This window comes from Equus asinus, chromosome 15 (assembly GCF_041296235.1).
Source record: "Equus asinus isolate D_3611 breed Donkey chromosome 15, EquAss-T2T_v2, whole genome shotgun sequence".
Taxonomy (NCBI): domain Eukaryota; kingdom Metazoa; phylum Chordata; class Mammalia; order Perissodactyla; family Equidae; genus Equus; species Equus asinus.
Genome location: NC_091804.1, coordinates 21,998,960 through 22,066,309, shown reverse-complemented (window position 1 = coordinate 22,066,309; position 67,350 = coordinate 21,998,960). Strand labels below are relative to the sequence as shown.

Genomic DNA, 67,350 nt, shown 5'->3' with positions numbered 1-67,350 from the left:
GTGACCGCAGGCGAGTCCTGCCTGAGATCGGATGGACTTGAGGTCACACTGGCATCAAAGAACAACATTTATTGAGAACTGACTATGGGCCAGGCCCCATGCTTTGCATTTTCCATGAATGTATCATTTAGTTAACCCTCACAACAACCCTATGAAATAGGTACTATTATCATCCCCATTTCACAGCTCAGGAGGTTGAGGCACAGAGAAGTTAGGTTACTTGCAACCAGGTCAACAGCGAGTAAGGGGTGCAGCCGAGATTTGAAGCCAGGCCGACTCCAGAGCCCGTGGTCTGGACCACTGTGCTTTCCCACTGCCGTCAGCTCTGGGCGATGGGAAAGGGGCAGAGGCGGCCTTGATGCGGAAGAACAAATTCCTGCTAAGGGCAGGCCGAGCGAGGCAGAGGCAGAGAGTGGGAAGGACGTGTCACTGTGGGTGAAAGAGAGCCACCGGGTGGGAGAAGAAAGTCATCAGCTCACAGAGTTGGCTGGAAGGGTGTGACGAACCCAAAAGAAATGGCAGCAGGGCTGGGTGTCCCATGTTCACACTGCCAGTGACAATTCAGGTTTAGCAAAGGCACATTGTACGTGTCACTAAATTACCGTTGCTGCATTGATGCCATGGCAGCATACCTCAGCAGCTAGAGCCGCAGGCTTGAGAGTCGTGATTCCTGAGTTCAGATCCATCTTCCTCTTTGTCCTCAGACTATGGGCAACTCACTCGGCCTCTCTGAGTCTCAGTTCTTCTCAACTCTAAAGTGGAATTATAATAGCATCTGAAAGACTGCTAATTGCCTATGCAGTTCCCTTCTCTCCTTTCACTTTTTTGACCAAACCCTGATGTTATGCCTGGTGGCAACATACCCAGCTAAAACACTACATTCTCAGCTTCTCTTGCAGCTACTGGTGGCCAATGAATGGAAGTTGTTAGGTGAGGATTCTGGGAAATATCTTTAGAAGACACTGATGCAGCTGGGAGGAAAGCCAATTTGCCCTTCCTTCTCCTTCTTCCTACATGGGACTCAGGCATTATGGCTGGAGCCCCAGCAGCCATCTTGGATCAAGAAGTGACCTTGACGATGAAGCCGTATAGTAAGGATGAAGCAACACAAAGCTAGAAGGAACCTATGACGTTGATGACACTGTGAACCAGCCCTGACCGGGACTGATCTTTCCAGACTTCTTTTTTCAAATGAACTTTTTATTTTAGAACAGTTTTGGATTTACAGAATTGTTGCAAATGTAGTGTGGAGTTCCTATATACCCTATACCCAGTTTCCCCTATTATTAATATTTTACATTAGTATGGTACATTTATCACAATTAATGAACCGATATTGTTACATTATTATTAACTAAAAAGTTCACCCTTCATATTTATCCAAAGAGCCTGACGTCAGCAATCCCAAAAGTCCTGTGCACCCCAATGTTTATTGCAGCACTGTTTACAATAGCCAAGACGTGGAAGCAACCTAAGTGCCCAGCAACAGACGAATGGATAAAGAAGATGTGGTACATATATACAATGGAATACTACTCAGCTGCAAAACAGAACAAAATCATTCCATTTGCAATAACATGGATGGACCTTGAGAGAATTATGTTAAGTGAAATAAGCCAGCAAGAGAAAGATAATCTGTGCATGACTCCACTCATATGAGGAATTTAAAACTATGGACCAAGAACAGTTTAGTGGATACCAGGGGAAAGGTGGGGTGGGGGGTGGGCACAAAGGGTGAAGTGGTGCACCTACAACATGACTGACAAACATTAATGTACAATCGAAATTTCACAAGATTGTAACCTATCAATAATTCAATAAAAAAAAATCAAAAAAAAAAAGTTCACCCTTCATTTGGATTGCCTCTGTTTTCCTGAATGTCCCTTTTCTGTTCTAGCATTCCATCCAAGGTCCTGCCTGACATTTAGAAGTCATGTCTCCTTAGGCTCCTCTTGGCTGTGACCGTTTCTCAGACTTTCTTTGCTTTTGATGACCTTGATGGTTTTGAGGAGTACTAGTTAGGGATTTTGTAAAATGACCCTCAATTGGGATTTGTCTAGTGATTTTCTTATGGTTAGAGCAGGTAATGTGTTTCGGGGGGAAGACCACAGAGGTAAAGTGGCATTGTCCCCCATTCCATCTAGAGCAGACACTGTCAACGTGACTTATCAGTGTGGATGTGAGCTCTGGTCACCGGCAGGCTCTCCACTGTAAGATTTCTTTCCCCCTTTTCCATGCTGTGCTCCTTGGAACCGGTCACTGTGTGCAGCCCACACTTAATGAGTGGGGAGTTATCTTCCCCTCCCTAAGGGTGGGGTAGCTGCATAAATTATTTCGAATTCTTCTGCATGGGCGGCTTGTCTCTTCTATTTATTTGTTTACTTATTTACATCAGTATGGACTCATGGATATTTATTTTATTCTTTGGGTTATAATTGTTACGACCTTTTTTTTTTTTTTTTTGCTGAAATTGTTCCACCTTTGGCCTCTTTCACTTAGCTCCCCAGACTTCTTGATGTGACAGAAAAACAAACCGGGGTAGACATTTTGCAACAAGTCTCCAATTCCTCCCGTTTGTGTATGCTCACGCCTTTACAATGTGACTTTGCAGCTTCCCTCTTCAGGACCTGAATTGCTCTCTGTCCCTGGAATCTGGGCTGGGCCATGAGACTTGCTTTGGCCAATACGAAAAGGCCAAAGCTTGAAAAGGGCTTGTGTGTGGGGCTTGCTGCACCAGGGACCCTGAGACCACCATGCGAGCAAGCCCGGGTGAACCTGCTGGAGGATGAGAGGCCATGTGGCCCGGTTGCCTCCACCGCCCTTGCCTACAGCCAGACCACAGCCATATGAGGGAGGCCTTTGACCGTAGTTGACTGCAGATGTACGATGAACCCAGAGACCAGCTGTCCCCACTGAGCCCAGTCCGAGCTGCCAGCCTACCGAGTCATGAGCAAATCAACCGTTAGTTTAAGCCACTAGGTGTGGGATAGTTTGTTATGCAGCAAAAGCTAACTGCTACACAGCTCTTTTCTGTCATTAGTCTGTGTTATCTGAGTTTTCTGGAACAGGAAGTCAAACCTAGTCCTAAACAGATACAGAAGTTATTCCACAGGGAAATTGTGAGAATTTAGTGAGTGAGACAGTGCATAGCAGCCCCTGACAGATTACTTATAATAGTAATAATAATGTTTATTATTCCTAGTTTTGTAGTGCATTAGTATTTAATTTGTAGTCTTGTTTCGATTTTTCGCTGTTTGAGATCTATCAGCTGGAGCGGAGACCTCGTTTACGATTGTGCATAAATAAGTAACCTTCTGGCCGTGCCCTCCAGCCTCGGACCACCAGGATCACCTCTGTAGGTAAACAAGTGGGGTTGTGACTCATTGTGGCGAGAGAGGATGCGCTCTGTGGGGAACCCAGGGTGTCCCTGGAAGCGGGGTGAGAGATGACTTATACGGGATCAGGGCTTGTGTCTGGAGGTTCGGAGGAGAGTTTAAGGAAGTGGGGTTCTTCTCCGGGTTGGATGGTGTCAGGAAGTGGGAGAAACTAGATGGTTGGAATCCTGGTAAATTTTCTCAACGGAGAAGGCAGACGGGAGCCAGGCTAACGCTGTCAGGGGAGAAGAGGCAGCCGTCACAGGATAGCCAGCACGGAGGATATTTGGTCATTTTTGTGCCTTGGAAATGTTTACGTTTCGAGTTCAGACGTGATCACAGAGTGATCTTACTTTTGTCTTGGTTCCTCAGTCACAGAGCGTCTTGTCCGAGGCTGGTGTTCTGTGGCATTGTGTTCCACAGGACTCGGCTGTCACCCGAGAGGCTCAGGTGGTTCGGAGCACCACCCAGGCCAAGTGGTCCCGGCCAGCTCCTGGGGGCAGGCTGCCTCCTCTTCCTCCATCTAGCAGACACTGGTGGGTCCCAGAGGATGCCTTTTCCCACCAGAGCGCCGGCCAGAACTCAGGTTAGAGCACAAGCTCATTGCTGCTCAATTCGGGAGGGCATCTCAGCTTCTTTTCTTCTCCCACAAGTTTTCCTTTGTCATTTACATATTATATCAACAATATCCTAATCATATAGTGATAGTATTAATTACACATGAGTGGATTATATTAAGAATACATTATATTCATAGTCAAGTCCTTACTATGTACCACGTACTGTGCTGAGCATTTTAGATGTATTAATTCAAGGATTCTTAACCTGGGGTCTTACTGGGCCCATGGGTGGAATTTATCTTCACTCACCTCTAATTAAATTCAGCACTTCTTTCAATCGCAAATGTAGGAATCATTAGTGCCTGGAACTTTCTCGCCATAGAAATCATAGTACTTTCACATTCGACCACAGTGGTATTGAGATCTCAGAATATTGCTGACACTCGTCTTGACTTAGCAATTGCAGTACTCATTGAGATCCACCGCTAGGTCTCATTTGTTAGCAAAGAAGCAGACATAAGACTATATCACAACTGTGTTCTTTAAAATATCTTGACGGATCATTTGTGGCCATCACGTGCTAATCCTCACACCTGTGCCTCCTGCATCAGTTATGACAGCTCTGCGATGTTACAAGGAGCCAGGGCAGCACGGAAAAGTGGCAGGAAGTCACTTCATCCCATTTCCTATTTTAAAGAACAGAGACAACTACTTGCGAGTTGTGAGGATTAAATGAGGTATTGTATTTCCTCCATTCTAAATGGTAGTCTTTACATCTGGTTGATGCGCTGTCTGAGGAAATTTGGGCAGAAAGAGAAAATAATAACTTATACCTTATCTAGTGTCTCATTTGGGAACTGGTTTTTAGATGGCTTTACTGGAGTGACGCTGACACGCAGTAACCTGCACGTCGTTACCGTGAACTATGTGGAAGTTGTCACCCGTGGACACAGCTGTGCAGCCATCAGCACAGTCAAGAGGATGAGCGTGTCCATCGCTGCGCGTATGATTTAGAGGAAGGCATCATCTCAGAGCAGGAGCTCTGGGACCTCTTGTTCCTGATTTTCAGAAAAGACGAGAATAGTCGTCCAGTCTGTGTCACTACCTCATGGCTCAGTTTCTAAGCCCAGGAAAGACGACACCAGACACCTGGGCGTCCATCCTCTGCTGCCTTCTGAAACCCCTCACAGCTGAGCTCTTACACCATTTGGGCTTCTTTAGCTTCAAGTGACAGAAAACCAACTCAGAGTTGCCTGGGGCCGGCCCCCTGGCCGAGTGGTTAAGTTTGCACGCTCCGCTTCACTGGCCCAGGGTTTTGCTGGTTTGGATCCTGGGCGTGAACGTAGCAGTGCTCATCAAGCCATGCTGAGGCGGCATCCCACACAGAACTAAAGAACTTACAACTAGAATATACAACTATGTACTGGGGGACTTAGGGGAAAAGAAGAAGAAGAAGAAGGAAAAAAAGAAGATTGGCAACAGATGTTAGCTCAGGGCCAATCTTAAAAACCAAAAATCGTTGTGTGCGCACACACACACTTAAAGTTGCCTGAGCAAAACAGAACTTTTACTGGTTCAAGGAGCTGAAAAGTCCACAGTGATGCTGGCTTCAGGTATGGCTTGATTCAGAACTCCAGATGTCATCTCTGGGCCCTGCTTTTCTCTTTGTCCTCTCACATGGGCAGGCTCTCCTCAGGAAAGCAATGGCAGCAGCAGTCCCAAGCAGTGTGTGAGAAGGGGCTGGAAGGATGAGGGGGCTCAGACCCTCCAGGGCTTTCTTCTTTACTCCTGAGTCAAGTGGCAGTGGGCAGCCATGAAAGGGATTTTAAACTTGAGAATGACCTAATTAGATTTGCATTCTGAGAGGATCACACCAGCCCTGGGGCACAGCCAGAATGGTGATAAAAAAAAATTCTTTATTTAAAAATCTTTTCCTTTAACACAATCACAGTAGAGTTGGCACCGGGCAGATTCTGGGTTCCTTTCTTGGGATCTCATGTCTTCCCACAAGCCCCTGGGAAAAATGTGTATCACTTAAGATTTTAATCCCAACAACAGTGGCTTAAACAAGATAAAAGTTTGTATCTCTCTTGTGTAAGTTGGCCCAGGGCTGGTGTGGCAGCTCCACAATCAAAAGAAATCTAAGCTCCTTCTATTGTCCCACCCCGCCAGCCCCGTTTGTGGCTTCAATCCTCAGACTCGCCTCATGGTGCAAGCTGCTGGTGCTCCAACCATCACACCTACATCTCAGGTAAAAGGAAAGGGGAGAACAAAGGGGTCCACCTTCTGGTTGGGTCAGCATTCCCATTTTCCTAACATGACATCTCTTCTTACATATCATTTCCCAGAACATGGTCACATGCCATACCTTAACATCAAGAGAATCTGGGAAATGTGACCTTTATATGGGCACATTATTACCCAGAAGTGGTGTGTGTGTGTGGTTTTTTTTAAAAGGCCGTACATTCTTTGACACACAGCGAGAGGTGGGGTCTGTCACCGTCCCCCTGCCTCTACCCGCACTCCGCAAATCGGGGCTGGGGCTCAGAGACGCCTTTGACCAGCAGAACAGGGCAGAGTGATGCTTTTATAAAGTTGTTTACCACACCAGGTCAGAAAAGACCATGTGGCTTCTTCCAGTTTGGCTCGGAACCAAGACTGGCTTCACGGGCGTGTGACTCACTTAGCTGCACAGGGCCCTGTGCTCAGAGGGTCATTCACTTGTGTCAATGCTCTGCCGCAGTCCTGAAATTCTTAGCGATTTTATCTTTGACCTTGTTTTGTGAGTAAAGTCTGATGGGACAATGGAGCATGCGCAATGCAGAGGACACGGGTGCCCCAGTTCCTTGCCACCCTATCAGTACACGCGTCTGTGATGCTGCTGCACGGCGTCCGTGACACGCTTACCTTGTGTGTGGGCCCTGTGCTCAGAAGGGCTCCTCTCTTGTTTTAATGCTCTGCTGTCACATCTCGAAATTCTTAGCAGTTTTATCTTTGGACTTGTGTGTTGGAAGTGAATTCCGACGGACAATGGAGCGTGCATGTGAGCGGAAGAGATAAACGCAGTCTGGGTGTCCGCCATCCACACAGCGTGTTCACAGCGTCCCACGAGCAGGGAGCTCTGGTGGCCCCACAGTGCAGGGTCATTCAGCGAGACTCCGGTGAGCACAAGGTGAGCATGTGGCATCTCAGATCGAGTAAGTAGGGGCGCAGCCCAGAGGCCACGCTTTCTGTTCGAACCAGGATTTCCTTTGGTCACGGAGACAAAGCCAGTGGTGTTCTAAGGAACTCAGACCACCCGGCAACCTTGTCATATCCTTTCTTATCGATGTCACTTCTCTGTATCAGCCAACCGCTTACACTGAAAATGATGAGACACGGGGCACAGCACTGTTCCCCTTCCTGTCCTTACTCATCGGTAAGTAGGAAGCCGGGAGTCTTGGCAGAAGGCGTGACTACCAAGAAGTGAGATAAAAACAGTCGTGTCAGTTTGGGGCAGCAGGTCCGCTGTCCTGGCGAGGATGAAATGCACGAGGATGAGTTGTGAAATCCCGGTGGGGTCATTTCAGTGATTCCACATACGAGTTAATGCTCTTCCACTGGCATTTAAAACTGACATTGCACAATAGGACGATGAATAGTAAAATTCATGCTAATCATTTAACATCTTCGTTTTTCTTTACTTAGAATAACATTTAGTAGTAAATTAAAAACACCATGACAAGACGAGAGAGGGATTAAAAGAAAGGAGAGACTTTTTATTCCACATCTACACTGGCACTTTTTCCCTACTTTCTGGACAAGGGGCCCCGTATTGTGTTGCTGGCCCGGCTTGGAAGCTTGCTGTCAGGACGCTTCGTCTCAGAACCCAGTCGCCATGTTGTGAGGACCCAACCCCCAGGGAAAGGGCGTGTGTGGGTGCCCCGGTCTACAGCCCTACCCAAGCCCAGCCTTTGAGTCACCCCAGCCGAGTGACAGAAATAAACCTCCAGAGGATTCCATTCCCGCCTCTGCCGGCCTTCCCCACACCACGCCCAAACTTCCAGATGCCTGCGTCGAGCCCAGCCCTCGTGGAGCAGAGATAAGCCATCCCCACTCGGCCCCGTTTGAATTCCTGACCTCCAGAATCGTGCGACTGGGCGAGTGCAATGAGCAGAAATAAACGGGCCACAGTTTATTCATTTGGGTTGGTTCCAATCTTTTGTGAACACAAATGGAGCTGCAATGACTAACTCTGTGTGTATAATCTGTACGTTCAGAGCAGATTCCTGCAAATGAAGATTACCATGTCAAAGGGTAAACGTGTACGTAATTTTGTTAGCTGTTGCCGAATTCCTCTCTAAACTCTTCTTTTCCCCCCATGTAGCTTTCTTTGTGTTTACGGCATATTCGTTCACGTCTAACGCCCGCCCCCCGCAACATACCTGTGTGCAAACAGAGAAACACACACGGAGAAAAATGCGCAAATAAACGGACAGCTTGACAGATTTGCACAAACCAAACATGTGTGTGTAAATCTCACTTGGGTCCAGAAACGAACATTCCTGGCACCCCAAAGCTGCCCTCGCCCCCTTCCCGTGAGGACTCCCTCCCGTGGTGTGCATTTACCACCGGTGATCCATCCCGTCTGGCCTTTCCAGTTGGGGGCTAACGTGTCCCATGCTCTCTGGCTTCTGTTGGGGTCACCAGAACCTGCTGCACAGGAGTCAGGCTCGCTGCACCCTCCCTGACCTTTCTGTTGGGTTGTTGTTCTCAGACTAGGTTCCTGTGGAACCCTGGGGTCCTTCCCCAAACAACAAGAAAAGAACAAATGGATGGCTTGGCCTCTCTAAGTTTACATATTTCCCTTAAACCTTTGGGGTCCACTCCCACTTGTGTGCTACCGAGTTTCCCTGATGACAGATGTTCAAGAAACAGGAGGTGATGGGAAAACCCAGAAATGCTCCATGATGAGAGGCCGCGTTGGGAATAACAGTGGTCACCATGCATGGAGTGGCGTTTGCAGGGGGCTGGGTCTTCCAAATACAGCAGGTAGATTTTCTCTAAAGCCTCGGCAGGACAGGTATGGTGATTCCTGTTTCACTGGGAGTGAAAACTCAGGTTCTGAGAGGGGAATAAATTGTTCAAGGTTACACACTCACACTGGAGGGTGGGAAAGCCTGCAGCCTCTGGGCTTCCCCATGGCCCTGGCTTCCTGCTGTGTAGACCACATCTTCTTGTGTTCTCTTCTCAGCCCGGCACCCAAGGCCCTGCCTACCTCAGCCCCTACCAGAGCTCTGGCCTCTGCCCCTTCCTGACTCTCCAAAGCTTTTCCCTGGGCCAGCCCCTGGGCCTTTGCATATGCTGTTCCCTCTTTTTCCTCTTCCCCTGACCCCTCCTTCTTATTCAAGGATGCCTTCCCGGCTGGTTGGCGCCCCTGCTCCAGCCGCACCGTACGGCAGCTCTGTCACATTCATTGTACTTTTTGTTTTCTGATTAACTTCTGCTCCTCCATCCACTGCAGACGGTAAGCACCTTAGGGCAGGGGTCGGTCTGTCTCGTTCATGGCCCTGTCCCCAGTGCCTAGCACAGTTGCTGGCACGTAGTAGGTACTCAATAAATGCTTGTTGAGGGAAGGGACATCTTATTTGAGTCTCAGGGCAACCATGTGAAGCAAGCAGGGCTGGGCTGCTCACTCCCAATTTACAGCTGAGGAGAGTGAGGCCCAGACAAGGAAGGGGTCAGTCCAGTCCCCTGGGATTTGCGGACACAGCCAGGCCCGGGTGACAGTGGTCCTGATGCCTCTTCCAGCGCCAGGGGGCAGGTGAAGGCTGAGGGAAGGGGCTCAGCTGGCCAGGGGCCTCCAGGGCTCCCCAGACTAGAATCAGACAGTGTGGCCTGCCCTGCCCCTCTCCCACCCAGTGCACAGCGGGGAGGCCAAGGAGGATGCTCAGTCCTACTCGGAACAGAGCTGGGGCGGCACGATGGCCCATGTGCTCTGAGGCCAGGGAGTCAGGAAGTCAGAAGCAGGAAGGAAGGTCCTGTCCCTGCCCCAGGAGGGTCCAGTGGGGACACCGGCCTTTATCTTCCTGTGTGACATTCAAGCACTGGCCAGCTTGAACTCGGCAGTTGCTTATGTATTTATTTATTTTCTTAACTTTAACTTTGGTCACAGGGAACCTAAGATCACGGTGAACACGCTCTGGAAGCAGGTCCAAAGCCACCTCCGTGACCCCTTGCTGTGTGAGTTTGGCCAAGTGACTTTGCTTCTCTGGGCCTTGGCTTCCTCATCCCCACGAAAGGGGGAGCTGGTGAGAGTACCTATCCCACAGGGTAATGGGGCTTCCACAGATGTTCTAAGGGAAGTTCTTCATGAGGTGCCTGGCATAGAGAAACAGCCGGAGACAACATCGCAGAGAGCTCACGACGCACGGGCCCTGTCCCAGGTGCCGTACAAGCCGCTCGGCCGTCGCGGGGATTTTGGAGGCTCTCCTGTCCTCCCTGGAAGGGCAGAAGTGGGACCTGGACCCAGCTCTCTGCAGAACCTGCGGGCTGAACCAATAAACCATGCCCCTTACAGAGAGCTGCCACTGCACGCTGGGCCCTGCGTTCCATGCCACATAAAGGTCAAGTGGACACGGGCACTTCTCCCAGGACAACCGATGACCCTCTGGGACCCTTTCTCCAGAAGGAATGCTTCAGGCTTGAAGCTTCTGAACCCCAGTTTTAGACACCCTGGAGCAGAGGTGGAGCTGGAGAAGGATTGAGCTAGGTGATGAAGGGCCCTGAGTGCAAGCTGAGTGTTAGACTTTGTGCTCAGGGTACTGGGGAGCCACTGAAGGCTCCAGGCAGGGGAAGTGACATGACTGTAGGCCAAGAGGGTGCAAACCTGGAGATGATGCCCTCTTGGGAGGCTGCTGGGCTCTTCCAGGCAGATGAGGCCAAGGTGAGGGGGTGGGGGTTGGAGGGGAAGCAGTGCCAGATGCCCTGCTTCCCTTCCTGCCAGCTGAGAAATGGCACCTTTGGGGGCAGCTGCCCTGGCCCCAGAGAGGGAAGCTATGGCTGAGGATGGCAGAGCCACCCACTAGCCATGGACTCAACTCCAGACTTACACGGAAGAGAAATATTTGACCCACCGAGTTTTGGGGTCTTTTTGTTATAGCAGCTTAGCCTGTACCCCATCACTGTGTGACCTTAGGCGAGGCACTTTACTTCTCTGAGCCTCAGTTTCCACATCTGTAAAATGGAGGTCATAATAGAACCCACCGGGACTCAGAGATGGTGCACGTGGAAGCAGCACGGGGGAGGCGTGAGGTCAGTGCCCTGTGTTCGCCGGAGGCCCGCTGGCGGACCCCCTGTAGGAGACTCTCCTAACCTCCACTCAGCCTGAGGGCAAGCCCTGATTTCCTCTTCCTCCCTCTGACTCTCCCAGTGGCGCCTGGCTCGGGGCGGTGGACACAACAAGGCCCTTGACACAGATTTATACAGTCATAGGATCTGGGTGACTCTCAGACAAAGGTGATCCCTCTCCCGCATTTTACAGACTGGGAAACAGGTCTAGAGAGGGGCAGCTCCACACAGAGAGGTGGCTGGATCCAGTCCTTGGCGGGCCTTGGGGTGGGGATTCTGTCTGTGATGTAGGTGCTCAGAGGGCACATTCTCCAGCACTCTCCCCCACTTGCTGTGCTCCAGCCACTCTGGCCTCCTGGGAGCTCCTTGTGACCACCTCAGGGCCTTTGCACATGCTGCCCCATCTATGGGCCTACTCCTCCCACACCTCTCCACCTGGCTGCCTCTTTCTCACCTTGTTCATCCTCCATTTAAGTATCACCCCCTCAGAGAGGCTGTCCCTGATCCCCCTAAGGTGGACTCTCTCCAATCTCTTATCTCTACCTCCTGTTTATTTTCTTCATTTACAATATATTGTTAGTTTTTCAAATTTTGAAAAAAATGCGGTTTTGGCCAATCTCTCCCTCTAGCCAGTTAAGCTCTATGAGTACAGCACTGTGGATGTCTGTCTTAGTCACTGCTCCATCCCCATCACCCAGCCAGGCCCTGGTCCAGGCAGGTCCTCAATACACACTTGCTATGTGAATGAATGAATGCATGCATAAATGAATAAACGCATAAATGAATGAACCAGGCCTGGATGTCCACCCTCATACTGAACTCACATCACTTCCCCGTGAACTAGATTCCAGCTCCCCGTTATGCGGATGTGGAAAGAGGCTCAGAGAGGTCTCACAGGGCAGGGCAGGAATGTGTTGGACGCTAAACGCTGTGTGCCCCACACACGAGAACCTCAGCTACGCAAGCCCATGTTAATGTAACACAAGAAAGTAACGCCCTTATGCTGGATGTGGCCTGGACCAGACTCCATTCCCTGACGGGCTGCTCCATCAAAGGATGCTGATGCTGGTGTTGCCAAGGCAACGCTCTTAGCTTTCTGAAGCATCTTTAAATGGGAGAGGTGAAGGCTCACACAGACTCCGAGGGGGAAGAAAATCTGGAGAAAGGGGCTAAATGCTCCAGCCAAAGAGACAAACCCCCCTGATGCTGGCTGCTCCCCCACCCCTTGCCAGGGCCTGCCTTCTACCTCGCCCATGGATGTCATCCCTGGAGTGTGCACAGGGAGCTCTCTCCCCTGGTGGAAATCGTTTTCGCTGGGAACATGCAGAGATCTTGGGAACAATGTGTTCTGCCCATCTGGCTCCATCAAGACCTTCCAGGTGCCAATGAGAAAGACAGACTGGTCTTTCTCCAGAGAAAGAGAGCTTTCCAGAATGTTCTTCAGCCCTTGATATGGGTGGAGAGGACACCAGCCCAGCATTTCTGTGGTTGGTGCCAAGATGCCTCCAGAGAGCTCTGGATGAGGGAGGCAGCTCATAGATGTAGACGCACTGGAGGGGGTGATTGGCTGTGCTGTCTTGGAGGAAACCCTTTCCCTCTCTGAGCTCTAATTTCTTCATCTCTAGAATGGGGAGAACACTGGTCTGACGTAGAGAGGTGACAAGGATTCTGTAGGAACCTGCAGATGCAGATACCTCAGAAGCCAGTTCTTATGAGCAGCGGCCCCCAGGAGACCCTGCCAAGGCCAGGGTCCAGGCCACATGAGCTATGTCCCCACAGGGCCTTGTCCACTGGGGGGCCTCCAGCTGGTCTTGTCTGCAGCCTCTGTGAGTCAGTGTCACTGTCAGTGGGCTTTTAGAGGTGTGCAGTTGCTCCGTACTTACTGCACAGCTGGGAAACGGAGGCTCCGAGAGAGCCAGGGGCTCTGCCCCAGGGGCAGAGCCAGGACTGTGAACGAGGAACCAAGGTCTGACGTCTCTGGGCAGGACACAGCTGTGCCCCTAATAGTCAGGGGTAACCTGGGGACAAGCCAGAGCCTGGGGCCAGGGAGGGTGTGAGCGGGGGCAGAGAGGGAGAGAAGAGAGATGGGAGTCAGAGAGACGGAAGGAGAAAGGGACCACGGTTCTTGCCTGGCCAGCATCACTGCTTCCTGAAACAGCACCTCAGTTTCCCCACTGCTAGTCGACATGACTTGGGTGGGACTGACCCCAACCCCTGGTTCCAGGCACGATCACGTGACCCAGATCGGGTCAATGAGAATCACAGTGGTAAGTGCAGGGATGGGCACAGGACCGTCCTGGCTGGAGAGAACCAGGGCTTTGCTAGAGCCACTGGGACAGAGGACCTCTCCATCTTAGGGATGCTCAGCTGGGAGGACATGAGCCTGGGGCTGGTGGGGCCGTCTTGTCAGGAGAGAACATGACTGAAAACGAAGTCAGCATAGCAGATGGCGGGGCCGGGGGTGGAGAGGGACATCATTTGAGCCCCTGGATCTAACCATGCCTGAATCTGGCCCTAGACCTCCCACTATGTGAGGCAATCCACTCCTTAGGATAGTTTCTATTCCTTGCACTGGAGAGTCCTGGCATAGATGGAAAATAAGAAGGAAGGAGGACTATTTAAGAACAGGTGTCTGGGGGTGACCCAAATCAGCTTCTTAGCCTTTTTTAGGAAACTGGAGTGCCATCAGGGATTCGGGCCTTCACCGCATGCAGAGGAGTCTGTCCCTGGGGCTCACGGCTTTGCCCTCACCTCCTCTCCAGCACACAGCCAGCCTATAAACCCTGCTGGGCAAAAGTAAGTGCTGGGGATGTAAAAATAAATGCTTACCCACCTGGGCCCAGGAGAAGGGGTGGCATACACCCCACTCACCTCTCTGGGAACTAACATTTATTAGGCACCTGCTTCACGCCAGGCCCTGTTAGGAAGCTGACATACGGGTCTCATTTCCTCCTTGCCACAGCCCAGCGAGGAGAGAGTATCATTATCTCCACTTCACAGACGGGACAACTGAGGCCCTGAGAGGCTGAGCCACCGGCCTCGAGTCCAAGAGCTGGAGCAGGTCTGTCCAGCTGCAAGGCTCCACGTGCCACACTGCACACAGCAGGCGCTACCTAAAGGCCCGTGGCAAACGCTGTGTAAGGCAGGGTGAGCCTTCTGGGCCGCAACCCACCCCTATGTACTTTCCCCTCCTGCCTGAGATGCCACCATTAGCAACCGCATCCTTCAGTTCTCCTGACGGAAGTCAGCCTTAGTCCGTGCCGGGTTTACTGGGGGCACTGGCTGGGCTGGGACTTGGGGGCAGAGCCAGGTGGGACGAAGGTGCCCTATTCCCACCACCCCAGCCTCACCCGGGAGAAAACCTGCTGAAGACACAGGTGCATCCTAGCGGCAGGGCAGGTCGGTCCTGGCAGGGCCCAGGTGTTGGCTGAAGATGACAGGACCGTGGTGGCCTCATCAGGACAGAGGAGGGTGACACAGTGAAGCGGGGTGGATGGCGGTGGCCCTCTCTGACCTCGTCCTCTGAGAGCAGCTCAGGAGGAGCCCCAGCTCAGGCAGAGGCCCAGTCTCTCCCACACTCCTCCCTCCAGTGGACCCCCAGCTGCAGCATCCCTGCTGGACAGGGCAGGAGGAGGGGCTGGGGGTTCCGGCTGGGAGGCAGGAAGGATCCAGACCACGAGTGGTGCTCTGCACAAGGCAGAGGGGACAGTCCCCAGCAGTGCCTGAACTCGAGCGAGGGTGAGCTGGGGTTACAGGGAGTGCCAGGGGGCAGCCCCAGGCCCAGAAGGAGCCTAGAAGGACCCCGGTCCACAGCGCAGACAGGGAGCTTAGTCCCGGACCCTTCTTCAGGGGCGGCGTGCGTCTGCTCTAACCCAAAGCTCCCTTCCAGTGGTTTTCAGAGGCTGTGAGACCGTAACTGTGGTCCTTGTAGCCAGAGAGGGTGAGTACAGATAGGGGTGAGGAATGGGGCCCTGGGGCTCCTCCTCATGATGCGCAGGGACCAGCTTTTTCCAGGGGCACCCACAGCCCCAAGAGATGCTCTGGGATAAACAGGACCCATTTTTCAAACAAGCACATTTGGAGAAGGCTGCCCACTCTAACTCTTTCACGGGCAGTCACAAGGCACATGGCCACATTAAAGGCTCTGACAAGTTCTGCAGATAAAAATGCCGGTTCACACTGATCTAACCTGGTGTTTCCCTCTCTCACTTGACCCTAAGTGCTTTTAGAGCGGAGCCGGAGTTATTGTCTCTGGAACACGTTCTAGGACATGCTAGGGCTAAAGGAACCCCCTTAGAGCTCCTGCAGCCCCTGAGAGACCAGGTCTGAGCTCCAGATGCCAGGGCCTCAGAGGGGTGGACAGCGTGGAGTGGAAATAATGATTCCACTATGCGGTGGACACAGCCTTTTCAGCCTTGAACAGAGGTTCAAGGACATCTCAAGGCTGAGAAAGCCTGGAACAGGAGATGGCCTTCCCACCGGCCCCAGGGACGGAATCTGGGCCTCGATCTGGGCCGTTTCCTGCCTGTATATACCTTCGCATCTGAAATCCCACCGTCAGTCAGGTATACCTTTGAGGAGCCAAGTTAAGCCTGTTCTCAGCTCATTCAGGGTACTGTGACCTCAGGAGCAGGCGGCCCCTGCCGGAGACAGGAGGGAAGAGGAAAGAAGGACGCTGCAGAGGCAGGATCCCCCAAAGGCCACCGTTTCATAACTTGAGGGGAACTGGGAGGCGGCGGACTCTTCTGGACTCGGGGGGCGACGAGGGCTGGCTGGGGAGACCCAGGAGGTCCAGGACAAGGCCCCAGCACTGTGGTCTGCGTTTGGGTCCAGCTCGTCCAGGGGATCCCGAGCCACGGCTCCTCCTGCAGTCCAGCCTCCAGGCGCGGCTGCTGGTTAGATGGCCGCGGGACGCAGCATCATGCGCGTGGCGCGCAGCGAGTAGCTGGGGCCCTGGAAGTAGTGCCAGCGGATGCCATTGAGCTTGCGCGCGTGGTGGCGGGCTGGGTAGTAGACGCCGTTGAGGTTGGAGAGGCCGCAGGCGTCAAACCACCACCCTGTGGAGGGGGAAGAAGAGGCTTTGGGGACGCGGGGCCCCAGTGGGGTGAGGGCAGTCCCCTCCCCCAGAGAAAAACCAGGGCTGTTGCCTCCTCCAGGAAGCCAGCTCCTGGAGCCGGGCCGGGTGGGACTGGGCGAGGGGCGAGGAGACTCCCAGACCCTCTGCTCGGCGGGGCCTTGGAGAGCGGCTCTCTGATGGTCCCCGTGCTGCTGCTGCTGTCTGCCTGTGTGTGTGTCTCTCTGTCTCTGTCTCCCTCTTTTTGATCTCTGTTGCCCTGCCTTTCTGTCTCCTGCATACTGTGTCAGTCTGTCTTTCCCTGGTCTGCATTTCTCTCTCCATCTCTCCCTATATAGCTCTCTGTCTCCACTGCTCTATGTCTCTGGCTCACTCTTGGTGGCTCTCTCGTCTCCGTCTGTCCCTGTCTCTGTGTCTCAGGAGGTCTTTCCTTCTATCTCTGTGCCCCCCACTCTGTCGCTCTCACTCATCCCCATCTCCCACCCTCTGACCTCTGTCCCCCACAAAGAGCGCTGCCTGAGCCAGAGTTGGTGGGGAGCCTCCCCTCTGCCCCTGCCTGGTCTCCCCATGCTGGGCCTGCTTGGCCTGGGGGGTGCGGAGAATTCTCAGGTCTGGGGTTGGGACTGATGGAGCATCGTGCCTCCTGGGCCCCACACTCAGTGTTCCTCCAGCCTGGTCTCAGGCGAGAACTGGTGGTGCCCCTTTTAGGAGGAGGTGAGACCATGGAGGGGACCTCAAGGACCCGGTGGGGGAAGGTATGGAAGGGGCACAGCCAGGCTGGCCTGTGGGTGGGGGAGGCCCCGACCTGCACCCACCTACTGACAGTACCGGGCCACACAAGGACCTCGGCGGTCCTCGGGGAGGTAAGGGAGTGTCCAGCCAGGTGAGCCTGTGGGTGGGTGGGGCTTCACCCCACCTTGCACGCACCTCCAGATAGCATCTGGGCGCACTTGCAGAGACAGTTGTCATTGTCGGCGTCGCGGGTGCTGAAGTTGGTGCCTTGCAGGACCAGGCTGCTCTGGCGCCCTGCTGAGCCGCTGTATCCACTCAGAGAAAGCCTGGAGGCCACCCAGAGGTGGTGACAGGAGAGGGGCCCAGAGTCAGGCTGGGGCTGGTGGAGGAAAGGCCTCCCCAGGAGGCTGTGTCCCAGGCTGGGGCTCCCCTCTGGTGGTGCTGGGAGGGGGCCCCCAGCCTGGGGTGCTTAGGCTGTCTCTCCTCCTGGATTGCCCTCTGTGCCTGCCGCCTCCCAGGAACGGAGGACCCACTGAGTGCCAGGCCTCTCTTCTCGCTGAACTTGAGTCACAGACAGGAGTGAGAAGGTCGTGATAATACTAACGCCAAGGACATTGGCTAACATTTTTTTAAACACCTACTGTGTGCCAGGCATTGTTCAAAGCACTTCACATGGGGGTTAACTCATTCTCATTTAATCCTCACAACACCCTCTTATTCCCATTTTACAGATGAGGAAACAGAGATCCCAAGGGCCACAAGAGCCTGCCCAAGTCTCAGAGCAAATGCAGGGGAGAGCTGATCCCAGCCCTGTGTGGCCTGACTTGGGAGCTGTTGCATTTTCCTCCCCAGCTGACTGTTCTGCACCCCCAGCCCCGGCACACATACTCACATCCACCCACCTCCTCCAGGAAGCCCTCCCTGACCACACCAGCCCTCATGGATGTGCTCCGGGGTGCCCCCAGCCCTGTGACTTCTACATCTGCTGCCATCTGGGGAGGGTTTATATTTCTCTGCCAGTCTGTGAGGACTTGGCGGGCATGTCCAAGCCTGTGGGGTGACTATGACCACGAACTCTTGGGGTGGGACACCTGGATTCAAATCCCAGCTCTGCCACTTGCCAGCTGCACGGCCTTGGGTAGATGGCTTCGCCTCTCAGCTTCAGTGCCTTCATCTGTTAAAATGGTGAGGATAGTAATACTGACAGTGACGACCTCGTTGGGCTGCTGTGATGGGCTGACCTCAGTGTGCCATGAGTCAGCACCGGGCAGGCCCGTGGTAAAGGCTCAGTGCATTTAGTGCTGGTTGTTATTCATCCTCCCTATGTCCCAGCCCCAGGCTTCCGCTGAGCCTGGCTGGGGAGTGTCGGGTGCCTGTGGCAGGGGAGGGCAGCCCTGGCAGCTGAGGCGGGGAGCCGGTTTAGGAGCAATTAAGAAGGTCCTACGGGTGGAGGCAAGTGGACAGCAGATGCAGCCGGGGCAGCTCAGGGAGGCTCCGGTTCCCCAGGGCAGGGCCTGGGAGACGCCCCTAGTGGGATCCAGAAGGTGGGGCCTGTGCATGTGGCCTGGCTCAGTCCCTGTGCCTCACACCCATGGGCTCTGCCTGTCTGTGGTGAGGCAGGGGCCTGGCCCAGGGCCCAGAGGGCTGTGGCCAGCTGTGGAGCCCTAACTGTGCCCTTAAACATGCCACTGGGCTCGCATGACTGGTGTTGCAAACCCCCCTGCCAAGAGGCCTGCCGGGCCAGGGGCTCCCTGGGGTGGGGACAGGCAGCTGACCCTCCTGCTCATATGGCCCTGACTTCTTCCTGTGGCCACTGAGGGTCCCTGGAGGTCTCAGTGATGTGAGTTCAAGGCCAGGCTCAGGGCCCAGGCTGAGGTTTGGGGTCACACTCAGTCTGGGGCTGCGTGGAACCAGGGCTGGACAGAGCTCATCAGTCTCACGAGGTCACTCCAGCAGCGCTGGCCCCTCTGCTGTCCCCAGGCCCTCAGCGCAGGCTCTGCCTCTCTTCCCCTCCCCTCTGGGAACCAGAAAGGGGATCTGAAACCTCTGAGGGACCCTCAAGTCACAGACCAGGAAACTCCATTGATCACTGTTCAGATGCACTTCGAACATGCTCACAGCTCAGGCCCAGGGACCCAAACACACACACAAGTCTCTGGGGGTCCCCAAGTTAGACACACCAGGTGTGCTTTCCACACGTCCACGGGGCTGTGCATGGGGCTGTGTGTCTGTAGTTTGGAGCATCTGAACATGGTTCTGCATGCCTGTATGTGCCTGTGTGTGTTTGTTTTGAGTTTGTGCAGGTCTGAGTGTGTGCTCTGGAATCTGCTCCGTGCCTGGGATTGTGTTTGTTGATTGTCAAGAGCTTCTGCGAGGCACGTCTGCACACGTGTCTGGGTGTGTGTGTGGCTAGGCACTGGTGTGAGTCTGCGTGCTCTGTAGGCCCTGTGTGCACCCCTGGGGTGTGGGGAGCCCTCCATACCTGCACTTGTGCCTGTGTGTGCATCTCTGTGTGCGTCTCGCACTTGGAATCGGGTTGGGGGGTGCAGGCGCCTCTGGGAGGCACGCGCCCAGTGTCCCTATGTGCCTGTGCCTTGTCTGTGAACCCCACCCCTCGCCGTGGGCCGCTTCCTCTGCATGCTTATGCATGCACCCCTGCCGGGCCCCAGAAGGCCCCATTATTGGGTCTGACAAACAAGGGTGCCCCTCCCATCCCTGTGCCCTTGCCCCAGCTGCTGACTGCCCATGTGTCGCTGCCTCTGGGCTTCCCCATGGGGGTCCTCCCCCCTCACCAGCTGCTGACTCTGCAGTGGGGGCACAGGGGCCAGCGTCTGTTCTCTCACTCTCCCCTTGGCCCTTCTCTGGCAGTTTCCAGGCCCCCCTGTACTTTCCAGGCTCTCCCCCTTCAGTCTCCCAAGCTTTTCCTGATTGAGCAGATACTCTTCTTCATGATCCCAGCAGCCCTTGAAAGAGTCTCGCTCAGTTTGGGGTATCTGCGGCCAGCTGGAGGTCAGCTCTCTTTCTGCCTTTTTTCAGAACATCCCCACTGCCTGGGATGCCCTTCCTATCCTCTCTTTGTCTGGAGAATGCCCACCCTCTATAGGCATCACCTCCTCCAGGCAGGAAGCCCTCCCTGATTGCACAAGCATCTCTGTGCCCCTGTGCTTTCCCCTTGGGCAGCTCCTGTCTCCCCGGGAGTATGGGATTGCCTGTGGGCCCGTCGCCCTGAGACACACAGGACACACTGGACTGTGAACAACTTGGAGGGGTGGGGCCCAGGTCTGGCTCTTCCTTAAATGACCAGTGCTAGCCCGTGGCTGGTACAAGGCAAGTATTTGATATACTGTTATTATTTGGGGCTCTGCAGAGGGTCAAGTAGATGTGGGCTCTTCAAGGCCTGGGCATCGCAGACTGGAACCAGGGTAGGGAGCGCTCCATGGCTCAGATAAAAAGCCAGAGGCGGCGCATCAGATTCACATACGAGATCGTGGCAAGGAGCACCAAATTTAACATACATGTATGTGTTTTTCTAGATAGACATAAATAACAGAGATATACACAGAGGCGGAAATACTATATTTCTGTCTGTGAATATATTATTAGTATATCTCCAACATTTCCTTAACAGTTACCATATGCTGGTGTCTTTCCACAGATTATCTCAACTATGAAATAGATACTGTACTTTACAGATGAGGAAACTAAGGCACAGAAAGGTTAAGTGACTTGTCTGTGGTCAGGGGGCCAGTGAGGGATCCAGTCAGGATTCGTACCCGGGCAGCCTGGCTCCAGGGCTGTGTTCTTGAGTGCAATGAGATACTTCTCTGGATAGTTCTTCCCCGAGAAAAACGGCAGATCCTGGACTTAGAGCCACAGAAGCTGCTGCCCAAGAACCGGGTCAGGTGGATGAGGCTGAACTGCTACATGTGTGGGAAAGATGTACAAGGCTCCCCCAGCTTCCTGCTCTGCACGGACCACGTACCGGGCACCGGGGATGGGAAGTGAAGCGAACTCACACAAGCAGGCCAGCCAAGTGGGTGAAGCGCTGCTCAGAGACAGCAATTACAACAGTATTTGCGAAGCATTTACTAAGGGCCATTTACTAAGTGCCCTGTGTGCAGTGTGCCAGTCAAGCCTCTGAAACTTTGAATAAGGGAGGGACATGCAGGGCACCCATCCTTACAGATGTGAAGGTGGAGGGACTTGCTCAGGTCACTCAGGGGGACAGGGATGGAGTCAGGACTTAGGCCTTGGCTTTGGTGGTCAGTGGCTTAAGTAGAGGTCAGCAGGGTGTCGTGGCTACTCACTGGTCAGCTTGAGGAGTGGGGGGCATCCAGCTCAGCCCAGACCCTGGAGATGTTTCATTCAACTCTGAACCTTGCAGTTTAAGGAGGAATATTATCAGATTGAGGTGAGTCCCATAAAGAGGGATGTCAGAACCACCTAGCTGGAGGCACCAGGGGCATTGCCCAGAAGAGAGTGGGGTGGAGACCCACCACGGAAAAGCCCCCAGAAGTGGACTTAGGCATAAAGCACAGGGGGATAGACAGTCATCAGAGATTCCTCAGGAGGACGTGACCTCCCCATCAGTGGAGGCATTCCAGCATGGCTGGATGATGACTGATTCTAGCATCATATGAAGAACAAGACGACATGCGAGGTCCTGTGAGTGTGAGCCTGTGAATTCAATTCTGTCCTGGTTCAAAGATAGCCAGGATCCAGGCTTATCTTCAAGATCCTCGAGTTTCTCAGAGAGGCAACATCATGTAGTGGAAACACTGTGAGTTCTGGCAGCAGGAGACCCGAGCTCTCTGCCTCAGTTTCCACATCACTAGAGCAGGTACAGCAATGCTCACCTTGGAGTGTTGTGGGGAGGATTAAATGGAGAAATGTGCCTGGGACACAGTAGGCGTTTGATAAATGCTCATTCCTTTTCCTAAACAGAGCCAAGAGCGAGGCTGAGGGGGTGGGGGAGACCTTGATGATTTACAGTATATTTGTGTTTAAGCCCATCCTGCAGTTAGGAAGCAGAGGCACAGAGAAGCCAGAACCTTGACTTGCCCAGGTCCACAAAGCGAGCTGGAGCAGAGCCAGAAGGAGCCCAGGTCCCCCGATTCCCAGCCCAGGCTCTTTCCACTTCACCTCACAGCAGAGGACAGGCTGGGAAAGTCACCTCCCCCCTTGTGGGCTTCTGTAAAATGACTGACTTGGGGTAGCTGACCTTGGAATGCCCCTTCCTGCTCCTGGGATGGCCGCATCATTGACATTCTCTCCACCCCACCCAGTGGCTGGGATGTGTTGAGTGCTAACCAGCCGCCTCCAGATCCAGTGACGTGCGCCCAAATGGGGGACAGATGGTAGAAACAGGAGACGCCCAGGGACTGACCCTTGGTGCAGACTCTGTAGCCACTAGCCTGGGGACCTCAGCCCACCCGCCAGCCTTGGCCCCGAGCCCACCTGTACAGCTGCCCCTCACTGCCCAGCTGGAAGTGGTCATACTGGGCGTAGGCCTCGTTGCCTTCCCAGTCTTGCAGCTCCACACGCAGAGAGTAGGCTGCCCTGCTGGTGAGCTGGTGCACCACTTCATTTCCCAGCCAGTGCTCCCCAGCCGGATCACCGAAGCCCTGTGAGGAAGGAAGGATGAGGGTGGGCTGCATCTCGAGGAGGAAGACTACACCCCTGGCTGAGGAGCTGGGCTGGGCCAGGCTCCACGGCCACTTAGCCAAAACCACTCTGCCTAATGATCAAGTTCATAAAGTACAGTGTGGGGAGGCCTAGGGGTGGGAGCTCCCCACCTCCTAGAGCAAAAAGACTACAACTTTTTTTAGATGTAAAATCCTGTTAAAAATAATTGAAATCACATTTCTATGAAGTTCAAGAACAGGCAACACTCATCTGTGGTGACAGAAGTCAGAACGGTGACTACCTTTGGGGGAGTACTGACTTGGAGGGGGCAGAAGGAGAACTTCTGGGAATGCTGGAAGTGCGTGTTGTATATCGAGCTTTGAATGGTGGTCACATGGGTAAGTACATAAATAAAAATTCACTGAGTCTTACGTTTAAGTTTTGTGCACTTCACGGCATGTATGTTAAACCTCAATAAAAACTGAAGATTTTAATCAGCTGCATAAACTGTAGAGCAAACTTCGTTCAGTGACATGACAGGCACTGCAAAATTTCAGCAACATAGAAATGGGAAGCTAGGAGCATTGGTTATCACCAGTGTCCCACGGAGACAAGAAACCAATGCCCGCGGCCAGAACAATAGTTCAGCACCAAGGACAGGGGCACACGTAAGCCCCACTGCCCACTTTAGTCGTGCTATTTGCCTGATTAGCCTAATGGTTAATATCCAGGATTCTTTTGCATATTTCTGCCTCTGAGCACTCTATTTCTTTCTGCCACTTTAATGATGGTTTAAAACCCAATTGGTTTAAGAACATTCATAGCTTAACTTGGTATTTATTTTTAAGTATTTATCAAATGAACAGCAAGCAAACACAATAATATTGTTGTATTTCTGTGTATCTTTCTCTACTGCTTTTGCTTTTGAAGACTTTAAGAGCTTTAAGTCAGCTTGCCAAAAATTCTTTATTCAAAATTTAATTAAGAAAATTGGAAGACCATCGGGCACTATTTCTCATCTTGTAAAATGCATGGGCTCTTTAAACCAGCAATTCTGTGTTAATCTGTCTTGCAGGTGTGGTCACATATATGTGCAAAGACAAGGACATTCATGTAGGCAATGCAGCCAGGAGTGGGTGGGGGAGATTACATTTTTTTTTTGGTGAGGAAGATTGGCCCTGAGCTAACATCTGTTGCCAATCTTACTCTTTTTTGCTTGAGGAAGACTGTCACTGAGCTAACATCTGTGCCAATCTTTCTCTATTTTCTATGTGGGACAACACCACAGCATGGCGTGACAAGTAGTATGTAGGTCTGCACCCAGAATCCAAACCCTCGAACCCCAGGCTGCTGAAGTGAAACACACAAACTCAACCACTACACCACCGGGCCAGCCCTGAGATTACTTTTTTCTGTTTCTGTTTTTTTTTACAAAAAGTAAAGAATACTTTTTGTATTCTTTAAAAATTTTTAGCAATGTACATGCATCATCTTTCCAAAAATTAAGACAAAAATGAAGCTAAATTTTCATTCTTAGGCTATATATCAGAACTTGCAAAAAGAAGATTCCATTTCCGATGATGGGGTCCCTAACAGTGAATGTGCACTGGGCAAGTCTATTTGAAGGTGGTTGGTTTTAGGTGGGCTGATTTTGTCTGGGAAGGGTTGAGGGCAAACCAGTCCCCTGCCTACCACCCCCCTCTGGCCCCAGGCTTTGGGGTTGCAAAGCCCCTCCCCAAGGCAGCGTTACCTGTTTGTAATCCTTCCAGTTCCGCTGGAAATTCACGCTGCCATTCTCGCGGCGCTGGATGAGGGTCCACCCGCCTCCATTGGCCTCCATGTCACAGAACACCTGGAGAGAATTGGGCGAGGGGAGTTGGAAGCCCTTGGAGGTCAGGTCTGGGCTTGCCCAAGTGTAGATTTGACTGACAGAACCTCACAGAGCAATGGGTGAACCTGGTGGCCAGGGGCCTCAGAAAGATCCAAGTTCAAATTCCCCACCCACTGTCATCACTTTTCTAAAGTGGCGGGCAAGCGATGCCCTCTCAGAGTCTTCCTTTCCTCATTTGCCAAAGGAGGATCTTAATACGTTAATCTCGTTGTGCCTCAGTTTCTCATCTGCAAACTGGAGTTGCTGTGAGCATTAAATGAGATGAGTCATCTAGAGAACAGAGGCTGGCACATTCTAGGAACTAAATAAATGGAGGCTTTTCATTTGCTCTTATTGCAAGGCTGCCGTGGGGGTTAAATGCCGAGAGGTGTAAAGCACCTGGCACACAGTGTAGATTCAGGAGACGCTCTTACATTCAGTGGACAAATGTTTTCTGAGCACCTACTATGTGCCAGTCTCCATTCAAAGTACTGAGGATGCCAACATGGATAAGACAAAAAGAGGTCTGTCTCTCAAAGAGCTTCCACGCATCACAATCATATCTTTCAGTCTCAGCTTTGCCACATACTGTTTCTCCAGCCAGTTCAGTACATGCTCAATGGCCAACGAGGACAAACTTGGTGGCTGGCCACGGACTAGATGAATCTTGGATAAATCAACCCTTGGGGCTGGCTTGGCCTGGAGGAGGCTATGATACAGAAGGCAGACTATAGATTATGAGAAGCTATCGGGGCAGCTACAAGGAAAACTCCCAAGAAGGAGTCACTGGGCAACCAGTCTCCCCAGAGGAGGTGGCACAGGAACAGGGACCTGGATGATGATATGTCTGCCAGGTAGAGATGAGTGGGAATGGCATTTCCAAAGGAGGCAGTAGCAGGAGTAGAGGCTCTGAGATGGTAAAGATGCTCAGGGAGAGAAGACAGTGCTATCTGTGTGGGAGTTACAGAGGGGACAGGAAAGGAAACGGAGGCCCAGAGAGGAGAAGAGACTTGTGCAAGGCAAGTGAGTCAGAGGTAAAGCTGAGCTCTGAGCCCAGCTTTCTTGCCTCCCAGGGCAGCTCCTCCCTCTCCATCAGTGTTCCCAAATTCCAGCCGTTCGCACTTTCCCGAATTCCAACATAGCTGAATTACTTAATATCAAATAGAATATTTACAAAAAAAAATGGTGTCCTTTTCTTTTTTTTACTTAAATACTCAGATTAAATATATTTTAAAAGGAAATCTTATCCGTATCATAAAGGGAAAACTAGTAACACTTGCCTTTATCCAGATAATTGTAAAAATGAATACAATGAAAACAAAATGCTACAAAATTCCAGCTAGAAATTGAGGGCCTGATCTCTATTTTTTAAAAGGGAGTTTAGCAGGCGTGTGCAAAGTGTTAAAGAAACTCTGGAAACAAATGGAGCCATTCTCCTCGATATATTCAGAAGGGGGGAAAGGGAACCATGAAGTGGGAAGACTGGCTACCTGTTCCCCATACTCTTCCATTTCTGGGCCTGGCCCCCAACCCGCCCTCCTGACACCCCCACTTTCCCTCGGCTTCCCTCCCCATCAGAAAACTGCACCTCAAAGCTCGGAGCAGCCTTAGGAGCCGCTCAGTGGAGACAGTGGGCCCCCAGCAGGCCCGTCTCTAATTTCCCGTGTGGGGCAGAGCCCTCACGCCCGCCTTCAACTGGACTATAAGTAAACTAGAAATAAACTTCTTTGTGTTAAGCCCCTGGAATTTCAGGGTTTCTTTGTTACAGCGGCTAGCACTACGTGAACCAACATAGAACTATTTCCTGCTATTCCAACCAAAAGCATCTGTGGAGAAGATGCAGAAGGATGCACTTCCAGCTCTGGGAACTTCTGCTTTAACCCCATGGTCTGACCGAGTGGGGGCTCCAGAAGGGCCACCCCACCTTCTCTGGTATCTCAGATGTTGGACAAGGCCTGCGCTGATGGGGGGCCTGTGTGGGAGGCCCATGGCTCAGCCCCCAGGGAGCCCCCTAACCTTCCTGGGCTCCGTCACATTGGCCACGTGGATGGTGTAGACGCCACTGGCATTGGCCCCGAAGCGCTGGATCTCTGCACAGTCCTGGAACACCTGCTCGGCTGCCCTCAGGGAGGCTGCAGTGGGACAAAGCACAAGCAACTGGAGGTGAGCTAAGGAGAGAGGCAAGGGGCCAGGTGGGCACTCCTGCTTGCTGTGTGCCAGGTGCTGGGGACAGGGAGGTGAATCAGACCTGGGAAGGCTTCCTAGAGGAGGTGATGGTGAGCTAAGACCTGGATAAGGAGGAGTCACCCAGGCAGAGAGAATGGCATATGCAAAGTCTCCAAGGTGGGAACAGTCCTGGTGTGTGCCCGGAAGAGTGCGGTGAGGGGAACTGACTGAGGCCAGGGAGGGGGAATGGCTCACAGCATGAGGCTGGAGCTGAGGCCAGAGAGCTCCAGCTGTCTGATGAACCTGGGAGGAGTAGGGAGAGGCTGGAACACAGAGGGTAAGCGAGGAAGGAGGCCGGGATCTCAGCAGGGGCCAGGTCAGCCTTGAATGCCAGGCTGAGGAGCCCGGACTGTGCGGAGGAAGAGCATACTGGTCAGAGTGTGGAACAGAGACTGGAGGGGATGAGACTCCAGGCAGAGAGGCCAGAGATGAGGCTGCTAGAGTCTTCTGTGGGAGGGCAATGGGCCAGAACTCCAGTGAGGTACTTCCTCTTTTCATAGACCAGGAAACTGAGGCCCAAGGGAGTAACTCGCTCATGGGTGCCCAGCTTGGGTAGAGCCTGCCCCCTCTCCAGGTCTTACGGGCATTTTGTCTTTGGGGCTCCCTTGGGTGGGAGGCTCAGATCCCCTCCACCTGGATATCCTGGCAGTCTTGGAGGTGGGCCCGCTCATTACACCCTCCCTAGGAGCAGGCCATTGGGCTTAAAGGCCCATGGCTCTCCCTGCTGGAGAACATTAATTTAATAACCGCATCCTACTGGGGCCCTGGGAGCCTCCAGGCCTGGCCTGAAGAATGGGCCTGTTGATGGATAAACTACAGGGGTCTCACATCCCCTCTCTGGCTGCTTTAGTAGGATCCAAATAGAGGTTTGGGCTATGATTCCAACAGAATCCAATCTCTGGGTAGGTGGGTATCCAAGGAGAGGGCTAAAGTTCCAGATGGATAGGTATCTTCACCAATGAGGAGCCAGAAGGCTACCAAGGGGCGGGACTTCCTATTTTGGCCTCACTCTTGAATCCGAAGGGAGTCCTGGAGCTGGGGCACCTGCTCCAAGGAGGCTGGCCTTCCCACATCTCAAATGCAGTGATTACATCCCAGAATCCATCCCAGCCTGTGCACAAACGTTCCCCCGCAGGGTGTCTACCGCCTCACCTGTCAGCCCCTGGTCTGTGGGGAACTGGAGCCCAGTCGAGCCAGGGGAAGGTGCTGGTCTACAGGGAGCAGGGTCAGGCCCAACTTTAACCTGCCAGGTGAGGGTGGAGCTGGGAGTTGCCCTCAGATTCCAGCTACCCTTCCAAGGCTCTGTCCACTCCTTTTTGCCTTAGTCAACAACATAGCGATAACAACAACAATAACAGTAAAGGTGAAATACCCACCCTGCACTGTAGTGTTTCTTAGCCAGGAACTGTCAGGGGCAGTTTGGGGCCAGGAAAAATATTTTCAGGGAGCATAAGAGTAAGGACGGATGGGTCCTGATATGCATTATAGTTTGGCCCCAGCCTGGGCCCCCTCTGGACCTCTGGGCTGGTAATTTGTACCAGCTCTGCCCCCTTTTGGCCTCAGGCACTGCGCTCAGCTCCTTCACGTGCATGAGCTCATCTGATCCTCTGTGCAAGAACTCTGTGAGACGGGTTCTGCTATTATTCCCATTTTGTAGGTGAGGAAAATTGAGGCTCTGAGACATTAAATGACTATGCAAAGTCCCAGAATTAGTAAGTGAAGGGGCCGGAGCGTGAACTCTGGTCCATCTGACTGCAAAGCCAGTGTCCTTCCTACCACACACCTCCTTGGGTCTCCAGCACTGAGCCTCCGTAAGGCTGGCAACCGGACCACCTTAATGGATTCTGCTCCTGATACTATGCACGGGTTAGGTCTTCTCTCCCTGTGTCCCTGTCCTTCTAACCTTCTGAACCTAAGTTCTCCATCCTTTGCCAGCCTCCACCTGCCTGGGACAAAGCTATGCAGAGACAGGTGCAGGCTTCCTGCTGGGCTTCACAGACGCCTGGGTCCTGCGCTTGTCTCCATCCAGTCCTCTGATCTATGCTTGGTGACTAATCCTCTTTCAGTTCCTCCATCTAGACTAGGGGAGAAACAACACCCGAGTGCCTTTCCCTGGTGACGGTGGGGCAGGAGGACAGGGTGTTCTGGCAAAGGGAGCCCAAGGCGAGGTGCCTGGCACAACCTCCCACCCAGACTGGTGAGCAGACGTTTGCCCACAGCTGGGACTGGGTGAGCAGTGAGCCTGTGGGGCGAGGCATCGGGCCCGGGCCCCACACCGTGGGCTGAGCAATAAGAACCCCACGTGTGGGGCTGATTTAGGCAGCCTCACCACCAGGGCTCTGCACGAGCTGCTGATGGGTCTGGGTCACTCACGCCTCACGGTTTGGGAGGTATCCAGCTCTCCTACCTCAGGCCTCAAACCTCCACCCAGCAGGGCCTGCCCAGCTTAGGTGGAGGAGCCGTGGCGCCATCCTGTGTCCCCAGATCACTGCCAGCCACATGGCCTGGGAGCCATCGCTGTTGCTTGAGCCCTTGTGCCTTCCAGCTCCTCCCACGGCCATCTGGCAGCAGTAGGAACGCTTTCCTCCGTCTTTCTCACCAAGCCGCTCTCCACTCCCGGGTTCCAATCGAGCGTCCCAAGACTCAGTCCCACCCTGTTCGACACCCTCCTGCGGCTCTCCACTGCCCGCAGGTTAAAGCCCCTCTCCTCAGTTCAGCTTTTTAGGCCTTCCATGGTCAGCAAACTTCAGGAACACTGTCAGCAGAGCAGCTGGCACATAGTAGGCACTCAGCAAATATGCATTTCCTCCTCCTTCCCTCAGAGACCCACCGCCAGGGGATGGGGCCCTTCTGCAAGAGACCATGGGGGCCATGACTGTGCTGTTCACGACCGTATTCCCAGCACCTGCTCTGGGGCTTGCACACAGTGGGTGCTCAGTAAGTGTTTGTTGACTGAGTGATTGAGGCTGGATCCCGGAATGCCTTGGCCACCCCAAGTGGGTCCCATTAGAAGGAGCCAGTGGGGGCCGGGGTGTGGGCTGGCGTCATTCTCCCTTCTGGAAGGAAGCCAGGGCCAGGGACGCCTCTTCACTTCTGTTCGGCCCTCTCAGGCTTAAGGGGCAGGGGCCTTAGGGTGGGAGAAGTCCTCAGGAAGCATCAAGTCCAACCTCCCCATTCTAAAGGTAGGGAAACTGAGGCCTGGGAAGGGTGGGGTAAGCCCAAGCAAGTGAGGATGAATGGTGGATCCTGGAACCCAAACCCGTCAGTCTGGGCTAGTGGTGTCCTTGTTATCATCATTACCTCCATTAAACAGATGGGGAAACTGAGGCCAAGAGAGGGACAGGGGCATGCCCAAGGTCATACATGGAGTCAGCCAGTAGAGCCCAGATTGGCTCCTCTTAGGACTGTTGTCGTCACCATTGTTATTATTGTTTGTTGTTATTTCGATTTCACACTCGGTGGGAGAGGGGTGGGGATTTTCCCGCGGTGGCTTCCAGGCCCCTGAGTGACCCGGGACGGGAAGCAGGGTCTCCCTCTGCTGTCCTGCCCTCCTCCCGCACCCGGCGCACCCGCTGGCTCACCCGGGCCCTGGGCCACGACGCGCACCAGGCGCTGCACCGACTCCAGCAGCTGGCGTTGCTGGCGCTGCAGGAGACTGGAGTTGCTGCTGGCGGCGCGCAGGCTGCGCTCGAGGCCGGCGAGGGCGCCGCTCTGGCGGCCCAGCAGGCGCCGCAGCCGCTCCTTCTCGCCGCGGAGGCTGGCCAGCTCCGCCTGCTGCTGCGTCTCCAGGGCCTGCACCCGCGTCTCCAGGGCGCTGCGGGCGGGGGCGCAGAGGTAAGCCCGCCGTCCCCCCACCAGGCAGTCACACGCGCGCGCTTCCCGTGCGTCCCGAGGTGACTTCGCGGTACAGACCGGCCCTGAGGCTCAGAGAGGTAGAGCGTCCTGCCCGGGTTACACAGCCTGGAGGTCCGAGCCCACCCACGGCACAGAGTGAGACTGGTAGGAAAGAGAGACGCGGCCCTGGAGTAAGACGGATTTGGGTCCGGTAGAGGAAAAAGGCGGAGGTGGGAGGGACACGCCAGCAATGAGGTAGCCATTGCTAAATCCCAAATACGCTTGCCCTTTGCCCTAGCAGTCCACTCTCAGGAGATGACCTCCAGGGAGCTGGGCTAGAAGGCCCGTTGTGGGATTGTTTGTAACAGGGAAAAACGAAACAGCCTAAATGGCCAACAGCCAGGACTGGCTGAGTGTGCTCTGTTCTGGCGTCCCTGGAAATGCTCTGGAACCGCGAAGAGGAGAGAGGCAGAGGGCGTTTGCCCAGAATCGGAAAGATGCCCAGGACGTGGAGTGAACGCCTGGCACTCAACTGCTTCTAGTCGAACCCCACCTGTGGGATGATAAAAAAGAGACAAAGAAGAAAGATTTTCATGTAAACGTAGAGGGATACGGGTGAACTTCTGGGAAAAGGTTTGGAAAGACATGGAAGGACACAGTGGTGCCTGTGCTTGCAGAGAAAGCGAAAGAAAATCTACTAAATTGGCTGCTTCCACAGAGCAGGGTGGAGCGATGGTGAAGGAGAGAGAGGAGGAGGGGGAGGGGGCCGGCTTTCCCTTTCGTTTTATACGGGTCTCTATTGTCTGATGATATAATAGGTAGGAGGCATTTTTGTAATAAGTTTAAAAAAAAAAGAAGAGTTTTAAAAGAGAAAGAAGCTTTTGACGCAGCTCTTCCACTTTTGGCATTTTACCCCACAGATTTGCTCACATGTGAGTGCAATGAACTGTGGGAAGGGTATTCATCGCCTCACTGGTTGGAGTGGCCACAGACTGGAAGCATCCTTAATGCCCTTTCACTGGGGACTGGGGAGATAAAGGCCGGGACAGCCGTACAGAGGAGCTTGCTGCAGGTGGAGCAGAGAATGAGCAAGTGTGTCAGGCAGATATAGAACCATTTCCAGGACAACTGAAAAAAAAAACAAAACACAAGGTGCAGAAGACTGGTATGCTACATTTGGGTTTAGAAAGGCCAAAAAAAGGGACAATCCATATATATGTATTTACATATTCATAAGAAACCCCGGACTATCAGCTTATAAATGGCAGTTCCACAAGGACAGGGATTTCTGTCATTCCTTCACTTCTGTAACCCCAGCGTCTATAATAGTGCCTGACACATGGTAAGAGCTCAAAACATAATCGTGGATTGCATGCACGGAAGGACACACAAGAACTAGGAACAGGGTCACCTGTGCTGGGGGGGGGGTGGCGGAGGGACAGGGGAGGAGGGAGACGTTTTCCTACGCGTGAGGTTATGCTGACTATTCTCCAGACTAAGAAAACGAGTCCAGCCAGGGCAGCAGGAACTTTCCTTGGACCCCACATTGTGCCACAGGAAGAGAGAGAATGTGGGCACACTCGGGTTCTAGAATTTTGGCTGTCTCCATGGGCCAAAAGCTTACTGGTGACACCTTCCATCTTCACTGATTTCTAGGCACTTGGTGCCAGTTCAGAGTGATGGGAAGTGTTCCAGCCCTTGCCCGCCCTCACCTTGGGGTGAGGGAATCAGAATAAGAAGGTGGACACGCCATTATTAACTGCACCCAGATCCGAGGGGGCTGGGCGAGCCTTACGGCCTTATCCTGACCCGACACGTGAACAGCAATCGCACCTCGCCCTGTGCATAGGCCCGTGGCTGCTTCCGTTGTGGGTTTGGCCTTTTCCAGCACCCTGATCTTGGCAGATTTTTCTCTACTCAGCTGGAAACCGAGATGAAATCAGCCTCAGATGTCTGTTTGTCTGCCTTATCTGTACCCCATGACTCTTTTTCCCTTTGTAATTTCAAGGGTGTTCCCCTTGTGCATATTTGCTTATAGAGGCAGAGAGTCTGCTGGTGCAGACCAGAAACTGATAACTGTGGTTGCTTCTGGGAAGACGAATTGTCGGATGAGGTCAGATTTGCTGATTTACAAATAAGGGCAGCAAATTAAAATTTACAGGGTGAATTGTATGGTATGTAAATTATAGCTTGATAAAGCTGTTAAAACTTATAAAATAAATAAATAAAGGAAGAAAGAAAAGAAAGAGAAGGACAGAAAGAAAGAATGGAGAAAGAATCAGGGTGTCCTGAGCCCCAGGAAAATGCCTGTCCCTTGTCACCGCCCCGTGGAGGGTAGCCAGGCCCTGTGCCTGCCCAGCCCCCAGGCCCAGCCTCAGCCCAGGCCCAGTGGCCGCTTCACTCCCAGCTTCAGTCTGTCTCCTACCCTGGCTTCAGTCCCTACCCCAGCTCCGAGCCAGTCGCAGCTCCTGCTCCAGCCCTGGCCCCCGCAGATCCTCGCTCGCTCGCTCCAGCCCTAGCTTGGCCTGTAGCTCTGGCCCCAGGCCCTGTCCCGGGCACTAGCCCAAGTCCAGCTTCCAACCTTGGCCTGGCCGCAGCCCAGCCCTGACTCTGGTGCTCACTCTGGGTCCCAAACCCACTGAGGTCCCAGCCCAGCTCCCATCCCAGCCCAGTGCCAGAGTAGCAGTGCCCACCTGTTTTGGCCCTGCAGCCGGTGGAGCTCGTGGCCCTGCAGCAGCAGCTGCTTCTCCAGCTTGTTAGTGGACAGTGAGGTCTCCAGCAGCTGAATCTCCATTCGTGATGTCTGGTTCAGGACCTGCCCGGAGAACAGGAGTGGGTGGGGGGTATGTAAGCCTTGCAGGAGTCCTGCCCGGTGGCTGCCCACCTGCCTGTGGGCCCTGCCGTTTCAGAAACTTGCTGACCTACTTCCACCCTCCCAGTAGGTAGTGCCTGCGGTCCTTCATTCATTCACTCACTTACAGGCCCTAACTGAGTTTGTAATCTGCTTTCTAAATTTGCCTTTTCCCATCATTGCACGGTGGTGGTTCCATTCTTCTTTCTGCTCAGACCCCAGGAGGAGTCATCCTTGACCCCACATCCAATCCATCAGCAAGTCCCATCAGCTCTGCCTTCCAGATGGGGACCTAACCACTGCCCTCCCCCTATATGGCCCCCCCTCTGGTCCTGGCCTCCAACATCTCCCACCCTGTGTCCTGTGCCAGCCTCCTCACAGGGGGCCCTGTTCCTGCCCTTGTCCCCTACAGGGCAGAAGATAGCCTTCTAAAAGAAGCCTGAAGCAGCCTCTTAAAATGTGGCCTCTCTGCTCAAAATCTTCCTGTGGCTCCCACCTCCCCCAGTGGACAAGCCCCAGTCCTTGCCATGGCCTCCAAGGCCCTGTGAAGCCATCTGCCCCATCGCCTCTCTGACCTCCTACCCACCACTCTCCCCCCGGTCACTCCAGCCACACTGGCCTCCTTGATGTTCCTGGAGCTTGCCAGCACCATCCCGCCCCTGGGCCTTTGCACATGCTGTTCTTCCTGTCTGGAAGGTTCTCCCAGTAAGCCTGGCTCCAATCCTACTTCTCAGTGGTGCCTTCCCAGCCTTGCTGTCTAAACTCACATCTCATCCCACCCACCACTCCCAGCACACACTCCCCATAGCTCTTGTCCACGCTATTTTCTCCTGAGCACTATCACCATCTCACATCTATAAGTTATTCATCCTGTTCGTTTTCCTGGTGCTCGTTAGGAAGGAAGCTCCGTAGGGGAGGGAGGCATGTCTGTTTTGTTTACTGCCGTAAACTGGACCTGGGCACCTCCAACCGTGCCGGGCACATAGCAGGGGTTCAACAAACTGTGCCCATTTGTTGGTCATCTTTTCATCCATTCACTCCCTCACTGTCCTGTTTATACGCCTGTTCTCGCCCTCCCTCCCTCTACTCCCACTGCCGCCTCTCTCAGCGCTGTGGCGCCCTGGGGTCTAATGACTTGTTTATTACCATCTTACCCTGCAGCTCTGTGGGCCCCCGAAGGAGGGGTGCTGCTACCCCCTCATCCCCGTGCCCAGCACAGACCTGTGCGCTGGAGCCACACAGGCAAAAGATCCAAACCAGGGTTCCCCTCCAGGGCTTGGGGGATGGCAGGGGACAGTCCTGCGACAGGGTCATCAGGGAGGGGCCCCAGGGGACTGGAGGTCCAAAGGAGGCCCTGACCTCACCCAGGGACAAAGGTCAAGGTGAGACAACCCAGGCTGTGAGCCAGCCTGGCCGGCCGCAGGCCACCCCAGTGCCGCCCGCTCACTGTCCGGTACCTGAGCCTCCACGCTGGTCAGCTTGCGGGTCTGGGCGGTGGTCTGGTTGAGGAGGCTGGTGCCCAGCTCCAGCATGGTGGCCGTCTGGTTCTGGACCATGTGCCGCTGGGCCTGCGCCAGCTCCGACCTCAAGCTCATCTGGATGTACCTTTCTAGCTGTGGGGAGACAGTGGGCTGGGGTCACGGGTAGGGGCTGGGGGAAGGCTCCTGTCCCTTCTGTGTGTCCCCATGGAAGGACACAGAGCAACCAGGGGAGGCTTCCCTGCCAGGCCAGGCCACCGTGACCTCTCTCCTGGACTCTTCTAGTAGCTTTCTCCCTGGCCTTTCTGCCTCCGTGCTTGTCTGTTACAAGTCCACCCTCCACTCGGCAGCCAGAGGGATCCTGTTAAACCTAACTCAAATCCCGTTCCTCCTGAGCTCAGAACCCTCCCCAGGTTCCTATCTTACTCAGAGGAAAAGCCGAGGTCTCCCTATGACTGCAGCTTCCTCCATGACCTGGCCTCCTGCTACCACGCCGATTTCCTCTTCTAGTCCTCTCTCCCTCATTCCACTCCAGATGCACTGGCCTCTATGACATCCCTCCAACATAGCAAACATGCACCTACCTCAGGGCCTTTGCACATCCTGTGCCCTCTGCCCGGAAGCCCCATCTGCATCGCTCACCCCCTCATATCATTTCAGGTTGCTTCCTACCACTTATCACTCCTCGACTTTATATTACATATTTATCTGTCTGTTGCCTGGTTCACCCTCTGGAATGTCAATTCCACAAAGCCAAGGGCTTGGTCTTGCTCACCACTTCATCTCCATGCTTAGGAAAATGCTTAGCACACAGGGGTGCTCAGTAGACATGTGTTCAATGATTTGATGGAAAAGGAGGATCCACAAGGGTCAGAGCAGAGCCCCCAGTGTCATGCCGGTTACCCAGCTTCCCAGGGAGCCCAGCCATCAGGGAATGGGAACACATCTTTCCCCATACAAGAATTTTCAGATCCATCAGCCAAGCTGAACTTTCTATTTTCTGGCTCTCTTCATCTGCCAAATGGGGCTGACCCAGCCAGGCACCAAGGGTCCTCCAGCTCGGATGTTCTGGGATCCCATAAGCTAACACTCATTTCTTTGACAGGGTTTCTTTCTTTCCCAGGAGCGGGAGAAGCTGGTCTGGCACGAGACCAGGATCTAGCTGCAAAGGTGAACAGCGCGTTCTCAGCGCTCAGTGCCCACGGGCAGAGTGGGCGCCTTCCTCCACTCCCTCCCCATTCTGCAGGCAGGCTGGCCCCTCACCAGCATCCCCACCCCGCAGCCTGGCTCCTTCCCTCACCCTCTTGCTCAGTCTTCCAGGAGGTCTGACAGGGCAGCTCCCAGGGTCCCTGGGAAGACTGGTGCTCCCCAGGGAGAGGTGGTGACCTTGGCTGGGGGTGGGGGGGGGGGGAGGCTCTGGCTGCCCCCTCCTTGGTCTCTCCTCCCCTCTTCCAGCTCAGCGGTCTGCTCTCATCCCTTCCTCCCACGCATGCTTTTGAAGGAGCACTCTCCTCTGTAATGCAACGTCAAATCCTGAAGGGGGCGCAAGTGGCCGGTGCTGGTATTGATTAGAGCAGTGGTTCTCAAACTGTGGTCCTTGGAGCAGCATCCCTGGGAAACTTGTTAGAAATGCAAATTTCTAGATTCCACCCCAGATCCACTGAATCAGAAATTCTAGGGTGGTACTCAGAGCTCCAGGGGAATCTTATGCTCGCTGAAGTATAAGCACCCGGATGTAGAGGTCAGAGGGGACTGAGGACCAGCGAGACAGGCCTATCTGAGCTTCTCAACCCTTTGTCCCATGGGACCCCCCCCCTTCCTCCCCACTGTGCCCTGCAACACAGGAATGTGCCCCAACAGCTCCCATGTAAAAATTCAAGAAAAAATATACCCTTGACCCCACAGTGCCCTCCAGCTGCCTCCAATTTCTCTGCTCCCCTCAAGGACAAAAGTTCTTGGACAAGTTGTGTCTGTTTTCTCACCTCCATCCCCACTCCCTAAAAAAAATTAATAATACTATTATGGTGGATGTCACACGTACAAAAAAAGGCATAAAGAATAATATGATGAAATCTGTGTATTTACCACACTCAAGAAAAAAATAGAACCCAGACTGTTGAATCCATGCCCCCCGGCCTGTCTTCTGGCCCCAGGGGCCCCTTCACTCTTTAACTCGCCCCGTGGTGACCTTCTTGACAAGGGAGGGCCAAGGGACACTGCCGTGTTCCCCTCTTACTCTCTGGCTCCCAGTGGTCAACCCAGATGGCCACTCCCTTTTTCTGGAAGCACTTCCCAGATGCAGCCTCTCCTAGTTTTCCTCTGACCCCTCTCCCGGTCACCCCCCGCTGACTTCTCCTTTGCCAGGCTCCCACATGTTGAGGGGATTCTCATGGCCCAGTTCAGGGCCTTAGTCTCTCTGTCACATTCTCTCTCCCTGGGTCAAACGTCCTTCTTGGAGGACCACAGAGTCAGTGAAGAGAATTCAGGGGGACTATGAACTTGGGTGAGAAAAAAATTACATCTTTTGTCACTAACCTATAATTAAAATTTGGCATTTCCTTCAATTGTGAGCATAGGCCACAAACCATAGCACTATTAGCCGATCCCATGACTTCGTACCCATAGAAATCATAAATATTTTCATATTGCAACACAGGTGTTATATATCTTAAAATACTGTTTTTGTTTTTAACTCATCATGACTTCAGAATTATGGACGCTCTCAAACCCACCACTGGATAACGCTAGCACATTATAGCACAGATTCAATTTTTAATGTTTTGATTACAATTACAATATTATTGGGTATTCTTATTCTTTTATGCCTTTGGAAGTATTATTCTGAAAAGGGATCTGTAAGCATCACCCAGGACCAGAGAGATGCCGAAGTGTCCAAGGTCCGCATGTGAGGGTTCTGCCACGGGTGCTCCAGTTGGTCCTGGGAATTTCACCTCCCTATGTGCCGATGGCGCCATGTCCATCTGCCACCTAGACTTCTCCCCTAAATGTCCCACCAACTCGCCATCTCCACGTGGATTTCCAACAAGCGTCGCAAGCCAAAGCATCCGACGTGGAGCCCTGATTCCTCGGCTCCCACCACCGCTGTCCCTGAATGCCCACCCCATCTCCCCTCCTCTTTTCATCTCAGTGAATGGCCCCACCGAGTCTTAAGCCCCCAACCCAGACCTCACCCTTGACTCTTCTCTTTTTCTCACCTGCCACCACTCAATCCGCTAGTGAGTTCTGGCCACTAGGATCCCAGCGTGAGTTTCGAATCTGTTCACTTCCGTCCACCCCTGGCCAGGCTGCCGTCATCCCCACGGGGCAGCTTCTCATGCTCTCCTCACCACACCTCTCAGTCCCCGGGGATTCTAACGTGTGCCTGGCTGGGGAGTACCGGGTGGGTAAGAGTAAGCAGAGCTATTCTGAGGCTGCTCTAGGACTTTCCCGTGAGCCACGAACCTCCTGGAACCTAGTTTAAAATGCAGACTCCTAGGCCCTGAGCTTCTGCAAGTTCATTCCTGCCGTGAGACCTTCTCAGGCATCTCCTCCAAGCTTCTCATCCGCAGATGGACACACTGAGGCCCGGAGACTCCCCAAGGTCATCACTTGGTGGGCTAGGTTCCGAGACTCTTTGCCCATGGGCTTCCTGAGGTCTGCAGAGCTGGGCTGGTGCCTCAGGGTAGCTTGAGTTCATCTTGAGTGATAGGAGCTCCTTTAGCACCCTCACTGGTACCCCTGCTTGTCCTGTGGCTGCAAGTGGCTGGTCAGGGCAAAGGCTGCCCACAGCTGGGGATGCCCACAATATTATTGGGTATTCTTATTCTTTTATGCCTTTGGAAGTATTATTCTGAAAAGGGATCTGTAAGCATCACCCAGGACCAGAGAGATGCCGAAGTGTCCAAGGTCCGCATGTGAGGGTTCTGCCACGGGTGCTCCAGTTGGTCCTGGGAATTTCACCTCCCTATGTGCCGATGGAGCCATCACCCAATTGGCCTCACCCGCCCACCAGCATGGGCCCTGGGATGGCTAATCTGGGCCACATGGGCCCAGTTTGGCCAGGCTGGGGCTCTGGTGACTAATGTTGGCCTGTGTAGAGGGGGTTGGGTCTGTCCTAGGGCTCAGACACCAGCTGGAAGGGTCGGGGGAAGGATCCCAAAGGAGGAACTGACCCTGGGTGAGGTCTGCTGGAGCACCCAACCCCCAGGATTGGACTCGCCCCTTCTCTGTCACCTTCCTGTTGGCAGATTCTCCAGGCTGAGATGGGAATGGAGGTCTGACCTCCTGCCACCCCTCCAGCCTGCAGAGAGGCTGACCCTTGGCCCTTGGACCACCTCACGCTCCCCTTGGCCTGGGTTTGAGTTCTGGCTCTACCAAGCTCTAGTTGTGGGCCCTTGGGGAAGGAGACACTTCTCTGAGCCTCACTTTACCGATCTGTGACATGGGGACAGTAAACCCTGCTCCTTGTTGGGGAGAAGGCATTTGGAAAAAGCCTTGAAGGACAGGAAAGGATCTCTGACAGGCCAGGGCTGGAGGAGGACGGAAGGATGATTGGATAGATGACAGATGAGCGTCTGTGGACGAGCAGTCCCAGTGGCCGAGGAGATCTGCTCAGGCCTGCCTTCTCCTGCATTTTTTCTAGAAAAAAGACTTCAACTGTGGACAGGTCACTGTGGTCCATCCATCCAATGGACTCTATTCAGCAGTAAGAAGGAAAGAACCGTTGATGCACAAACATGGGTGAAGCTCGGCTGTACCATGCTGAGAGAAATAAGCCAGACTCAAGAGCTGCACACTGTAAGATTCCATTTACGTGACTTTCTGGAAAAGTCAGAATCCATAATTGCCAGGGACTAAGGTCTGGGGGTGGGAACTGACTGCAAAGGGACACAGGGGAACCCTCTGGGGTATTGGCGATGTTCCCATGATTATGGTGCTGGTTACATTTGTCGGACTCTTAGAACTGTACATTAAAAGAGTAACTTCACTGTATGGGGACTATCCCTCCATAAAAAGCAAACTCACCAACATAAAGTTCTATAAATATGTTTATAATAATAAATACCTTTCCTCAAATTAATCCCTCGCCCTCTGAGTTTCATTTGAGTATCCACTTGGGAATGGTTCTTGAGCACCTACTATGTGCTAGACCTTGTACTGAGGACTAGGGAATCAGTAATGAACAAAATTAGCGAGTTTTCTGACTCCAGGGCACTTCCGCTAAATACTTCCATTAGCTTCCCATAGGGATGAGGGCTATGAAGACATAAGACAGGGTAATGAGTGGGGTCGGGGGCAAGTTTAACCAGAGTGGCAGGGAAACCCTCAGCAGAGAGGCCATCTGGGCTGAGAGGATGAGCCAGCTGTGGGAGAGTCAGGAGGAGTGGAATTCCAGATGGAGGGAAAGGCGAGTGCAAAGGCCCTGGGGTGGGAGAGTGTCTGGTGCATTTGAGGATCGAAGAGAAGGTCAATAGCAATAATACGCCCTGCCCATCTCTTTCCTGGAAAATGGTGCATGTCGCTTATATTTGGGAAAAGCATTTTGTCAACTACAGATAAAAGCCAATGCAGAGAGAGTAATTCCTTGTGTCTGATGAGCCTGGGTTTGAAACACAGCTCTCAGTTTAGTGGCTGTGTGACTTTGGGCATTTACCTGTCTGGGCTTCTTCTCTGGAATGGGGATAATCATAGTTCCCATCTCTGGGCTGTAGGGAGAATTCCTGAGACAACCCATGTAAAGAGCCTGGTGCGTGGTTACAGGATTGACACATGACAAATTCCAGTATGTCCATGTCACAGACTACTATGCAGCTGTTAAAAAGAATGCACTGATCTGAAAAGATGCCCCAGATGTAGTCTTGAGTGAAAACAGCAAGATGCAGAACATTACCTGTGCTGTGGACCCATTTGTCTGTAAGAAAGATCCAAATAATGTATTTTTCTGTATATATGTATGATGTATTTTTCTATGTATATATGTATGATGTGTTTTTCTATGTATGTATGACGTATTTTGTCTGTATGCCTAGAAGACACAATCTACTCACAGTGGTGATTTACTTCAGGGGAGGGGATGACAATGGGGGTGATGGTGATGGTGTTTTCTTTCTATGTTACATATTTCTAAATGGTTTGGATTTAAAAAATTGAATGAGAATGCATACAGACATAATTAATATAATATTTAAAATCTGGTATATAAACCAAGTGTTCTTAATGGATGTCCCTAGACCCCTGAGGGATCTGTGACTGGAGAAACGTTACGTTTTATTTTTTTCACCAATCTCTAACTGACATGGCTTTTCCTAAGGTGAAGAATATAGGCCACGAATGGCCTTGGTGGTGGTGGCCAGTGCCCGTGACTTTGTCACCAGTAGAAATCACAGATATTCTCCCGTCTCATCACGGTGGCTGTGGACATCTACAACATATTGCTTACACTCATCATGACCTTGAAACGGTGGAGGATGCTACATCTACCACCAGGTCTTGTTACGTAATCAATGTATTAATTTATTATGCAATGAATTTAACATATTAACACAAAGGCGATATATGACTGTATCATGAATCTGTTTAAAAAATATTCTGATATCTATATCTCAAGGCAATTTGTTTCCTTTATAAATCTGTGCATTTAATTTTATGTTTTTAAAAATATTCTTCTGAGACAGGGTCCAGAGCTTTACCAGATTCCAGAGGGGCCCAGGGCCCAGGAAAGGGTCAGCCCTCTGATGGCCCCTCCACACGGGCCTCAGCGCCCAGCGGGCCGCCAGCTCGCAAGCAGGGGCTTTGCCTGTCTTTCCTTCTGGTGCCGGGAAGGGTGTCTGGCAATTCATAGGTGCTCCATGGATATTTGTTAAGCTGAATGATTGAATGAGCTGGACTCCCTGGGAAGAACTAACTTTGAAATAAGCCACATCATTTGGCTCTGTGGTGCAGCCACTGGGAAACAGAGCAGCGGGAAAGGAAAGAAATGCATTTACAAAAAATTAAGTCTCGCCCTGAGCTGCCTCATGGCTTGTCACTTCCAGCCTTTGTGTCTCTATCCCCCCACCCACAGATGGGATGAAAACAGACCCATTTTGTGGGGCTGGAGTGGGGAGTGACGCGTGTGGAGCTCCTAGGAAAGGGCCCTGCTGGTAGACATGCTTGGAGCCTCTCTGGTCAAGGATGCTGGGGGATGGCATGTCATGCCAGCTGGACAGAGCTGTGCTGGGGCAGGTGGCTTTGGGAGTTGAGGGCATCTCAGCACAGTGTCTGGCTCTAGGTCACTGTTGGTGGGGTCTTATCGGGAGGCCTGATCTGCTCGGGAGGGTGCGGGACTGGCCCTGGGGTGGGAAGGGGACTGGAGGAGGATGAGGTCCAACAGCAATTCCTCTGGAGACTGGCAAGACTTTTAGCATTAGAACTCTAGGCACTGGGTTCGAATCCCAACTTCTCCACTAACTGGCCATGGGGCCTTAGCCAGGTGTCTTTGCTCCAAGCCTCAGTTTGCTTATTGGTCAAAAGAGGGACCCTAATGGGACTGGCCCCGTGGCTGAGTGGTTGAGGTTCTGTGCGCTCCACTTCGGCGGCCTGGGGTTCACAAGTTCGGATTCCAGGCACAGACCTGCTCCACTCATCAGCCATGCTGTGGAGGCATCCCACATTCAAAATAGAGGAAGATTGGCACAGATGTTAGCTCAGGGCTCATCTTCGTCAAGCAAAAAGGGAAAAAAGAGGAAGATTGGCAATGGCTGTTAGCTCAGGACAAATCTTCCTCACCAAAAAAAAAAAAAAAGAGAGAGAGAGAGAGAGACTCTAACACCTCTTTCTGGGCTGAGTGTGATGAGGGATAAATGAGGCACCTGGGCAAAGAAGGGTGCCTGGCACGTAACAGATGCTCAACAAACATTGTTGCTCTCCCTGCCTTCACTTCTTGAGAGGCTCTGGAAACTTCCTTTTGCTTTACCAGTACTTTTTCTGCAGGCCTGGATGGGGCTTCTATTTATATCCAGCCTTGGCTCCTCTTGGCTGTGTGGTCTCTCAGAGCCTCAGTTTCCCCAGCTGTAAAATGGGCACAGTAGTAGGGCCTACCACGGGGTTGTCGTGGGTTAAATGAGGCTGTGAGTGTTCAGTCTGGCACGTGCTAGGTGTGCAGTAACTTTAGCTGTAGTTATTATTATTGTTGTTGTTGCTAAGTGCTCACGCTGCGGCTGCTGCCTGGTCTGCCGCCTCATCGCCATGGGCAGCACAGGCCGGGGACTGGCACACCTTGGAAAGCTGGAGGCTCTGTGCTGGGGTAGAACATTTGTCCTGACCTCTGGCCCCTCTGTCCTTTGCTGGCGGGACTTTACCAGGAGTGGGAGTGGGGGCAGAGGTCAGGGGCTCTTAGAGGATGCTGGTTGTCCTGGTGACCCTTTACGGCACCCCTACAATGTGCCAGGTACGCTTGGGCACCTTAGAAACAGTCTCTCATTCACTCTTTACCCCCATACCCCACATGGAGGGTCTGCTAGGGACCCCCTTTTTTAGCTGAGAAAATGGAGGCTCGGACACACGGAGTCACTTCCCCCAGGTCACCCATCAGGTTGGCAGATGCTAGATTCGTACCTGGGTCTGCTGATTTTGGAGGCCGGGAGGTCAGGTCCGGGGGCCACAGGAGGGCCCGGGCAGGGCTAAGCAGGTGGAAGCGGTGCCTCCCTCACCCAGTGCAGGACCCAGGGGTCAGCCCTCCAGCCAGGGAGCCCAGAGGACCGAGCCAGTCCCGCTGCCAGCTTCTGCCTGTTGACTGACTTTCTGGGTCACCTGCCCAGGTCGTGCCTGAACCAGACCAAAAACGAACCCGGGGTTTCTGAGAGTTGGGTGTGTGTTAAGGTGGAGGAAGGCCAAGGATTCGCCCCACAACACCCCCCCATGTAATTGCGGGGAGGCAGTGGGGAGAGGAGATGAAGGCCACTGGATAGGGGGGCGTCAGGAGACCCCGGGTTCTGCTCCCAGCTCTGCATCTCTGAGCTCTGTGACTTTGGTCAAATATTTCATCTCTGAGTAAACGCCATCCTTCTAGTTGTTCAGACCCAAGCCCCCGGAGCCCGCCTTCACGCCCCTCCCTCCCCTGCCCCACATCAAATCTGCGGTCTCTACTCTGAATCACATCCAGAATCTGACCGCTTCCCCCCAGCCCACCACTTCCGTCCGGGTCCCAGCCTCCATCATCTCTGGTGGGGCCTCACAGCCTCCGTGTTGTGCTCTCGGCTTCTGTCCATGCTCCCCGGACCCCAATCTATGCCCCACACAGTAGCCAAAGAGACCCCAGTAAACCCAAGTCAGGTGACAGCACCTTCTGCTCAAAACCCTGCTGTGGCTCCCAGATCGCTTAGAGAGAACCCAGATTCTTCGCAAATTTCTTTCCAGGAGAAAAAGGGTCCTTACTTTGGAAACAGGTAAAACCTCCCCAAGGAGCAGGGTCCAAACGGGGCTGCCCTGGAGGTGGGGTGGGAACCAGGGTGGGCAGCTGGACAGGCTGAACCCAGGCACCCCGGCAGAAGGGGGTTAGAGCCCAGCCTGATGACGCAGGGGAAAGGGTCCCAGACAGGGAGGGAAACAGGGAGCAAAAACAGAGAGAGCCTGGAGGACCACACAGCCCAGCCCCATTTCACACACAGGGAAACTGAGGCCACAATCGGGAAAGTAACCTGCAGGGGGCTGCACAGTTGCTAGGGGCTCGGTCTAGCCAGACCCATGAAAATCTGGAAGGTCAGAGCTTCAATTGTTTTGTGGGGGAGTTTCCATTTAAATGTAAATTTTTGTAATTTTAACTTTTTGGAATGGGTGATATAAGCACATGGCTCAAAATTCTGAGGAATGAAAGGATGTGGAGTGAAAACAAATCTCCTCCCACCCCTGCCCCTGCCCATGGTTCCCCTCCCCACAGGCCAGTGAGGGGCAATCCGGGTTTCCGTCCAGAGAAGCTCTCTGCACGGACCAGCAGTGCCGATGTCCCCTGCTCTAGTCTATAAAGTGGCCGCTCACCGTTCTGCGCCCGCTCCTTTTTTCTTAATGTAATTTGCAGATTGTTCCACATTCATCCAGACAGACTTCCCTCGCTGGTTTAACGCCACACAGCATTCCATCTGTGGGCCACCACGGCTTCCTCACTGGGTCCCCTACAGCTGGGTCGGTAGGTTTCCCAGCTTTTGCCATCGCACCCGCGCTGCTTGTCCCCCTGTCCTTTAGTGCTCCTGCAAGGCTGCATGGGGATCAATGCCTTGACCCAGAACTGTCGAGTTAAAGGGTGTGTATACTTGTGCCTGGAACAAACTGCCCCTGGAGAGGTCGTGTCTGGTTTGCACACCGCGTTTGGAGGAAGGGCCCTGGGGTCTGCAGCAGTGGCTATGGGAGCCTGAGAGTTGCCCACCAGAGTCCCCCGAAACACAGCCACACCCTCTCAGTGTCGGGAGCACCCAGGGCTTCTCTCGTCAGCCTCCTTCTGACTTTCAGGTCAAATGCCCCCTCCTCCGAGGAGCCCTCCCTGGCCTCCCCATGGAAGGCAAGCGCCTGCCCCCTGCCCTACTCCACCCACGAGACCGTCTGGTTTCTTCAGGCAAATGAAATCGCCACAGTCACTTGTTATTTGCCTGTTTCCTCCGTGGGAAGATCAGCCCCGGGAGCGCTGGGCTGCTGTGCTCAGGGCCACATCCTCCGTGCCTCGAACAGTGCCAGGCACGAAAGAGATGCTCAGCAGATATTTGTTGAAAGAACAAATGGGTCGGTTTTATGCAAGGGTGCCAGGTCTCCACGGACTAACTCTCCAGCTACTAGAAATACGTTTGGGGCCCCCGACCCAGAGCAGCTGCTGCTGGAACCCCGTGAGAGACGAGGCGAGGCCGCAGAGGCTGGAAGACCAGAGAGCAGAGAGACGACTGCACAGGGCAAGAAGGAAAGGGAAGAGACTGGAGGGTGGGAGGAGGGCTTCCAGGAGGAGCAGGGGGAGGCCCACAGCAAGGGAGGGAGCAAGCTTGGGGTATCCGCAGGAGGAACATTCCAGAAATGACATGACACAGTCTCACTGCTCATTTGTCTGTTCAACAAACTCCTTCAGGCGTGCCAGGACCTGTGCTGGGCGCTGGGGAGAGAGCGGGAGCCAGAGCAGGCCACGTTCCTGCTTGAGCGGTGGGCCGGGTGGGTGGGACCCAGCTGCCTGGGTCTCCGGAGGTACACTTGGGGCGCTCAGCGCGGCCCTGGAGGCCTCGCAGATAGAGCTCACTTCGTCTTGGCTCCCTCATTGTCCCCCTTTTACAGACGAGGAAAAGAAAGCACAGAGACGAGCCCGTTGCCCATGTCATACAGCTTGTGAGTGGCAGAGGCTGGCTTGGAAGGCAAACCTGCAGGCTCCCGAGACCACACCCTTAGCCTCTCCAGTGGGCTGCTGGTGGCAGCCAGACTCCAAGACGGTCCCAGCGATCCACCCCCCGGTACTCATGCCCATGTGTCCCTCCCTCACCGAGTCAGGACTGGCCCGTGTGAGCAATAGGATATCACAGAATGCTTGGAGTGTGATTTCCACGGCTTCGTCATCACATTTTGGTTTCTGCTTGTCCCTTCTTATATCACTTGCTCTGGGGGAAGCCTGCCACCGTGTCCTGAGGACCCCCAAGCAGCCCTGTGGCGGGGCCCATCTGGAGAGGAACTAAGGCTTGCCACCATCCAGCACCAAACTACCAGCCTGGTGAGCAGGCCCACTCGGAGGCCGGCCCTCCACCGGGCCAGCCCTCAGATGACTCCAGCCCCGGCTGAGAGCTGAGTGTAACCACATGAAAATAACCCGAGTGAGAAGTACCTTGTTAATCTGCTCCTGAATTCCTGACCCTCGGAAACTGCGAGAGATAATAAATGTTTGCAGTTATTTTAAGCTGCTAAATGTTTCAGAGTAATTGTTATGCCATGATAGATAACTCATGCATTGCTTTTGCAGAGGTCGCAGAGGTCAGACCCTCTGGCTTCCAAGTCCTGCCCTGCGGCTGGGCTGCAACGCTCCCTGCCATCCCAGGTCTCAGTTTCCTCTTTTTACAGTGGGGCTGCCTCTGTGGCCTGGGAGCCCCAGGGCGCAGGGTTGGCTCCTCCTCCCCTGCCCTGCTCCGGCCCCTCCCATCCCCTCCGGCCCACCCAGTCCCTGACCCCGTGGTTTAACCCAGACCAGGGTTCTTTGTCTTGTTTTTTCTGAGCAGCCAGGCCCTGCCTTCCTCCGCTGTTTTCCTCCCTGCGAGAGATTCCACTGCTTGCCTTCTGGTCCGGGCTCCAAGCGGGAGGAGCGGGCGGGCAGGGAGCCAGGGGTGGAGGGTGTCAGGGCCCAGCGGGCCGTCGAGGAGGGATGCGCTTTTCAACTCAGCTCAACCCACAATTCCCGGCACAGGCTGGCTCCACCCCACTGCCAGCTGCCGCCGAGTCTGTGTGGGCCTAGAGCAGTGCACCGAGTCAGGCCCGGATCCCGTCCCACCCGGCCTTTCCTTTCTGTGCCAGTGATGGAGCTGCTCTGAGGCTCAGTGGCCTCACGGGAAAATGGGGCTCATTGCTTCCCCCTCGCAGAGGGGCGGAGGGGGATAAAGGAAATGGGCACTGGATCTGTGGTCCCCGGGAGCTGGGATTCTCTGTCTTGTTCGCGGCTGTAGCGCCAGGCCCAGCTCACTGCCTGGCCCTCAGTAGGAGTGTATCAATATTTGCTGAAGATTTGTGGCTGTCCTGCCTTCTGAGCCTCAGCTCGCGTGAGGTGGGGTAGACCCAGTGTCTGTCCAAAGTAAAGGGGCCACAGAGAGAAGGCAAGGAGGGGAGGAGCAGATCCGGATGTCCGTGGCCACTGCCCATCACAGAGCAATCCTCACTGGGGACAGGGCAGAAAAGTGGCAACATCAGTTGCCAGCACCCAAGATCCCCGAAAGCAGGGTCCCGCCCAGGGAGGTCTGGTCTGGCCCCTGATGGGCATTCCAGTCTCATCTTGACCACCTTCTTCTGGCACTCTGTGCTCCAGCCACACTGAATGCTTTTCACTTCCTCCAAACCACCTTGCTCCATTCTGCCCCAGGGCCTTTGCACTTGCTATTCCCTGTGCCTGGAATGCTTTTCCCTTCCCTTCTCTGCCCAGGAACTGCCAATCCACCTTTCAGATCTCAGCCCTGTCCTAGTGCCCTCCTCCATCAAGGTCAGGCCTCCCATTATTTACCCCTAGAACTGGTGGGCCTCCCCTTCACAACGTGTATCACTGTCAGTTATTACACGTGAGAAATTACTGGGTTAGTGTCTCTGCTGCTGCTCCCTAAGGGGTAGGACTGAGTCTTCCTCGCTCAGTCCTGGCACTGTAAGCTCTCAGTAAACACCAGGGGCAGGAATGCTTCAGTGAGTGGAGGAATGAACACTCTCACCTCGCAAATGAAGCTCAGATTGCGCGTGTGCGTGTGTGCACACAACCCCAGAACTTAGTAACTGTGAGGACGCGTGGATTTGCCATGAGGTTCATGACATGCTGTGTCTCCTGTCGCCCTGGGGAGGAGACTCAAGATATCCTCAGCCGTGTGTCGGGAACCCCGGGTTCTGGTCCAGCTCCTGCCACTGACCCTGGGATGAATGTGGCTGAGTCACTGCCCTCCTCGGGGTCAGTGTCCTCCCTATAAAATGGAGGCAGAGAGAGGCGGTCTGTGCAGTGGTTCACAGTGGGAGTCTGGAGCCAGCCTGCCGGGGTTCAAACCCACCTCCCTCACTTCCTAGCTGTGTGAACTCTCTGGGCCTCAGTTTCCCCACAATAAATGGGGATCATAATAGTCCCCACCTTTTAGGGTGTCGTGAGGTTTCCTGAGTCAGTGTTTGTGAAACATGACAGTGAAAGTCCCATACGTGTATCCGCCACAGCAGCACACTCACCCCGAAGAGAGAAGAAACAGGAACAGCTCGTCCCACATCCCCACGAGCTGAGGCAGCGCCGGGCCAGTCCCCAGACCTCGATGCGCTCGTCTTTGGGCCTGCTGGCAAACCCAGGCACGCGCTCACCATCGTCCCCAGTTTACAGATGGAAAAACGGCGGCTCAGGCCCTTCCCACGTTTGCAGAGCGGTAAACCTCACAGATGTAAGGTTGAGCGAATAAAAGCAAATTGTAGACAGATATAATACTGTGACATCATTTATACAGGAAACAATATCCACAGGTTCGGGAGGGGGAGACGCAAGTAAGAGGCTGTCTCTGCTGAGTTCACAGCGGATCCCTGGCGGGGAAGGAGGCAAGAGAGCGGCAGGGGCTTGAAGGCATCAGTAAGGTTTCGTTTCTTAAGCTGGGTTGTGGTGAATTTTAGGTGACTTTCCTCTCTACCTTTTCAAACATCTACAACACTTCAGTAAAATTTTGAAACGCACAGAATAAACGGCAAGGAAATTAACCGAGAGATGATCAGGGCATGGGGACGACAAGTGGTTCTCTTTCCTCTGCGTCTTTACACACCTCCGTGTTTCCTAATTTTTGCACACTGAAAATTAGTCAAAAGCTGAGAAAAGTAACAAGGCTGTAAGGCAAGAGGGAGAGCTGGGACTGGCACCGGGGTCAGTGGACTCTGGAGGGAGAGGTCCAAGCTGCCCACCTGGGGCCCTGTCCAGCTCGTCTCAGCTCCCGGTGGGCCCCTCGGCAGCCCCCCAGGGCTTTCCTATGCGGGTTCTCCTCAGCTGCTGGGAAATCGTCTTCCTTCCTTCAGCCCCACGTGGTGGCCACGCTACACCAGAGCGTCAGCCTGGTGTCAGGAGTGAAGGCCCACAAGGCTCTGCCAGCCTAAGCTTCCTCTGCCAAGGGGGGGTGGTTTGGCTTTCAGCTCCAGAGTCCCCAGTCATCTCCTGGCCCGCAGACCCCACCAGACCTTTGCACACTCTGCCTTCTTTTGTCCTCACTTGAGCTACTTGTTGTCACGATCCCCACTTTGCAGATGAGGAAACTGAGGCCCAGGGAGGCGAAAAAGGGACTTTCCCAAGACCACACAGGGCAGGATGTAGAGAAGGTGGGGTCAGATTCCTGTGCTTCTGACTCCACATGGGTTTGCTCCCTGCGCCGCGCATTCCAGGCATGTTCTCAGCAGCGGACGCTGCCCGGGCTCCCACTCGATGCCAGGCACTGTACCAACCCTGCAAGTGCATTAACTCACACAACCTCCATGGTAACCTGCAGAGTGGCCCCGTCTCATAGACAGGGAAACTGAGGCACAGAGTGGCAGAGCGATTGAGGACACACAGCTGGCAAGGAGTGGAGCTGCGATGCGGGTTGAGTGAGCCGGCCCCACGGCCCCCGCTCAAGCTCTGTGGGGTTTACCCTAGGCCCCGGGCCAAGGATGGGAGCTGCAACGGTAAGGACACCCAGTTGGAGGTTCTGGGGTCCCCGCAGCTTTCGAGGGCGCCACTGCTGGCTCAGGCACTGCCTGAGTCTTCTGTGCTGAAGACCCTAGAGAGGCTCCTCTTGGCTGAGGGGCTCCTGGGGGAAGGAAGAATCTAGCAGCTATGAGATTCCCCTTTGGTGGCCAGAGCCTCTCTGTTCCCAAGGCCCCAGTTGGGTACCCAGGGACCAGGTCACAATGGCCATGTCTTGTTTATTAGCCAGGAAACTGGCCTAAGTGCTGAGAGCGTGGCTTCTGACATCACACAGTCTGAATGTGACCCTGACCTCACCTTTCCTGGCCGGGTGGCCTTGGGCGAGTCAGCCAACCTCTTGGTGCCTCAGTTTCCTCATCTGTTAACGGGCAAACAATCTTACTTCATAGGCTCATTGTGAGAATTAAATGCAATAATTCTCACAAGGCAGGTAGGACAGTGTCTGGCACACAGGAAGTGCTCAATAAATGCTGGCCATAAATTCTGTTCTGTTCTCTTTCCTGCTCCCACACTCTCTCTGGGAGACAGGGCCTGTTTTGAGTTTCTCTTTACAGAGGAACCAATCAAGGCAGGTGGCTTCTCCAGCGCCCCACAGCTGGTCAGTTGCACCACTGGGACGTGACCCCTTGACCTAGTTCAGCCTGCCTCAGACCCCACAGCAGCTCTGGGGTCTATTCCGGACATTTCAGAGCCGGCTCTGCGGTGAAGCAAATGCTCCGAGGCCGGAGTCTGGGCAGAGGGGCAGGCTTAGGGGGCAGACCGGGGGCCTGTTTTCTCACATTTCCTGCCCCAGGAGAGAGAGGAGAGGGTCTGTGTACATCCCAGCCCAGCCGAGCTCTGGGAACACCCCCGTGGGATGGCCTGGCCAAGCCCCTGAACAAATGAACCTGTCCCTGGGGGGGAAGCCATGTGAGGGGCCGCTGCTGCCGCTACTCCATGGTCATCTCTGGGCCGAGCGCATCTGGGCCAGCCGTTACAACCTCATTCCTCCAAGAAGGGGAGCTGTTCCCCCATCCCAACCCCCACCCCAAACAGAAGGAGCCAGCGGTGAAGTTAGGAAATCAAACCCCAAGACAGTTTGTTCGGCAATCGAGACTCGTTTCTTGTTTGGATAACCGAAGGACGAAAATGCCAAGAATTTACGGGCAGCCTGGGGAGGCCGAGGCAGCTGGGAGTCCTGGGCCAGTTAGGGGGGGTCTTGGGCTGGGCCAGGACCCCACGCTGTGCTCCCGCTGGATGTGGTTTTGACCCACGTCCAGCCAGGCAAGGCCTCAAGTCCGCTGGGCTGAGGGGTCAAGTTATTCTGAGGTTTGACGTCAGGGCCCTGGAGCGAATGGCAGAGGCTGGGGCAGTGCCAGGCTGGGAGGCTCCTGCCCAGCCCTGACCCCTCCACGCTTGGCTTTGAGCATAGAAGGGGAAGAGAAAGAGGCCCCAGCTGGGAAGCCTGGCTGAGGGGTGGGCACTGGGAGTTGGGCAGGTGTGTCCTGGGTCCTCGGGTGTGCACAGAGCATGTGGATGCTGGGGGGGGCGGGTAGAGGCAGGAGGGATGCATGGCCTAGGGGTGAGAGGAGGACCTCAGAGAGAGACAGCGAGAGATGCAGGGAGAGATTCAGAGAGACGCCAGCCAGACAGGAGAATCAGAGAGTGATGGAGACACCCATAGAGTCAGAGATCTGAGTCAGCGCCAGCGTGCGAGCTCCAGGAGAGAGACCCACAAGAGGCAGAGAGACACAGAGCCAGAGAGAGGCAGAGACAGACAGCGAGACAGGTGGAAAGGGTCCCGGCGCCGGTGCAGGCGAGAAAGTGGAGGGCCCCACAGTTTTGGGGTTCTGCCCTGCCCCTGAGACCCCAGATTCAGAGGGAGCTGTACTGCTCTTGGGTGCTGGGGGGGGTCGGGGGCTGGGGGGCTTGTGTTGGCCCTGGCTTCCGCACTCTCCTCATCCGCAGGACGGGTCCCCGTGGGGGTCACGGAGAAGGCAGAGGACGGCACCTCCTGGCACGGAGACCCGGGGTAGCTGGGGGAACGATGGAACAGGAGGAGCGTTGGTTGCGGGCAGATGCTCTCCTGGCTCTGGGAGGAGGTGGCTTCATTCTCCTCGTCACACAATTGGGGCACTGAGAGCAGGGCCGGCCCTGGCTCACAGAGCTAGTCCTGGGCGGACCCAGGAGGCCGTGTGACTAACCACCGTGCCGCACGGCCCAGCCGCAGGAGCCTGCTTTCCAGCTGGCTGTGTCCTCCCACTCCCTCGGCATTCCTGGCTGCTGCTTTTCTGCTTTTCACCCAGATGAGGGGGTGGAGCGGAGCCAAGAGCTGATGTGCAGCCCACCACAGCGACTCCAGACGTGAGTCACTGGGGCAGAGGCTCTCCAGGAGGAGGAGGGGAAGGGAGAGAGTGGAAGGAGGGGGAGAAGAGTAGAAGGCAGGGAGGGGGAGGGGTGCAGAGGAGGAGAGAGAGGAGGAAGGAGAGGGAGAAGCCGACCCCTCCCTGCCATGCACTCGGGGTACTGGCGGGAAGACATCAGCCCGTTGCATGCTGGGAGAAAAGAGTGGGCATCGGGGGGGTTTGGGAATTTTAAGGCAGAAGGCAACAACCCAGCATCTCTCAGATCTTGCCTCCCCCACCTCCTTGACACCCTCCAGAGTCAGGAGACAGACCCTGCAGTTTGGAGTGAGGATTCCAGGTTGACTCTCGCTGCCGCGTGACTCTGGCAAGTCCCTTTCCCTCCCTGGCCTCAGTTTCCTCGCCTGGAGAAACAAGGAGAAGGGTTCGGGGCATGGGCTGGGTAGGTGTTGGCTGCTGGGAGCTTGCCACAGCGCCCCTGTGCCCACCCAGAGGAAGAGAATCGTGCCAGGTGCTTGGTCTGGGGAGGCCGGGCACCTCCAGCCATCCCTGGTCACCCCTAGTGGTGACGGTGATGCTACTAGATAAAAATATTTTGAAACTAATTTTTTTTCTCTTTTGGGATATTACAGCAGAAGCCAAAAAGAGGCCTTCAAGTTTCAAAGGCTCTGAGACATGCCAGACCCAGAGAATGCGCGAGAGGAGAGCCAGAGGAAGGTCGCGGCCACAGAAGGTAGCCAGCATATCCCTGACTGGGGCCAGGGAGAGCCAGAGGGAGAGAGACGAGTGTTCACAGGCTGTGTCTTCCTGAGCCAGGGACCACATGTCTCAGCTGCGGGAGGAGGGACCCAAGAATTTCAGGACTCATGTTTCTATTCCCAGGGAACTCTTAATAGAAACAGCCAATGTTTATGAAGAATTTACTACATGCTTGACACCGGGCCAAGGACTTCATGCACATCATCTCATTAAATCCTCATAGAGGCGGGTAATGTTGTCATCCCATCTTACAGGTGAGGAGACTGAGGCTCAGAGAGGTGAAGCAACTTGTGCCAGGTCACGCAGCTAGGAAGGGACAGAATGAGTCTCGAATCCCAACAGTTGGGCTCCAGAGTTGGGACTCTCACCTTCCAGGCTATGCTGCTGCCCCAGGAGGTGACAGGACCCAGGGGAAAGTGACTGCCAGGTGTGTTCAGTACGATGGGTCTGATCTTGTGGCAGGCTCCACGGGCACAGGGTGACTTGGTGGTGACCCGACACCAAGGGGCATGAAGGGAGTGCTCAACCCCATGGGCCCCTTACCCAGGAGATGGCGCAACAAACCCCTGCTTGGACCCTCCCAGAGACCAAGCAGAACTGGGGACCCCTCAAGAACACCAAGATGGATAGTGACAGTCCCAGCCCCGAGGTTACCTGCCACCCTTGGACTGACCAAGATTGAGCTTCCCCACCCAGGGGTGCAGGGCTCAAAATAGAGATGATGCTGAATCACATAAAAGTCCGTCAATCTACTGTGTTCTTGCCTGGGTGGGCTCCCCGATGTCTTCACGAAGCATGTGCGGCAGCCGGGCGGCAGGCTGAGAGCAGTGCGTGAGCCGTCCCACCACCCCCTGACATCCTGTTCTTTTCTCCATTTCGCACATGGGGAAACTGAGAATTGCTCATCCACAGCCACGTGGCAATTAAGTCCAGGGCCGGGATGTGAACTCAGGTCTGCCTGACTCCCACATCAGTGCTCTTTGCTCCATGGTGCTCTATGGTGACCCCTGCCCAGGACTGTTGGGCTAGGGGGACGAACACCTGGAGAGGACATTCCACTGCAGGCTGAAGAGGTGAGCTGGGTGACCTTCTGACCCGAAAGCCATCGATTTCAATCCATCCCTGGGCTCGGCCAATGTTGCCCGAGCACCAGGCACCCAGGGGAGTCAAAGAGGGACGAGAGGGTCAGACTTGGGGTAGAGAAGCCAGGTGGGAGGTGGCGAGGCCTGAGCCAGGGCAGCACCCGGGGACACAGGAGGATGGATGCCAATGAGAGAAGCTGAGGTGATAGGATGGATGAGACCTGCTGCCTGGGGGTGAGGTGGGGTGGAGGGCCCCCTGGGCCGCGGAAGGCCTGCTGGCTGGTGGTAACACCTTAAACAGAGAGAGGTGGGCAGAGGAGGGAAGAGTCGAGTTTCAGGCAGCTTTGGAGTTGAGACCCCATGGGCCCTCAGAAAAGAGATGCCCGGAGGTGGGGCAGGGTCATGGATTTGGGGCTCTGGAGCCCATCAGATGCCAATTTGGTGTCGTCCCGGAGCAGGTTGGAGATGGTGCTGCAGGAGTGGCGGGGGCAGTGCCACGAAGCATGAGAGGAAACAAAGTGTCAAGACTCAGTCCTGGGAAACATCAACATTTCAGGGGAGGAGGAGGAGTAGGAGCCATCTGGGAGATGGGAGGAACATCCACGTGTCCATGCATCTACACATCCACGCATCCACACATCCACGCATCCACACATCCACACATCCACGCATCCATGCATCCACACATCCACGCATCCATGCATCCACACATCTACACATCCACACATCCACGCATCCACACATCCACCCATCCACACATCCATGAATCCACACATCTACACATCCACACATCCACACATCCACACATCCACGCATCCACACATCCACACATCCACGCATCCATGCATCCACACATCCACGCATCCATGCATCCACACATCTACACATCCACACATCCACGCATCCACACATCCACGCATCCACACATCCACCCATCCACACATCCATGAATCCACACATCTACACATCCACACATCCACACATCCACACATCCACGCATCCACACATCCACGCATCCACACATCCACGCATCCACGCATCCACGCATCCACACATCCACCCATCCACCCATCCACGCATCCACGCATCCACGCATCCACGCATCCACGCATCCACGCATCCACGCATCCACCCATCCACCCATCCACGCATCCACGCATCCACGCATCCACGCATCCACGCATCCACGCATCCACGCATCCACACATCTACACATCCAAGCATGCACGCATCTACACATCTACACACCCATCCATTCATCCACGCATCTACACAACTGCACACCCACATGTCCACACACTCACACATCTATGCATCCATGTGTCCCCATATCTGTACATCCAAGCATCTACACACCCACACATCCACACAGCCACATATCCATGCATCCATGCTTCTATGTATCTGCACACCCACGCATCCATGCATCCATGCATTCGACAGCCATGTATTGAGCACCTACTGTGTACCAGGCACTGTTCTAGGCCCGGGGAACCCACTAGCGAACCAGACAGATGCAGTCCCTGGCCCCCTTGGAGCTCACAGACCTAGAGAAATGCTTTTAAGAACAGATGGGAGAAGTGTTAAGAGAGAAAACCAAAGCCGGGTGACAGGACAGAGGGTGACAGGAGGTGGGTGGCTATTTTAAATGGGGTGGACAGGGAGGGCCTTTCTGAGGTGACATCTGAGCAGAGACCTGAGGGAGGTGAGGCGTGAGCCATGCGGGTGTCTAGGGGCAGGTGTATTGCAGGCAGGAAGGACTTTCGCTCTTGTTCTGAAGAGACAGGAGTCCTGGGAGTTTCTGAGTAGAAGAGGGCCAAGATCTATCTTAGGTTTCAACGGGATCCCTCTGTCTGCTGAGTGAAGAATGGACTGTGGGGGCCAGGGTGGAAACGGGAGCCCACTGGCTGTGACGACTGTCCGGGTAGGAGCTGGGGGCGGCCAGTCCAGGGTGGGGCCAGGGAGGTAAGGAAAGTGGTCTGAGCAGGTGCGTTTTGTTGATGAGGCCTTGCTGATGGAGATGGCTTCTGGAAGGATGGTGTTGGTCAGCAATGTCAAATCTGTCAAGAGGTCAAGTGAGCTGAAGATTGGGCCGTGGCCATCAGAAGTGGGAAATGGGATGTGGGAGGTGGCCTTAGGGGAAGGAAGAAATGGGAAGTGAAGAGGTGGAGCAGAGTGTGGGGACTTCTGAGAGCCAGGCCGGAATCTGAGGGGCTGTGGCTGGAGAAGAGGCTTGCCCCTACTCTGCTTCCTCCTCCTTTTCCAATGGGAGATATTTGGATGAGACTAAACCCTGAGGGGAAGGACCAGCAGAGAGGGAGGAGTTGTCAGGTACACAAGATGGGATGGTTGGTTTGAGGAGGTTGAAGGGCTCAAGGCAATGGGACCTGCAGCCTAGGAGGGAGAACAGCCTTGGCCTGTGGAGGAGCCCCTTCCCTCTGAGCCAGAGAAAGGCTCTGGGAACTGGTGGGTGCATGGGTGAATCTGCAGGTGTGGGGCAGGCAGCTGCGAGGCATCTGTCCCCTCAGCCCCATTTCTCCCTGAAGTAGGAGGCCTGTGGTCTGGTGAGAGGATAAGGGGGCTGAAGATGGAGCCTCAACCAGGAGGTGAGATTTTGAATGACCCTTAAGGGGCGAGAAACAGCTGCCTGAAGAGACACACAGATTTCAGGGCAGCACGGAGCTCCAGTGTGTGAGGCCAAGAGCTTCCTTGAGGGGGGATTGAGGGTGGGCAGGCTGGACACGCTACAGGGCAGGTGGGCAAGACAGTGAGTGAGGGCTGAGGAGACAGGGGGCAAGGCAGGAGTGAGAGGGGAGGTCAAGTGTGCACGTGCACGAGTGTGTATGCAAGTGTGCACGACACAGGTTGGTTACATAGGCGCAGCCTCTGCATCTCGGGGATGGATCGACCCAGGGTGTGTGCACAAAGCCATTCTTCAGAAAACAGTAGGAAAGTACCAGAACTTCAATTCATATGATTTCCTGTCATCTTTTTAAACTTCCGTCTTCATTTGTGTCATACCCTGTATGTATTATATTAATAAGGGTGTGTGTGCATAAATACTAAATAAATACGCACGCATCCGGGGAGTGAATGTGATGTGAACAATTTGGAAACCACGGCTGAGAAGGGGCGACTGCTTGGAGAGGCACCTGGGGAACACACTTCCCCCTCTGCTCTCACCCCACAGTCTGCAGTCTACAGTTGCTGTCTGCCACTTAACACGTTCTCGGCTCCAGGAATCCGTCTGCTCCCACCACCCCACGCCACCACCCAGACCAGCTCCTGTGCCTGGGGCCTGGGGCCCTTGCTCTCCCTCAGTCACTCCTACTTAGGGGCTCCGGTCAGCCCCATCCTGGACCCCGCAAGACGCCTTTCCTGCCCCCATGCCCACCCACGGCCAAGACCACCCACAGCCAAGCCCGCCTCCGTCGCCTCTGCATCTCTATGCCTCACCTAGGGCTTGGCACACAGTAGGTGCTCAGAGTCTTTGCTAAAAGAATGAGGACAGAAGGTCCTAGAGCAGCCCTGGCCTTGGGCTGAAACGGTGGTGGAGTCCTCAACTCCTAGACATCTGCCACCCCATATCCAGTTCATCAGCGGGGCCGGCCTGTTAACTCACCCTTCAGAATATTCCAGAATCTGATGGGACACACCCCCTCCCCACCTGTCCTGCTCCAGGCCTCCATTGTCTCTTGCCTGAGGCCGCAGCAGCTCCTCCTTGGGCTCCCAGCATCCATCCTGCCCTCTATGGCCTCTTCCGTTAAAACTGAAGCTGGTGTGTCTTTCCCAGCTCAAAACCCTGCAGTGGCTCCCAAGTCGCTCAGAGCAAGACCCAGCGTCCTTCCAGTGGCCCCTGAGGCCCGACACGTGCCCTCCCCTCCCCTCCCTTCTCAGCTCTCATCCTCCACCCCTGCCTCCCCCTCCTTCTCTGCTCCAGCCGCCCTGCTGTCCCCCAGGCGCCCCACTGCATCCCACCCCATAGCCTTTGCTCCTGCTGCTCCTGCGCTGGGAAGCCCTCCCCGGGTCCCTGCCTGGGCAGCTCCATCACTTCACTTGTTCTCTGAATTCAAACGTCACCTCCTCTGAGAAGTCCTCCTCAATTATCTGACCTCACATAGCCACCCCAGTCACTCCTTGCCCTCTTCGCTCCTTCATTTTGCTTCACCCTCTGACACAGTAGATATTTATCATTCATCTCTTTCTACCTCTTTCCCCTACTAGTCCAGAAGGGCACCCACTGTTCTGTTTACTGTGTTATCCCAGCATCTAGGACGGGCCAGGCCTGTGGTCAGTGCTCAGCAAGTTTCTATCAGATGAATGAATGAATGGCTGTTAGGGAGCCAGGTTTCCAGTTCTGACTCTGCCCAGTCTTGCTGTGTGGCCTCAGGCCCATCCCTGCCCCTCTCTGGTCCTCATTATCCCAATCCGTACAATTCAGAGACAAGGGTCCCATCAGCCTGGCCCTCTGTGCCCAGGGAAGGCCTCTGGGGTGGCCACTCCCCCTCCGCATTGAGACAGACCCCAGAGCCACCCAGCACCCCCTCTGCAGGCCCAGCTCTTACCTTCTGCAGCCACTGCGTGTTGTTCTCCAGCATCTTCTCCAGCTGCCGCACCCGCTGGGCTGACCAGTCCCCGAGGTTCAGTGTGGCGGCGGCCGGCGAGTCCCTCTGGAGGCTGTTGGAGCCCCCGAAGGCCTCAGGCTCGGATGCGCAGGGCTCGGGCAGCACGAAGGTGTAGCTGCACTGGCCGTGCTGGACGCGGTGCGCCCGCCGGCGCCCGCCCGCCTCCTGCCCTCTCCGCTGGGCTGCAGTCACGGTGGCCACCATAAGGAGGAGGCTGCCCAGCAGCATGGCTGGCCAGGAGGGCATCCAGAGATGTGGCGATGGCGAGGGGTGTCTGGTCAGAGCCCCTAGGGACTCTGCCTGCCAGCGCCCCCTGCGTGCCCGGGATGTGCTGTGTGGCCGAGCGTGGACAGGCCTGCCCGCAGAGCCGCGGCTGCAGACCCCGCTCGGCCGAGCGCCGTGTCCAGGCGGCTATTTATACTTGCTCCAAACACCACAGCTGCGGCTTCCTCCACCGCCCCCCGCTCCCGCCCCGACACCCCTCACCTCTGTTTCCCTTCCCTTCCTTCCTCCTCTCTTTTGCCCACACACTGCCCTGTCTGTCTGTCCTGCCGTGCACCGGCCTTGCTCTGCCCTCCTCTGAGTCCTTTTATTATCCAGCGGGGGCCTGGCCTCCCTCCGAGAGAGAAGGCAAGAAAACAAGACACACAGACACGTGCGTGCACACTCACACACACGCACACACAGTGCTGCCTGCCTCAGAAAACCAAAAGCAACAGCAGCCTCTCTTCCTGTCTCTGTCTCTCTGTCTCTCCCCAGCCTCCCCCAGCCAAGGCTGGGATCTCAAGTTTCAGCCCCCCACGCCGCCCCCGTCCCTCCCTCCCTCCACCTTCCCCGCTCAGGGTCCATGTTAGCAGCTCGCTGGGAACACCAGCGAAGTGACCCCCAGGGAGACAAAGGGAGGGGCAGAGGGGTGAGGCTGGGGAGGATGCAGCCAGGCCAGTCTGTTCCTAGAGGCAGAGAAAATCCTTGCCAGGACAGGGAAGTGGGCGCCCCAGCCGGGAGCTGGCTCCCATCCTCCCTTCTCCCTCGGGGCCTGGGGGACGCTGGACTCCAGGGTGGCCCTGGCTTGGTTGCTGTGACAGTAATGAGATTTTGTCTTGTCCCAGGGCAGCTTGTTCTGGGGCCGCCTTTGGCTAGAGCAGGGAGGTGGGTGCGGGGAGAAGAGCTTGGGGTGCAGTGGTGGCTGGCCAGCCTGGAGTGGCTGGCTCCAAATCCCGCCCCCACTGCTGGCCATGAGACCCTGGGTGGGCAGCTTCGCATCTCTGGGCCTCTACATCTTGGGTAAGCCCCATCTCTTGTGCGAGGAATGTGCTGAGCATGGGGACTCAGGAATTTTTGGTTTACTCGTTGACCCATTTACTGGTAAAAATCCTGGCTCCACCGCTTACCAGCTGTGTGACTTTGGGCAAGTCGCTTAACCTCTCTGTGCTTCTGTTTCCTCTTGGGGAACCAAAGGAAATATATCATTCATTTCACAGGGTGTGAAAATTAAGTGAGTCAGAACAGTGCTGGTACAGGGTGAGCACTAAATAAATATTTTTTATTGTGGTTGTCAGCATCACAGTTATAATGTAGCTCCCCTCCCCCAACCCTCAGGAACGTAACACCCACGAGGGCAGGGGTTTGTCCCTGGGGGACATGGTCACTGGGCAGGAGGTGCCCGGGAGCTGGTTGGGCCTCTCCTGGGTGGGCTGCCTTCCGGCTTTCTCTGCTCGTTTTCCCAGCATGGGGGCCAGTCCGTCTGTGTGGTATTGTTTTTTTTTCCCTTTGTTTTCCCCAATGCTGAGGGCAGGCAGGCTGCTTGGGGGGGAGGGAGGGGGAGTGGTCTAGGGCGGCATCCGGGGGACTGAGAACGTCGCCCCAGGTGTGTGGGGCTCTGGCAGGAAAAGGAAAGCAGCTGGTTATCAGCCACCGGCGTTCCCGGAGCTTCCTGTGTGCTGGAGCCCTGCGCGCCCACCTGCCGTCACTGTCTCGGCCGTGAACGGGGTCACTGCACCTCCGGCCTTGCGAGGAAGAAGCGCGTTAACGCAGCCACAAGTTTATCACAGCGCGCGGCCCAGACGGCCGGCCCCGGAGAGGGCGGCTGTCATAGGGGTGTGTGGGTTGAGCCGCGTGTAATCCCAGCGAGGCCAGCATTCTTGTTTTCCCCGTGTCACAGGGGAGAAAACCAAAGCCCAGAGCAGGGGAGCAGTTTGCCCAAAGTCACACAGCCTGTTGGTATTTGACCCGAACTGACGGTGGGCAGGTTCCACCACCAGGCTGAGCCCAGAGCCCATCCCACGCCTCCCAGTTACCCCCTGGGGCCGTGGGCCAGGACACTCACCCCTCAGCCTCGCTCTCCTCATCTATGCACTGGAGAGGGGTCCTCTGGGGCTCCCAGATGACAAAGGGAAGCTCCTGGTACCGGCAACGCCTTTCATCTTATTGATCGAAAGAGTGAGTGAACGAAGGTAATCTCCTTGCCTGTATAGGCTTAGTTAAATAGACACGGGCCTGGTAATTGCGCCAGTGGCCCTCCGCACAGAAGAGGAAACGGAATTACCTGTCCACAGAAGAAATGTAGGTAGGATCCAGAGAAGAGTTCTGGAAAGCCTGGGGGACAACCCTGCCAACTCTATACCTCCATTTCAGTACCTCCTTCTCACCTCAGGACCTTTGCATATGCTGCTTTCTCTGTCCAGAACACTGTTGTCCACCCACCCTCACCCCCACCTTTCACCACTGTTCCAGTTACTGTGGCTGCCAACAGATTATCCCAATACTTAGTGGCTTAAAACAAAAATAGTCGCTTATTGTCTCTAAGGGTTTCTGTGCATCAGGAATTTGGAGCAGCTCAGCTGGGCAGTCTGCTCGGGTCTCTCACGAGGTTGCAGTCAAAGGGTGGCTGAGCTGGGGTCATCGCAAAGGCTTCTTCCCTCGCCTGTCAGCACCTGGGCGCCCAGGCCCACCATGGTGTCTCCAGCTGGTCTCTCCAGCGTGGCGGCTTCCAGAGAGCAGGCGGGAGTTCCATCGCCTTCCTCTAGGACACCCTTACACCCCCTAGGCTGTGACCTGGCCCCGAAGTCCTTCAGTGGACCTTCTACCACATTTTATTGGTGGGGGTCTGCCCAGGTTCAAGGCAGGGAACGCAGACCCCGCCCCTCGACGGAAGAGCTCTCGGGCCTGGAGGAGCATTGCCGCAGCGGGCTCAGGAAATGCTACAGCAGGAGCCCTGACCGTGCTCCCTCGGAGCCCTGTGCCAGTTTTAAGTTGGGAGCTCCCGTCACCTAGTCCTGCCCTCTGTCTCAACCCTTCCCAAGGGGCCGGAAGGCTCATCTCTGGTGCAGTTACTCATCTCTCTGTTTGTCCCCAGCATTGGACCTACAGTGTGTCCTCAGCAAATATCTGCTGAATGAATGAATGAATGAATGAATGAGTGAGTGAGGGACTGAGATGCGGAGCCAGGCTCTCCCTGTCTGGCTGACGGGGCACTGCCATGGGGCTGTTCTAATGGGGCAAACCCGGGAGGACGCAGAGCCGGGCGGCCTTGGGCAGATGGCCGGCCTCAGCAGGGGAGCGTGGACAGCCTCGCGGGGGAGCCCTGGGGAAAGTTTGCAAACAGTCAGGATCTTTAAACACAGCGCCCAAGGTCAGCGTCCCAGGTGGCTTGAGCATAAGTCTAGCCCCAAGGTGGCGGGTTGACAAAGTGACCTCCTGGCCCTCAGGGAAACCGGAACCAGCCATTCCCACAAGAGGCAGCAGGTGCCACCGTGGCAGCCGACAGGAGGAGCTGGCGGCAGAACCCAGAGACAGAACTGGGAAGACGCCGTCTGGGGTCAGCTGGCAAGCTCAGGGAGCCCAGGAGCCTGTACCGAAGGCAACACTGATCTTTGGACCCAGAAGGGCCTTTGGTAACCCACGTGCTCTGTGCGTGGACTCGTGGCCCCGACCTCCTCACTTCTGAGCATCAGACCCAGGACACGACCTTCTGGACACGACCTTTGAGGCCTCAAACACAGCTCCCCATTTTCTACTCTCCTACCCCGCCCCAAATGAGCTTCCCCTGGATTCTCCCGTCACTGGAATCGCCAGACCTTGACCAGGCACCTGGGACAGGAACCAGGGAGCAGGGTGTGTGACCTCTGCAGTCACCCAGGGCCCCATGCTTGGTTTAATGCCCTGCTATCACTATCTTGAGATCCTTAGCAAACTCTGCACAAATGGTCCAGCAGTTTCATTCTGCCCTGGGCCCTCAAGTCGGGTAGCTGGTCCTGCCAGGGCGACCTGGGACCCCCTCCTCCCTCACTGGCCCGGCCCTGCCACCCAATGAGACCCGTTCTTCCAAGGTGACCCTTTACATGTTTCTCCCCTCGGCCCCCTCCTCATTGCTCCGGGCATACTGGAGCCAGCCTGTCCTGGTCGGAATTCTGGCTTTCCCGCCTCGACAGGGTCGTTAAAAGGATTGGAAAGCTGATTCCTATAAAGGGGTCAGCACAGAGCCTCGCACACTCTGAGTGCTCTGTAAGTGACAGCCCAGTACCGTCCTCATGCCCCCACTGTCGCTCTCAGCCCGGGGTGCTTCATCCTGGGGATAGAGGGACGAGGCCTCAGAACCGCGCTCCTGTTAGCCCATGCAGCCGGCAGAGTGATCTTCCTAAGACGCAAGTCCAGCTCCCGACTCCTCTGCTTAACACCCTTCGGTTTTAAACTCCAGGCTTCTGACGTGGTTTACAAACCCCTGCGGGATCGGCCTCCTCACTCTTTTCTCCAGGCTTGTGCTTGCAACCCGGAATTGGCTTGACTTCCCACACGCTCTCTGCTCTCCCGGCCTCGGCGTCTTCGCTCTCGCAGTGACGTCTGCTGAGTCAATCCTTCCCACCTTTATTCCCTGGCTTCCTTCCATGGGTCTTTCGGGTCATGTCTCAGGCATCACCTCCTCTGGGAAGTCTCCCCTCATCCGCCCCCCTCCTTTGGTGGGAACAGGCCCTCTGTCTCGGGGAGCCTCGTGGCCCCTGCCTGTGCACCCCTGTGAAAGCACTCACCCTGCGTGGGCCTTTATTCCTCTAGACGGAAAGCTCTTCCGGGGCATCGACCGCACTTTCCATTTCTGTGTCTGTTGCCTGTTCCAAGGTCAGGTTCACAGTAGGCTCTCATGGGTATTTGTTGAATGAATAGTCTCCACCATAGGGTGGGGGCTGGAGCTGCAGTCCCAAAGTGGAAACTAAGGAAGTCATCCTTCTCTCGCCAGGGCAGGGGCAATGGGAAGTTTCTATTTGGGGTATTTCAAGTGTCTTCTCTCCAAATACTGGAAACGACCCCTGTTCCCCCTGGTTTATTTTCCCTTTGCTGGCCTGTTGTTGCCTTGGAGGCAGAGCATGGAGAAAATCCATCTGGAGACTTTGGCTTTTGCTCAGCTGGCTTGGGCAGAAAGAGAACTTATTGGCCAATGTAACTGAAAAGCATAGGGGTGTCTATCTAGCTTCAGGCATAGCTGGATCCAGGTGCTCAAATGATATTAGGAATCTTTTTTTTTCTTTTTCTCCAGCTCTAGGCACTTGCTTTCCTCTGTTGGCTTCATCCTCTGACAGTTCTCACGAGTGTCACCTCCACCATTGGTGGCAATAACTCCAATTTATCAACTTAGCAATCTCCAGAAATGGGGTGCTTGTTTCCTGATAGCACTGGAAAAAGTTCTAGCTTGGGTCCCATGGACATTCCTGAACCCATTACTGCAGCCAGAAGGATGGGATGCTCTGGTTGGTCAGGCTTGGCCACGTGTGCACAGACCTGGAGCCCTGGAGTAGGGTCAACCTCATGAGACCCGAAGGGATTGAGGGAGGGTGGGCTGGTTCTCAAGGAAACAAGGGGCAGAGTGACCAGAAGGGAGAGGGATGTCGATGGGTGTGAAACACCTGCCACCTGCCTCCCCATCCTTGCCGCTCACTGCGTGGATCAGCTTCCTCCCCCAGCCAGTGGCACGTTGGCATAACCGGTGATGCCATGGATCCTTACCTTGCATTTAACTACTGAGGAAACTCAGCCAGAGAGGGAGGCGACTTGCACAAAGTCACGCACTGGAATCTATTTTTCCTGAAGAAGCGATCTCCCTGTGCCGGGGAACAAAGGCAGGGAAATGGGACAATTCCTGGAGAGCCGCTTGCTGACTTGGGGCTCCTCGAGTATTTGGATCTGTTGAAAACAAGACAACGGGCCCCAAAGTGGAGTCACTTACTCTAAGCCCCACGTCATCAAACCAAGACTTGATACCTAATTAATTACAGTTCTAACTCTCCCAGGAATGGAATCTTAACCCGGTCAGTCAGGAACCACCTGGTCAGCACAGCGGGGTCATCGGCCTGACAGACCCGTGCCGCCCCCTAACGGAAGGTGACCTTGTCACAATCAAACCCCCTCTGCTACGTAACTTCCTTGTCCCGTCCCTTCTGCCTGCGTGTTGTCCGTTTCGCACAGCTCTTCGGAGCTCCTTTCTGCGGGCCGGATGGGGTGCTGCCCGACTCGTGAATCGTTGAATAAAGGCAGTAAGATGTTTAAAATGTACTCAGTTGAATTTGGCTTTTTAACAGAGCCAAAGAAGAGGATTAAGTCTCGGGTCTGAATCTCCCACTCCTGGCCTAGTGTCTACAATCCGGCACATCCTCCAGCCCCTCCATTTTCAGCTCCCTGCACTGCAGCACCCAGGGTGATAACTGAGGGTCGCAGGCCGGGCAGCTTACAGTGCATGCAAGCCCCCTGTACTGTGCTGTTCACCTCCCTGAGCACAGGACCTGGGCCTCCCCTGGGGACAGGTCCTGGCAGGAAGCCCCAGGATGATCCATCAGTGTCCCCAGGAGGTCCAGGGGTGAATCTTGTGGAACAAGAGTCACAGTGTCCCTGTGAGACTTTGCGCCCAAGACAATAGTCTGTTTGTCCACTATTCCTCGCCTCCACTTTCCTCCCCACACCCAGAGCTACGACACAATCGATGGACCCGAAAGGACCCCCGGCTGGGTTTTGAGTCACCCGTGTGGCCCAGGCCTGGCAATTAAGAGCCGCTCGCTCCTGGTGCTGACTCCTGATTCCACTGTGGTAGGTGGGACTCAGTTTCCTCATCTACAAAACGGAGAGGACGGTCCGTCCCTAGCAAGGTGTGGGCACAGCCTTCCAGTTACCAAGGCTGTGGAACAAAGTAGCCTGCACTCAGTGGTTTAAAACAACAGGAACACCTATTTCACTCATAAATGTGCAATTTTGGCCAGGGTCAGCGGGGACGGCTTGACTCTGCTCCACTCAGATCAGCTGGGGCCCAGAATCATCTGAGAGTGCATCCGTTTGCACAGCTGAGACATCAGCTGGGAGCATCAGCTGGAATGACGACATACATCCTTTGCATGTGGCTGGGGCTTCCTTGAGGCCTGGTGGCTGGGTTCGCAGGGCGAGCATCTCAGGAGAGTCAGGCAGAAGGCGCATGACCTTTTATGACCTCGCCTCAGGAATCTTGCAGGGTCAGCTCTTCTCCTTTCTGTTCTCAGAGGCAGTCACAAAGCCCCACCCAAGTTCAAGGGGAGGGGGAGTAGACCACCTCTTGACGGGGAGTGGCAAGCTTCCGGAAGAGCATGCGGGTGGGAGATGTTGTGGCTGTGTTTGGAGAATACAGTCTGTCACAGGAGGGCAGGACGAGAAAATGCCATCTCAGTGTTTAGCACGTAGGTGCTCAAGAGGTGGCAGCTGTTATTATCCCTGCTGTTGGTGGAAAGATCCAGCGTCTCTTGGCATAAAAATGTCCTTCAGACCCTCTGATAACAAAAGGTGAAGCAGGAGGTGGAATTATTGCCATCGGGGCTGCCAGAGAAACCGGCCCAGAAAGGCACTGGGATTTGTCCAGTCACCCAGCATATCAGCACCCAGTCCAGTCCCAGCCACATGGGCCTCAGACACAGCTGCCTCTGCTGTTACCAGCACTTGCCTCCCGCCTCGGTATCTACCCCGGCCTCAGTTTCCCCTCTGAACAACGGAAGTGCCCTGGCTCTGCCGGCCCAGAGGCCGAGGGGCCCAGATGGAGGACGCGCACCCTCTTGGCTGTGCCGCTCAGCCTGGGCCACCAGCCACGCCGGTCCTTTCTCAGGCCCGGGGTGCGCGGCCGCCTCTGAGCCCGCCTCTGGCACTCCCTCCAGGACGTGAAGAACGAGCCTGCCAGGTCGGAGGGCAGGTCTATTTTGGAAGCTGGGACCCCGAGG

At 54.6% G+C, this 67,350-nt stretch overlaps 1 protein-coding gene across 2 annotated transcripts; it reads right to left on the bottom strand.

The window, feature by feature from the left end:
- Nucleotides 1-11,802: 11,802 nt before the first annotated feature.
- Nucleotides 11,803-59,883, bottom strand: ANGPT4 (angiopoietin 4). Of its 2 annotated transcripts, XM_014845009.3 has the most exons (9): nt 59,075-59,883; nt 34,933-35,088; nt 33,318-33,439; nt 30,372-30,604; nt 26,581-26,696; nt 24,445-24,546; nt 22,527-22,693; nt 17,265-17,395; nt 11,803-16,320 (listed from the first exon to the last, which is right to left on the bottom strand). In XM_014845009.3, exons 1-9 carry the CDS (start codon nt 59,378-59,380, stop codon nt 16,160-16,162), a joined length of 1,494 nt encoding a protein of 497 aa, XP_014700495.2. In that variant the 5' UTR covers nt 59,381-59,883; the 3' UTR covers nt 11,803-16,159. The 2 variants fall into 2 exon arrangements, with proteins under 2 accessions (XP_014700495.2, XP_044604161.1); XM_044748226.2 differs by lacking the exons at nt 11,803-16,320; nt 17,265-17,395 and adding an exon at nt 20,642-21,446 and having other exon boundaries at nt 59,075-59,526.
- Between the last annotated feature and the right edge of the window lie 7,467 nt (nt 59,884-67,350).

Coding starts and splice junctions, on each gene's coding strand:
- ANGPT4 (XM_014845009.3), bottom strand. CDS start 59,380: ATGCCCTCCTGGCCAGCCATGCTGCTGGGCAGCCTCCTCCTTATGGTG. Junction 35,089..59,074: donor ACACGCAGTGGCTGCAGAAG/GTAAGAGCTGGG, acceptor GTCTCCCCACAG/CTAGAAAGGTACATCCAGAT. Junction 22,694..24,444: donor ACTGGAAGGATTACAAACAG/GTAACGCTGCCT, acceptor CCTTCCTCACAG/GGCTTCGGTGATCCGGCTGG.